The sequence below is a fragment of the Hemibagrus wyckioides genome, linkage group LG14 (genome assembly GCF_019097595.1).
Source record: "Hemibagrus wyckioides isolate EC202008001 linkage group LG14, SWU_Hwy_1.0, whole genome shotgun sequence".
NCBI classification, from domain to species: Eukaryota; Metazoa; Chordata; class Actinopteri; order Siluriformes; family Bagridae; genus Hemibagrus; species Hemibagrus wyckioides.
The window spans coordinates 5,150,470-5,222,558 of NC_080723.1; the positions used below are offsets into that span (position 1 = coordinate 5,150,470).

Genomic DNA, 72,089 nt, shown 5'->3' on the forward strand with positions numbered 1-72,089 from the left:
TATCTATCTATCTATCTATCTATCTATCTATCTATTTGTGTGTGTGTGTGTGGGGGGGGTAAAATCACCCACCTTGATTATGAAATCCAACAAAGACAAGTTGTTGCTGTTATATAAGAAAAGCTTAGTGACCACATTAAATTTAATCCAATTATTCTAAGCTCACACATTTACTGAATCATGCATTTTAAAGCCTGTTTTTTTTAAGGGTTGACTTCCTTTATTAGATTTTCAGTATCATAATAAATTCTTGCATTAGATCATTCTTCCACTTAGCTAAATTACTTTAATCCTATTCTCGGTCTTCTTTGGGCCGCATGCCTGCTTAAAAGAAACGACAAAGTTGCTGCCAAGGCACTTTTTTTGTCCTTTTCCTCCTTCAACAAGAGAAAAATTTCAATAGACTTTGTGTACCAGTTTCCCTTTTGTAGTTTCCAGCTTTATCTTTAGCGGGGAATGCGGCATGCTCACGGCGTGGAACATTCTAGTGCAGCACAGTTAATTAGCTACTGTAGTGTAAGTGAGTTTTAAAACCTAACACAAAATCAAACTCTGTATGACTACTGGGGGGTATTTTCCTTATTCTTTTCTTTGAACCTTAGTCATTTTAATGAGTATGCTGGAATGTGGTGGTGTCAACATTCGGATGTGAAAAAAATAAAAAATCTGGAGATGCTCATGAGCAGGTGGTGGGATGTGCAGACATCTGGGCTCGTTAAAAACATAGCTTTTGCTTCCTTAACATAATTTACACATGAAAATATTTATTTTGAAGAGATTGATGAGAATCCCTCAGGTTTCTACTCTATTTAAAGCACATCATTATCACATCTGCCTCCCTTCATACTAAGGTATAAATATGAGTTAAGGGCCCCGAGTCTAGCTTCGGCATGAGAGAAAAGTCTGTTCACAGCCACTTTTTCTTTAGTCTCCACTCAAATGATGGGAGAAATCAAGAACTATGAATATTTAGTGAGGCACGCATGACCTTTTGATGAATAACTATCACAAAGTGACAAGGTCAGCATCAGCAGACGGAGGCGTAACATCCTACAGAGTAAGATCACCGATCTGTATTTGAGAGGAAAAAAAGGAGCCTTTAATTAATACTTAATTAACTTAATTAACAAGACCTTTATGATCTCCTTCATGATTTTTTTTTTTTTTTAATGCTTTTTGTTTGAGACAAATCAAGAAACAAATTCAGGATGGAGTGAAAATAAATCCTGCCTCATAATCTGAATAATTCATTAACTCCAAATTAAGATTAAAATGTCCATTGCTTTATAAGTTCAGTTAAATCCTGAGGTAAATGAGTCTAGATCATATTTCTGAAATCTGTGCAAGAAAGGAATGCATCATGCAACAACAGCAACAAAAAAACCCCAGCTAATTATTGCTTTCATGAATTCTATTCAATAATACATTGTAGAGACGAGTTTGCACTCCAAATGGAGGTTTGGTGAATAATGTGGTTTAATTATCATTTTAATCATGTGCTGAAATATTCACAGATTTTTTGGGGCAAATTTAAATTTTTCATGCTCTGCTTTCGTGTTATGGAAACAACTAACGACAAATAAAACACGGCCCAGTCAAACTAAATGCATTTTACTTTCAAATTCCTAGTGAGACGAAGCATTTCATAAAATCTGTCAGCGACTCTGAAATGTGTTGACTCTAGAGGTTTAAAAGTGATAAAAATGTATTACCCTCTTCATATCCCAAAAAGGCGGCATTGTTTTATTTTTCTGCTTGACGCCACGGCTTAACAGTTGAAAGATTAGGAGTTAAAAGCATCTCGGTGTAACCGTAATAAATGTGAGCTTGGATATAAACCAGTATTTATATTCAGAATTTTTTGAATCTCTGCTGCAAGCCTAGCAGAAGTGCAGCAAATGGCTCTAAGTAATGTTGTGCGTTGGCTTTTTTTAAGACAGCGTCTCTTTCAGAAAATACACACTCTACCTCTCAGCCTGATAAAGACATCATCTCTGAGTGGCTGACAAAATAAAATTACCTCCATCTCAGCACACACCTACCATCTCTGCTGCAGGGAAGCCCATTAGTGTGGCCCTTCAATTACCATATCAAAGATCACAAGCACCATAAATATACAAAAAATGACAATGGCTACATTATCCCAAGCATCAATGGCTTTGTTACTCTTCCACATGTCCAGAGAAGAGCTTTCATGCTGCTGGGAAAGTGACAGCCTCTTTGTGCATTAAAGCCTCCTCTAAGCATTGCTTGAAGGTGAGCTACCGTTCCACTGCGTAATGGAAGGGAATTTGTAGTCTGCTCTGTCCAGGGAATTCTAAAGGTTATCAACAAAGCTTCAGAAACGCGAGCAGTGGCCATGCAGGACAGCGTGGTGAAGCCTGGGGAGGAGGCGAGTGCCGCTATCAGTTTGACATTTCTGTCAGTCCTGCTATTTGATTCGTTAGATGGCTCTGACAAATGTCAGCACTGTCACCGGATCTGGTTTAATTATACCTGAGTGAGTCTTGCAGCCATCCCTGGTTGAACTTAATTAGCTGATGTACACGCTGCTCCTCGCGAATCTGAGTAACCCACGTAGCAATGGGGTGCTCAGACGGCATTTTAATGGCGCCTGCTTAGACGTGAATTATGCAACGAAACCACTGAGTTGGGGAAGATGATTTTAATTGTGATTCTGTTGAGTAAAAAAAACGGAGGATCACGAGCTAGAGAGGGCGTTTAGACAAAACAGAATGGGATTCATTAACCTCTCCATAAAGTGGAAGGAATCTCCGCTCTTCTGTTATTTATGCTTCAAACATTAAGGGGCCATGGCGGAAATATAAAATGGAGCCTAGCAACCAATGTGACCCATTTTAAATGAAATGCTAGAATGAAAGTACAAGTCAAAGTCAAAAAGTTGTGTTCTCGCCTCGAAAAGGAGCATAAATACCTAATACATGGCGTAGAAAGTAATTACCTAGTATTCAATTAAGCCTAATTTAACATGCTGATGAACAAGTAACTAACTACTAATTACCCTCATTAGATTGCAACAGGAAAACAACAGAGGGGCATAGAGATTGTTTTTATTAGAAAAAGAAAAAAAAAACAACAATTTATTTCAAGGTATCACAATGACCACACATTCACCTGGCCAGGAAAGCCCACTACATATTACTTGAAATAAGACAATTAACATTTAGTCAGTACAGTTACAGAAATGTACATTTCTACATTTACATAGCTTCTTTTAAAAAAAAAGGCATTTTAATGATGGATTTGCAGTAAAGTCCAGAGTTTTTGTATGCCTGTAGTTAAGTTTCTGAGAAACTATGCTACATAACTGATCCTGCTCTGTGTTTCCTCACATATATAAAGGCCACTGTGTTGGAAGTAACATAATCATAGCATTTTGCCATAACATTCCTATTCACTTGTACAGATGCTTGATATCACACCTTTTAATCCATATTTTCGCACGTTTTAATCCAATTTCTATTGTAAATAAAAATCTGTCGGTATATACCTTCATAAACTGAGTATATTATTTTAACTCGAATGTTTTTGAAGGTAAATACAGACTTTACAGTCATTCATTTCCTGGTTCACCTTCTTATTTCACGGGGCTTTGCACAGTGTTTTGTTTGTAACACCTGGGATTCACCTGATCAACTAATTATTAAGCCCTTGAGGAAACAATTCAGTTCAGGGTGCTGACTGGACTGGAAAATCGACTGACGATCAATCATGTGAAATCATGTTTGTCCAGAGTAGCTACCATGTGTCTGCTGGTATTGGCCTGTTGCTGGTGGCTGGTTTGGTCAGACTCTTACAGTGTAACTGTCTGAGTGAAGTTTTCCAGAGAAATGCTGCATTTTGTGTCTATAGGTGCGTCTTATCATGTTGAATTTCCATTCAAGTTCCAGCTGAAACAATGAAACCAGCACGGAAACAAAAAATGAAAAGCTGATACCGTAATTACATGGCAGTTTATTTTCCAATGAACAGAAATCTGTATATGAGTACATAACAGAGGTAAGGATGCAGCAAATACTAAAAAAAGAGCAGCTTTTAACACAAATTAGCACTTTGGAATTTTTGCACCAAAGAGTTTCTCACTGCAGGTGTCATGAAAACCCTCAAAAACTGTGAAAAAGAAAAATCCCATTACAAATGTGATGAACCTGTCGATAGACTGTTTACAAAATGTTCATTCATAACAAAGTGAGAAAAATACTTCTTTTTCCTCTCATAAAAATCGCCACATTGAACGAGGCAAAAGTAGATCATACCACATGGGGTAGAGTTTGAGTCAGAGTGGCTCTCTATACAGTTGTAACTGAAAGGAAGGCATTGTGAACTTTGGCCCCTTCGGGTGCTTTTGCTCCATGCGTCATTAGCTCCTGAATGGTCATCCAGTTGTCCAGGATCTTCTTGTTGCGCTTCTTCATCATCTTCCGTTGACTAAGTTCGATGATGCTGAGCTCTTTGCGGCCCTCGCCACTGCTCTGCGGGCACTCTTTCAGACTCTCGAGCCGGCAGCGCTGCATGAATTCACGCCGTCGCCGCTGCTCCTTGGCCCTCAGCAACTGCTGCTTGCGCTCTTCCTTGCTCCAGTAGCGGCCCATCTTCATCTCACTCATGGTGTCATCGTCCGTGGTCATACCGCCGCTGCGTTCCTCTTTGATCTTAAGTGCTCGCTCACGCAGCAGCCGGTCCCGAACTGGGCGCTTGGTAATGTAGCGTGTACCGTCGCTGCGCACCTTTACCTTCCACTCAAGTTTTGGCTCAGAGGGCTGCGCAGGAAGACTGAGCTGACATTGTGCGTATTCTACAGCCGAACTCTGCTGAATTAGCTGCATGTAGCTCTGGTAGTGTGTGGCGTGGGCAGGGATATCTGCGTGCTGGTGCCGGGAGGAGAGGTAGGGGATGCGTGATCTTAACGTTCTCTCTTTCCTTGGTAAGCTCTCTTCCTCTGCTGGGGGTGTCTGCTCCGATTCAGAGGGGTTGCTGTGGTCGGGGCTGCCACTCGGAGCCCTTCTTACAGGGGGACAGGGGGCGGAGCCACGTCCCACAAGCATAGTGCTCCTCAGGTTTTTCTGATTGGTCAGGCTGACTAGTCTCTGCACAGAATGTTCTGGTGAACGGTCCATGAGCAGCGGTGTGCTCCGTGAGCTCTCTGCCGTGTTATAAGCACTAGAGCTGTCCTTGTCCGACTTCTCTGGACGTTCACTTATGTGGGCCAGCTTTCCTCGGTGAGGACTCTGCTTCCCTTGCTCTTTGGCAGATCCGTCTTGCTGCAGTTCTCTTTTGCGGAGCTGCTGTGCCTGCATGATGCTCTGGCACTCCAGCTCAATGCTACGCAGTTCCTCATTGAGGAGACGCAGCTCGCGCTCCATACCGCTGCTCCCGCCCTGTTCAGTCAGGCTGCACTCAATGGTGCTGCTGCGGCTATAGAACAGGTCGTACTCGCCGCTGTTGCGAATTTGGCACTTTAGCTGCAGCAGCTGCTGATAGCACTCGCCTTCAGAACGTCCCTCCTCTTCCCTTGCTGAGTCTTGGCCTTCCCGTCGCTGCCTCAGACACCGGGAGAGTCTCTTCTGGAGCTGGGCCAGAACACTCTGCTCAGAGCTATCAGCCCCAGTGTGCATGGGTCCAGCAGCACAACTCCTCTCCTGGCTGGAGGAGCAGCAAGCACTGCTGCCCATCACATCCTCCTGCTCTGCTTTCCTAACCTGAAAAGAGAATACAATATTTTATTTAAAAAGGTCTGCTTGTAGTAGTATTCTATTAATTCTAACCTGCAAATTCCTCAAAGTTAATTGTTTATTGATTTTCACAGCATTTTTCATCTGGCAAATGCCACAAAATGCATAAACAGCTAATTTTTCCTAATCATCCATGCATTTTCTTGCAATATGTTGCATATATGCAATATGTTACAAAAGTCACATGGATGCAGCATACCAGCTTAGGCTGCATGTAGAGCTCTTGGTTGAGAGCCAGGAATGGCAGCAACATTTTTCTTTTTTTTTTTGCAAATGTGACATTTGTGTGTGTGTGTGTGTGTGTGTGTGTGTGCGCCTTTTTTGTTGCTTATCCTCTTTTGTCAACAGCTTCCTTTTGTTTCGGAAGACCTTCCATTGTCGTTTGCCAGAAATAATGACAGGTTTTCTAAAGGTTGTGCTGGGCCACTCTTTCAATGTTTCCTCTATTTCAATATGTGGTGAAACTCCAAAGTACCCAATGATGATGGCTTTGTGGATTTTATTGCTAGAGCTTGTGAATTTACAGCCGTAGATCCAGGTTGTAAAAGGGCTCAGATCAAAACATCAACAAGAGAGAAAAGATAAGGGCTAGGGGTGGTTTTTATTTTCTCTCCAAATTTTAGTCCTTTTGTACCTGGAGGTTTTAAACCTTGGTTAGGGAGCTGATCTCTGGTCCTCCTAAAAACGGTGGGCAGGATTTTCTTTCAAGTGAGCTTCTGGTTCTGTTCAAACGATGATCCAAGTAAATAATGTTAATCTTGTCATGTTCATTTCCATTTTAGTTTTGCAGTTGTACAGAAAGGCATGTTGCCGTCTGCAGATAAAACAGAGTCATAATTTCATGCTTTGCTTCATTTTCAAGATTCTGCACACAGCAGATGTAAAAACTATCCAACAGATTAACAGTGCAGAAACAAACGGGTTCTGCATTAACATGCCTTCAATAGTGATGCCTTCAACCAAACAAGCCCAGAATTAATAACAGCAATGAACTGTTATGAAATACTCAGGACAAGTGTGAAAATGCCTTAAAAAGTTTACTTTTTGTAGACATTATCTTCCCAGCTGCAGGTTCACTCAAAGATCATGCCTTGGCTTCAGTCTTGGTCACAGCTTTCTGCTAAAATATCTGTCTTACCTCCTGTCACTGATCACATCCATGTCTTTAGCCTTGATCTTATACATGTTTCAGTGTCTCGGTCTCTGCCACTGCTCTTCACTAAGTCTCAAACTTCTCTCCTTCCCCAAACTCAGTCCCAGACACTGACTCCATCTCTTCATCTCTCAGTCTGTGTGCCGCAGTCCCAGTTCCAGCCCGTGACTCATGTCACATTTCATCCCTTGACTGAGCTTCAGTTTCAGCCCTTGATGCAGCTGCAGTGTCTCTCCGTCTGTACCCAATTCTGTCTTTGTCTTGACCCAGTTTCTGCCCCAGACCTTGCTCTATATATCAGTTCAAAGGACTCAATCCCTTCACCCACTGAGAAGACAGTGTTATATGGTGTTTCCAAGGTTGCAGCACCAACACCTGTACTGCCCTGTGATCTGTGTGTCACCTGCTGTTTCCCCTCATGAGCCATGAATAAAGCAGTGATTTTTTTTATATATATATAAAACCTTTATATTTGGCTCTGATTTTCGTTCTTTTTTTCTCCCCCCGTTCACTGTTTCCACATTTTCTGGGTTACTGGCTTTATTATATGCCATTACCATGTGTGTGTTTACTTGCCTGTCTTCATCTTGCAGGGGCGATTCCAATTTTAGACCCCGTTCCTCAGTTCCTACTTCTTAGCCTCCCGCATTGCTAGTTTTCTTGTACCTGTGCTCTGTTGTTTGCCTAGACTGCACCTGCCTCTGTTTTAAACTCAGCCTGCTGTTTGTAATCCAAGCATGAACTTTTTTCAGTGATGACCGAGGCTACCTGTGTATTCAGCCAAATAAAAAAGACCCCTTGAAATAACATGCCCAAACGTCACCACCCATGTATAATATTCATTAATATTCCACAACCAACCTTCTCTTCCTCTTCCCGGGCTGCCCTCTCCATCTCTTCCTCCTCTCTTCTTTGTTCTTCCAACATTTCCATTTTGAGTTCTTCTAAAAACTCTGTGTGCTCATCATCCAACCAGGCCTCCTCCAGCTGCAGACATCAGATAGAGAGATTTGCTTTGTTACATAAACCGGATATGGTCGAGTACTATAACATAGACAAAGGAACAAAACAGAGCATCATTTGAACCTTATTACCAGTATGAAAAAAATGGAAATTGCTTTCATTTTGGTCCACTGAATTGTGATGGGCAGTTCATGGTCTTGTACTGTAAAACAAGCCTGCACATGTTATCAAATTTTGCAAAGCTCATTAGATTGCTCCAGGATAATAAACTTTGCGTGTGGTATTTAATGAAGCAGCCTCTCATATCAGATGGTCAATATACAGCACGATGGCCTTCTGACCCTCTCCTTTAATTTCTTACATCAGCTCTTTGTCTGGTGCGTGCCCATAAAGCATGATCCATATTTATGGATTCAAATTTATTATCAGAGATGCATTTAATTACAGGGAGCTGGAGAAGAGAGTCCATTAATGGTGGGATGAGCTCCGCTGCTCTGGTGTGTCAGGGCTGTTCAACTTGGTCAAAGGATTAAATTCATACAGCATTAGTATGCTATTATTTTTTTATGGGTGACTGCTGGAAGTCAATTACACCGACAAAGCAAAAAAAATAAAACATGACCGGTTGAACGTGTTGGTCATCAGCATGAAGTGAGGGCAGGACACACCCTGTACTCTGGCATGTTTACTGGCAGAAATAAAATTAAATGCCAAGCTTTTTAATGCTCTGTTGAGTGCTGCAGGAAACACCTTTAAGAGTCTGAGGCTACATCAAACGAGGCTATTATGGTATCTAATGGTGTATAATTCTTGCTTTTTGCTGCTATTATTTCCCTGTTGGTGTGAAGGGATTCAAGTGCTCAAGTGTGTGTGTGTGTGTGTGTGTGTGCGTGTGTGCATGTCCCCACCTGCATCTCTGGTCTGGCTACAAGCAGTACAATGTTTCTAGTGTCCTCACAAGACAGCAGAGCCACCGCTTCTTCTCGGTTCTGCACATCCTGACCATTTATCTGCGGAGGAAACACAGTGATAGCCAAGATCACTCTCAGTCTGACCGAAAGACACTATAATCACCTTACGCATGAGGCATTTTCCTCTGTATAGAAGGAAAGAAACACAATAAACAAAGAAGGGAACATTTTGAACAGTGTACTCTGTGTACTTCTCTGTAGTTCTGTGAACTACTCTGTGTAAACTAAATCAAAACTGCACATCAGACCGTTCTAAAGCCGGTAATAAATTTAGAAATCATGAACCCAATGTCAAACACGCTGTAATATTTACAAGGTAACATTAGATGATATTGTAGATTTTAGCAATGCACTATTAAACCAGTGCAGTTATATTTTAATGGTCTTGGATAGCTTGCATTGCAATGAATAAAGAATACCTATAGTAAATCATCCACACACACACACACACACACACACAACTAGCAAACTCATACTGACAAAAGTCTATAAAACTTTTTTATATATAATATATGCATTTAAAATATTTAAAGTGGCTTATTGGTCTGATAATTCACTACATTTTAATCATAACTACAGCCTACAGTCTTATACTGTCTGCATTAACACACCCATACCTGTTTTTAAAATATTTTGATTATTTACATGGCCAGACACACTTCTTCAGAGCAACTTACAATTTATCTCTCTTTTTTATATATGTATATACACACACAATTGAGGGTTAAAGGCCTTGCTCAGGGGTCCAGCTTGGTGGACCTGGGATTCAAACTCATAACCTGCCGATCAGGTGGCCAACACCTTAACCACTGAGCGACCACATCCACCCCCTTATCAATATGGTATGACCTAATATTTGCAAAAAAAGAGAAAAAAAATCCCAAGGCCTAAGTATTATCCAGATGTGATTGTACATTTGGAATGTTGGAATGGTTTTAAAGGTGCGGTAGTCTAACTAGCACAAATATGGCATTATGGTATTATGTGGCTAAGAAAACCTGTTTGAAAAATTGCATTAATGTTTGTTTGTATTGGGATATGTGACTCATTCATTTAATAGACACTCCCTAATTTCCCTTCACTATGCCCCATCTCAGTGTTAAAACTGGCAGCCTGATAAATCCCATGTGAAGAGACAAAAATATTCTTTGATCAAAGAAATACAGTAAAGCCTGAATAAATATTGGCAGCTCTTTTCCATGAATGGGTAATTACTGTTGAAGGGGATTGTTTCAATGGCCTGCATTCGATAATAAATCTATTAGACTTTCTTTTTTTATTTCTATTACAAATAAAAACAGGAAAGCCGCATGAATTGGTAGATTTCTAGACTTTTCCATGGTTATATCTTGGATTTCAATCATTTGAAATGTGCTTGAAAGTGTTCCTGACGTAAAAAAAAAAAACTATTCAACTCTTATTCAGCTCCACCTACTTAACTTCGAATGACCTAATCTTACAATTTTTAATAACTCTTGCCTAATGCTCCTTTAAAGTCTTTTTAGAAAACCAGTGAGAAGGAACTGGTTTGAAAGCGTTGATGCAGAGAGTCATTAACAAACGTTACCACACTCTTTCAAAAGCTTTCTTTTCTTGTTGTAAGTGCTAGGAGTAAATGATATTTAGGAGGTCATGTTTCCTTGTTGCATATGGAGGAAAACGCTCAGGAGACGTTCGTGAGTGCTTCCTGCCTGCATCCACCCAGCCACACAATTAAGTGCCCTGTGACAGCCAGCGTCCATCTTTTTCCAAGATGAGTAATAGTGCAGTCATGGCTGGGATAACAGTTTCTACCCCTGCGAACCTGCACCAATCACTTGCCGACACACTCGCACACACATGACCAGGTATTCATTTACAAAGAAGCACACATTTATAAGCATGTGCATCCACCCACACACACTAGCCTGACACAGACTCATGTGCCAGCCTCGAGGCAGTTGTTGTGAATTTCTATGAATGCCAAACAGGCTTGGTCAGGTCAGGACAAGCACGACAGCTTTTGCTGTTTCTTTTTGTGTCTCAAGAAGGTTCTGGTCAAAATGTTCCAATGAGAAAATTACTTTTCTTACAATAACACTATTCATATATTTTATTGCAATATTTATTTTCCACACTAAAAATATTGAAAAATGCAACTGGCAGCCCAGCTCCTTTTATAGTGATTTTTTTTCAGTGAGCCAAATAAAAGATTAACAGTTAAGGTCACTGGAACATCCTAAATAGCCAATAACCTCATATTTTCCTTGGGATCAGCAGAAAATGGATTAAGAATTGCCGTTCTGAATCTGTGGTTATATCCAAAAATATCTACTCGTGAAGTAGAGAACCTCCAGAGAGCCTGTAATAACCCACTCGAAAATGCTCCACAGGGAGACATTAACACTTCGTGTGACCAGCACAGCAACACTGCTCCTGGCTAATGATGCCAGGGAGATCCCATCCCTGCCCAGGGTGTACACACACTCACACACACACACACACAAAAAAAAAGACCCCAAGTAATGATCCTGTAAAGACCATTTGGAAAACTTTGGAAATGTATCAGCATCTAATAAATACTCTGACGCTCTTCCTCTCTCTCCCTGAAGGACTTCTTCTAAGCTTTACTAAAGTAGGATTCAAAAGTGTGTGCTCCCCCTGTGGGCTGTCTTTGCTGACTCCTACACCAAGAGGGTTACATGCAGACTTAATGTGCAACCATTAAAAATGAAAGAGCCCTCTAACTGCGAGACGATGGCTGCCCTGCTGGAGGAAAGAGCTCCTCATGAGTGTATAATGAGGATTGAGAAGTAACTTTACCTGCAAGATACGATCCCCTTCCCGGATACGACCATCACGGGCTGCAATGCTATTAGGTCCAATCTAAGGAAGAGTGGAAGAAAGCATCGTTGAGAATGAATAGACATGCATCGCATAAGTCACTGGGAGTTAATTTTCCAGCACTCTTATTTTTGCAGTCTATTGTTGTTGTCTCTCAAGGTGAAGAACAAAGTGTGAGTGACAGTAATGCGTGCCATATTGCGAGTGAAAAATCACAATAAATCAATCAGACGCAAGTGGTTTGAATGCTGACACAAAACAACAAGCCGCTGAGCTATGCGCTAGCAAACAACCTGGCAGACGTTGAAAGACCAGAGTAGAGAAGGATTTTTCAGTCAATCATGAAGAAGCTGTTGAACAAATCCATAAACACTTTCTAAGATGTAGGCATAATGTCTTAAAGATGTCTTTAAAAACATAACCACATGTACATGACCTTTGAGAGTTACCCACAAGACAGAAATAACAGTTAAAAATCTTAAGAAGTTAAAAGCAAAGCTACAAATTGCTAAAAAGGACGTTAAATGAAGCGTTCGGAAATCTGCACCAGATGTCGTAACTCTATGTGGAGATTATCGAGAGTATAGAATTCTGCTTATACTTCAGACAGTTAAAGTTCCTCATATGTGATCAGACGTTTGTTGCACAGAACAAGTTCACCTTCACCAACCCATCAGAAACTCGATCTGACATTAAGGGGAAATACTACATTCAAACATTTATTCAAACAGCTTGTGCTTTGAAATAAAAATAGTGACTTAAATCCATCTCTTAAGCAGCTTCAAGATTCATCTACATTTGCTAAAAAACAGAAACAAATATTTACAATAGTTTATGATGTGCATCTTTACTGGTGATGTGTCTAACATAAAGGCCAGAAAACTTTGCAGGTTCATCACCAAAAACATGGTTCACATAGTGAACGTTTGACATTTTCTCTGAAATATATCTGAACACTCCAGAAGGTCCCTGGTGGACTAGTGGTTAGGCTTCTGCTTGTTCATCACCACAGTCTGGGTTCAATTCCCAGATAGAGAACTGACTGATTTGGGGTTGCTCAAGACAGTGCACTCCCAGTGCTGGTCCCAAACCCAGAGAAACTGGGGAGGGTCATCAGGAAGTGCTTTCAATGTAAAATATATATATATATTTCTGTAAACTACAGGCTTTTTCTGGACTGAAAAACTTACCATAGCCAAGTTATTTACTATACAATAACCATGATCTTCATGATCTGTGTGAGAAAAAATGTTTTTAGGCTGCCTGATTATCCACAATGTTTATGTTAAACTGCCTCATTACCAAATCTTTGCAAGGAAGAATAGAAAGTAAAATAAAAACATCTCTATATCATTTAAGTGAAAGATAATTAGACTCCAAATATGTACGTTTACACAAAATTTTTATTTTGTCCAATTTTTCTACTTTTTCTGGCAGAAATTCGTCATGTAAGACGTGTAATGTTTTTCCCAGATCACCACATATACCTACTACTAAATATCCTGTAAACTTCTAAATTGCTTTCTGAAGACACAAATAATAAAGAGGAAAATCTGAACATGACTGCATTACAGGCTTGGAAACATGACCAGTGAAGTTATTCTGCCTATGGGTCGTAGAAAGGCAATGTGTGTGAACATTAATACACATTAAACTCAAGTTTCCCCTGCTATAAAGGCTTGACTGGTTCTCCAGTTTATCCATCCCATAGATCCTCTGTCACTAATGATACTAAGCAAGGGGGCAGGCCCATCTTTCAGTGGCTAATCCATTCAATCCATGTCTTGCCTCATTTGTTTCACTCTATCCAATCACGACGCTTCTCAAGAGATGACTGACAACTGGAGTGTTTTATCTTTATAATACATCCAGGCCTTCTCAGAGTCGCAGCTCTTTAGAGAGATGACCTGCCACAGTGTGTGTGCTCGTACTGACACGGCCATCCTGCCTTTAAGAGATACCGCTGATATGTAGTGCTGATCTGTATTGCTCACAGTTGTAGCATTCTGTCTTGTAGATAGTCATCTAGAGAGTCTATAAACGCTATCTCGTCCAAAAGCTCTGACCTAAAGATTTATCACAGTGCAGAATCATAGTGACTAGTTACTGCAAATCACGCTTAGTTCTACTGTACCTTATGACTACTACAGCTTTTATTCTTGTATTATTCTAACAAATGAATAATTCGTAAATTGTAAATTAGCCGTCTTCTACGTGACTATCCTTTTATTATAAAATGCATTAAAATACAGTTACTGGGATCTGGCTTTCCAGTTTTACAACCTTGTGAGCAAAGGCTGTACATCAAGAGCAGCTATAATATGGTACATAGAGCAGGCCACAGATCTGCAGTCTTCAATTTTATGGAGTGAAGATTTTAATAAGCCTGTAACCACTGACTGGCTCCGACATATCTATATTCAGAGCGAGTATCTCTTAGAGCACATTGAAGCTCTGATGCAACTTCAAATGAATCAAAGGGTAAGTTTGGCAGAACAGAGGAGAGTGGCTTTGGCGCTAACAAGTGTGAGAAAAAGCCTCTCGAACAAATCTTACACATGTATTCCATGATAACCGGAGAGAGACTTTTGTTATGATAGCAAAACTGATTCGGTAACACTTTACAATAACAGTATATAAATAATCATACATTTCTTATATAAATATGAACTAACAAAGAGTTAATCTTAGCTACACTGCGAGTCTTCTGAATTCATGCATGAATAACAACCACCTTAAGTACGTTAGTATGTTTGTTAATGTATTTATTTAGCACATAGAGGTGAACTAAATCAAACATGCTCTATAACTTCAAATTGTTAACTATTGTGAGTAAAGGAGAAGAGCCCCAGGGCTCAAACACCCAGAGCATGTACTAGTACTAGATTTGAAGAGGCAAAAATTACTGGTGTTTATCATTATATCATGTGTCTTTCTACGTTTGATAAAGAGGATAAATATAAATTATGAAAGTAACTGCAAATGGCAAATTATCTAAACAATTTGAAATGATGCATGCTTAATTCATATTCTTTCAAATACATCAGGTTTGATTAGTTTAGTTTAGTCCTATGTCTTAATTCATAACTAGCAATGTTATGAATACTAACATGTACATTATGTGGATTAAGGTTGTTCACACATGAATTCCTTATACTCACACAGTTAAGGTTCATTCATGAACTCTTCATTAGTTCGTGATTAGTACATGCCTTGACTTATCATTAGTTCATATTTAAGCAAGTATTAATTCATGCCATAATCCACTGCATGATTATTCCTGTACTGTGGCAGCTCAAGTGGTTAATGCTCTGGGTTGTTCATCAGGGTTCAATCCCTGGCACCACCAAGCTGCCACCATTGGGCCCTTGGGCAAGGCCCCCAATCTCCCATGCTCTATAGGTGTTGCATCATGGCTGACCCTGTGCTCTGACCACAACCGTTCAATGATGGGATATGCGAGGAAAGGATTTCACTGTGCACTAATATGAGACAAATAAATGCTACTTAACTTATGTTTTACCACTGATTCTTGTGGACAAACCAATTATTAAAAGCCTAAAATCTGCATCTGCATTGTGGTAAATAAGAATTTGCACTCTACACACTGGAGCTGAAATGAGCTTATAGTAAAGGATGTTGGATATTTCTGCACAGATGCCAAATATTGCTAGCAAATATTCTTGCAGGCATGAAAAAGAAGAAGAAGAAGAAAAAAAGCAGACCACTTGTCATGTACCACAAAATCCCTGGTGTGTGTGTGTGTGTGTGTGTGTGGACAGGACGGCTCCATGCTAACAGCATAAATGATACTTGTCTCTTGATACAGAAATTCAGAGCACTTGTTATTATTTTCTGGTGGGTAGAGGTATGTAAAGGCAACATGTGTTTTCCTCAAAATATTTCCTGCCTTCTTTTGGCTGAAAAAAACCTGAAGTCAACAAATTCACAAGTCAGAACTACACGATATGAACGCCGTCATACATGGCAATGCAAAAGGCTCTCTGTTTATATCTTTATAAAGATATTTGTTTGCTCAGATTTCAGTTGACACGATTTAATCGGTTGAATTAATCACAAATAAAAAACAGTCTGTCATTCTCTTCAGTCTCATCTGTTCTTAAACCCCACAATCGTTCCACAAGGCACCGTAACCTGGTCGCTTTTTATCTTTTTATTCGTTTTTCATCTCGGGCTATGTCGGGAGTTAAATACATTAGGTGATGTGTTTATACAAACTTTGTGCATATTGGTATTTATTATAAATTCTAGCGCAGAAAATAGAGAGAAGCAGCAAAGCGTTCGATGTTATAAAGACAAATTTAGTTGTTTCCAATGAGAACCTTGAGGATCATCTGTGGCAATATTACACTGAAATGTGTCTCACATTGCATTTTATGGCTTGGGTCGAATAATATTTGGGTTTGGTCCCAGTCCCAGCTATATTGGATATATGCCTTTGCTCAAACAATCAGTGTTTGCTCAATGTGTGGTTAAGGATTTGAACATCAGCTCTCCTGTGAGACAGTTCACACAGTTCTACACAAGAAAAACTTGGCAAGTCATGAACTGCATGCAAGTCATTTCAATAATCTAACCAGGCCACCATGTTTAGAATACTGAATATGAAAAAATAAATAAATTCCTGCGGATTTACTGCCATATCTTTTGAACTTTGAATACAGCTCCTCTAAGGTCACAAGGTTAGAAGACTCTCTGCACATATCTGCCCACATCCTAGACTGTTTTCTTGAAGTGTTTAACTGAAAGCATTTTGAAGGATGCTATTCTGTACAACCAATGCTAGAAACACAGTTTGCATGGTTTTGTATAAAACGTAACTTTTATTCCATATACTGTAAAGGATTGACAGTAATTTATTGGCAACAGGGTTGATGATAAAGGACTGTAGAAGAGATATTGCATACATATTGCACTGTAACTGTAAACTACATAAATATATTAAGCTGAGCTCGTTGTGGTTGCTCATTGATTAGGGTTTTTAGTTGCAGCTCAGAAGATCATGTGTTCAAATCCCATCACTGCCAGGCTGCTATGGTTTCGTCCTTAAACCAATTTTTCCAGTACACTGGCTCTCTGGATATCTTTATACAGTATTAACAAATAAATTATTATATGCTAGAAGTCTGTTATAAAATTAGATTAAAATCAGGACACTTGGCTTACAGTGCGAGACATTTTTTAACCTTTCAGATAACGTTACACAGGATTTTGTGGTTGAAAATAACACCTTCAATTTGCAGATGGTCATGAACAAGGACTTGGTGCATCACAGAGAATAGAAATGGGTTTGATATCAACATTTACTCTGAAGAAATATCCTGAAGAAAATATTGCTCCTTGCAGGCTAGTTAAAAAACAGAAATAGTTAAGAAAAGCTATAAATTTTTAAAGTGTTTACTTTCATTTGAGCTATTTAACACCAAAGTGGATTGAGAAATTCAATGCTGAACATGGGCAAAACCAAAACAGGCTCAAATTCCCTCAACCGTCAGCTCGGGTGTAAGTTGTTTTTTAAAGCATCAACCAAATGTTCGTCATTGTGCGACATTAAATACTATGTAATATACAGTATTATAGTACTTTTACTGAGAATATGTTTACAGTTGTGTATTGATGCCTGTTGCCAGTAAATTATAGTCCATTGTTTTACAGTATACAATATCACCATGTCACTCTGTCATGAAATCTGGTGCACATTTAGAATAAATAAAGCACAATCCAGTCATTTCTATCAGTCAAAGGCACTTAGTGGAGCATCAGACTCAGATATGACTTTTGATTAAGTCCTATTTGCAGCGGTTGCTTTCTCTCATTTACATGCTCCCCCAATGACTCCAGAATAGGAATAATAATCAGAGGCATATTTTTCTTTGTCAACATCACAGAAAATCCTCAAAGAGTGAAAAACAACATGCTCTCTTGCTGTGATATGCATCAGATTTCATAAATATTTAATGAACAGCGTTATTACCAGGAGTTAAAAAAAAAATAGCAGAACTGTGTTGGGATTTTTGTTTTGTTTTGTGCAAAGATATGCAATCCGTCACGGTAGAATGCTGTAGAAATACCGTATTACTTACTGCACAACCATTTATAATATATACTATATAATATGTCTGTGTTAGGCCCCAAAACTACCATTAACCCCTTAAACTCTTCGGATCTGACAGGAGTACATTCCTCAATGCGTAATATTAATTTCAGTTTAGTTACTGAATAATTCATAGTTACTGGAGAATATGCTTTAAGATAAATAACTTAATAACAAGACGAGACCCTTAAGGGGTTAATCCTGAATCACATAATATGCTAAAATGCAAAGAGAGGCATAGCTTGGTTTAGAGTTGTGTGTTAGGCAGGAGATAAACGTTAAATGACTGAATTGGCATCAAAAAGATGAAGCTCACCTCTGACACGTAGATGGCAACATCATCTTCATCATCTGTCCTGTAGCAGAGAGTGAGGCCGAGCTTCTCCTGACTGTTCTGGCGGCACAGCTCCACTTCCTACGAGGTGAAAAGACATTATCCTGAATATCATTTAATGTCATATTTGCATCAATAACTATTAAATGCAAGCAATAATACAGTAATGCAACCTTATAAAATTCTATAACAATGTATGAACCATCTATAAGTTGTGTTTTTCCTTCAGTGATAGTATGGAAGGATATTTCTTGGTGAGCTTCCAATATTAATGATTACTTTGTAAATAAACTGTAGTTATGCTATTAAGCATTTATATATTCGATCCATAATTGCTGCACAGATGAAAAATTCATTGGCTGCTCCACAGTGGAGAATGAGCTTGATTAAAATCCGGGCATCACTAACAATAACTGGCAACTTCGCCAGGGAACATTTCATATTTGATTGACAGGCCATGTGAAACTGCAATCAATTTCACAATTTTTACAGTTTGACCTTGTAACGTTTAATCACGCATCGGAGTGAATGTTCTTTGCGAAATCCAATGCATCTCATGAGAAGAAATTATAGCAATGTCAGAAACCATTAGTTTCAATATCTATGGAACTGGAACACACAGGATCTGGGAGAGGTTTGAGGTTCACCGCGGTGGGGTTTACTGAACAAAATCAAAAATACAAAATCAAATACAAAAGAAATGTTGAAAACACAAATTAGCGTGAAACATGAACACAACAGGGCTCAAGGAAAAGATTCACTCGAGATACAATTCAGAACTTAGTCACACTCAAGGGTTGGCCAGACTTGTTCGTCTGCGATTGCTTGATATATACTGTGTAAACAGGAAGTGCTTGGGAAGTCGTTCAGTTTTTCAAGAGGTGTAATATCGCAAGCTGATGTGACAGGAGCATACTATTTATAATAATGTTTAGACAGGGAAAAAGCCCAGACACGTACTTATAGCACTGCTGAAGATATGAGCTGTCTGTTTCTGCTGCAGGTTACATGTCTGTTTCCAGCATTTTTTACTGCATTCTTGATACTACTATATACTATATTGTACAAAATCACACTGTCAGCTTGAACACATCTCTCAAACACACAACCTGAAAGTATATGATGAGTAGGAGTTCAGTTTAACATAATTGAGGGAGAAGAATGAATGGATTTCAAACAAACAGAAAGACCTGTTTGTGGAATCTTTCCTACAATATGGCTTGTGGATATTTTCAATTTGCGAGCACATTGCTGTGCCATATGGACCGCTGACTAGGGGAGCCCTGGTGAAGTAGGATGAATTTCACTGTGCAGAAACTGTATTTGGTACAGGCTTCTTAATACAAGTATATTCCATACAAAGCAAAGGGCCATGTAAAGCTATCAGAGTGAGCCCTCTGCTGCATGTACAGCCAGAGGTCACTTTGACTTCTTCCTCCTTCTCTGTCTGTATTCATCAAACAGTAGTAGTCCGTCACAAACCCAGGGGTCTGCACAGCTAATTATCCCCCAGAGCTGTAAGCCAAAAAGGAAGGCAACTATATTGTCAGGCTCTCTCTCTCTCTTTTTTTGATGCACTGCAGCAGATATGCTCTCAGATCTTTAATTGAACGCTTCTCCAAGTGCCGGGCTACTGACCCGAGAACGGCGCTGCAAATAATTCTATGAAGACCAAAAGGCTCTATGCACTGCTAAAAAATGTTGCATTGGGAATTTCTCCTATTTAGTTTGATGATCACCTAAAGCAGTCAGTCATCATGCTTTTGTCTTTCAATAATCAAAACAAACCTTTAGAAAAATATAATAGATGCAACGGCATTGTGTCTGCTACAATAACACTGGCATGCGATAAAAAACAAACCAGTATCAACCAATTAGTGATATTGTTCTATTCGACAATGATTCGCTATTAATTTGGATTACAGATAGTTCACAAATCTTTTCATTTGAATAAAAGTCAGTGCATTTCAGGTACTGAGACAAAACACAAAGCGTAAACAGCATTGGCGGCCACACTATCAGCTGCAAACACCTGCCGTTCAGCCTTTAAGAGGAAATTCCTCATACAATGTGTTTCCTTCTCCAGGGGTTGCAGTGTAATACATGTATTGTATTATTCCCTCAGTGGTCTCAAATGTGAAAGCATCATCTGATCTTCTTTTACAAAGTCTCTTCGCCGAACGTTCTTACTCCTGTTGCGTCTCGCTCCCTATGATTTCATTTTCTAGATGATTCCAAGGCTCAGGAAAGCAAAGAGACGATGAGAGGAGTGTTGGAGAGATTGGATAAGTTGACTGCTCACCGTCAAAATTGCGCTGGTGGCTGTCAAAATAAGTGTGTATTTGCAGAGTGGTAATGTAAAGAAAAGGTCAAGGATGGGAAGGTAAGAGGAAAAGATACTTATCAGGCCACAGGAGAGCCTGAAAATGGAAAATTCTACACTTTCTTTCAATGGTCAACTTTTAAGTGACCGTGTTAAACCTTTTTTCAATGACAAACCCCTTTGCCTAAACAGAGATTTTCTTGAAATATTCTACTTTGTGTTAAATGGACTGCTCTCTCTCTCTCTCTTCTTCTCCTTCTGCAAAAATATTCCTTCTGACACGGTAAATGGCGAAATGTTTATCTAGCATGAAATAAAAAGGAGAATGCACAATGTAATAGGATTAGTTAATAGAAATGAGCTGTGTACATCAGTGCATAATTTATTTACCCTGCCTTAATGAAAGCAGCAGGAGACACGAGTGGATGCATAAATCTGTGAGGAAAAGCAGGAGCTCACGCTCGGAGGGGAAAAGCATTCAAACAAATTCAAATGAAATAACGACATCAAGGTTCTGATCATATATCACTCAAAACTCGGGAAGCAGACCGTCTCCTCTCAAATAGGCTACGGAAATGAAGAAATCTTGAAGCCAGGGCTTTTTTTTTTTTTGGCAGGCCATGTTTAAAAATCTGTGTCTCATGTACTGTATGTTAGATGAAACATAGTGTTGATATCATCAGTCGTCTCACAATATAGAATCAGCAATGTGAGTGATTCTATAATATATCACAAAATGAAGTAACATTATGATTCTGAATGACATGGACGCTTGCCAGTGCTTGTTATATTGTTTTGGGGCAGATATGGAATCTTCTCAGCTCAGAGAACAAACTCTAGGGCTAAATAAACACCTACACTGCTGAATTAGTTTTTAGAGGGTTCATTTGTATCCAGTTGGACTTTTATATACAAACAACAGGGACTTAATCAACACCATGCCTGCAGCCATCCTGTTGAGCCTTAGCCTCCTTGCCATGTCCATTCAGTCTGGCTGTAGCCGCTTGATAATCGTATCATTAATGTAGAATATTGCAATAAACCAATTAATAAACCATAAAATAAACCAAGAAAATCAACAACAGCGACATGCCTGAACTAAATTATTTGGATATCTGGAACAACAGACCTCTTAATACAGGAATCCTATAACTATTTTAAAAAGGCCAAATTAAAAAAAAATGCAACAGTGGTGTCGGCATCCAAGGGCAACTGCATGAATTAACCCCCACTGTTTATATACCATGCTGTGATCATAGGTCATAGGTCAGGACTGTGACCCATCATCTGTCAAGAAAGACCCACGGGGACAACCCTGGGGAGTCTCTTACGAGTAGATCGGCTCTTATGCCAAGGAAAGGTCTATTATAGACTGTCACGCTGGGTGGATATCAAGTGTGAATAATAAAAGTGACAGGAAGAAACAGGATGATGTCCTACCTCATACTCTAACTCATCAGTCCTCTCAGCCTCAGCTGGCATGTTGGAAAGATACTCACTCCCCTCGTAGTACTCCTGGCCCATTGTGTGCAGGGAGTGACAGCTGGGGGGAAAAAAGGAGAGAGTGTGTGAGGCAGTGAGAAAATGTAACAGTGTGAAGAAACAAATGAATAAGGAAGAAAATAGGAGTTGAGAAAATGACACAGCAGGAGAGAGGAAGGAAGAGGAGTCACAAAGCTCTCAGAGCAACAGGAGGATAGATAGTCAGTGATAGTTGGAGATGAGGAGGAGATGTGCTGAGACAAAGCAGGTAAGATGGAGAGAGGTGAGGATACTGGTATGTTGCAGCTACATTGTGACCGAACCACTTGCTGATTCACTCACTTGCAGACCCACTTACTGATTTGGTCAATTACTCACTCACTGATTCATATACTCATTAAACTCCTCACTGCCTCATTCATTCACTTCCTCATTCATTCACTGACTCACTTATTTATTCACTCACTCACTCACACTCACTCACTCACTCATTTATTCACTCACTCACTGACTTACACTCACTCATTTATTCACTCACTCACTGACTTACACTCACTCATTTATTCACTCACTCACTGACTTACACTCACTCACTCACACTCACTCACTGACTCACACTCACTCATTTATTCACTCACTCACTGACTTACACTCACTCATTTATTCACTCACTCACTGACTTACACTCACTCATTTATTCACTCACTCACTGACTTACACTCACTCATTTATTCACTCACTCACTGACTTACACTCACTCATTTATTCACTCACTCACTGACTTACACTCACTCATTTATTCACTCACTCACTGACTTACACTCACTCACTCACACTCACTCACTGACTCACACTCACTCACTCACTCACTGACTCACACTCACTCACTCACTCACTGACTCACACTCACTCACTCACACTCACTCACTCACTCACTCACACTCACTCACTCACTCACTCATTTATTCACTCACTCACTCACACTCACTCACTGACTCACACTCACTCAATCACTGACTCACACTCACTCACTCACTGACTCACACTCACTCACTCACTCACTCACTGACTCACACTCACTCACTCACTCAATCACTGACTCACACTCACTCACTCACTCAATCACTGACTCACACTCACTCACTCACACTCACTCACTCACTCACACTCACTCACTCACTCACTCACTCATTTATTCACTCACTCACTCACTCACACTCACTCACTGACTCACACTCACTCACTCACTGACTCACACTCACTCACTCACACTCACTCACTCACTCATTTATTCACTCACTCACTGACTCACACTCACTCACTCACTCACTCACTGACTCACACTCACTCACACTCACTCACTCACTCACTCACTCACTCATTTATTCACTCACTCACTGACTCACACTCACTCACTCACTCACTCACTCACTCACACTCACTCACTCACACTCACTCACTCACTCATTTATTCACTCACTCACTGACTCACACTCACTCACTCACTCACACTCACTCACTCACTCAATCACTCATTTATTCACTCACTCACTCACTCATTTATTCACTCACTCACTGACTTACACTCACTCACTCACTCACTCACTGACTCACACTCACTCACTCACACTCACTCACTCACACTCACTCACTCACTCATTTATTCACTCACTCACTGACTTACACTCACTCACTCACTGACTCACACTCACTCACTCACACTCACTCACTCACTCACTCATTTATTCACTCACTCACTGACTTACACTCACTCACTCACTCATTTATTCACTCACTCACTGACTTACACTCACTCACTCACTCACACTCACTCACTCACTCACTGACTCACACTCACTCACTCACTCATTTATTCACTCACTCACTGACTTACACTCACTGACTTACACTCACTCACTCACACTCACTCACTCACTCACTCACTGACTCACACTCACTCACTCACTCACTAATTTATTCACTCACTCACTGACTTACACTCACTCACTCACACTCACTCACTCACTCACTGACTCACACTCACTCACTCACTCACTAATTTATTCACTCACTCACTGACTCACACTCACTCACTCACTCACTCACTCACACTCACTCACTCACTCACTGACTCACACTCACTCACTCACTCACACTCACTCACTCACTCACTCACTCATTTATTCACTCACTCACTGACTCACACTCACTCACTCACTCACTCACTCACACTCACTCACTCACTCACTCACTCATTTATTCACTCACTCACTGACTCACACTCACTCACTCACTCACTCACACTCACTCACTCACTCACTCACTGACTCACACTCACTCACTCACACTCACTCACTCACTCACTGACTCACACTCACTCACTCACACTCACTCACTCACTCAATCACTCATTTATTCACTCACTCACTGACTCACACTCACTCACTCACTCACTGACTCACACTCACTCACTCATTTATTCACTCACTCACTGACTCACACTCACTCACTCACTCACTGACTCACACTCACTCACTCACTGACTCACACTCACTCACTCACTCACTGACTCACACTCACTCACTCACTCACTGACTCACACTCACTCACTCAATCACTCACTCACTCACTCACTCACTCACTCACTCACTCACTGACTCACACTCACTCACTCAATCACTCATTTATTCACTCACTCACTGACTCACACTCACTCACTCACTCACTCACTGACTCACACTCACTCACTCAATCACTCATTTATTCACTCACTCACTGACTTACACTCACTCATTTATTCACTCACTCACTGACTCACACTCACTCACTCACTCACTCACGCACTCATTCACTCACTGACTCACACTCACTCACTAAGTCACTCACTCACTCACTCGTTCAATGATTCACTCACTGACACACTCACTCACTCACTCGTTCAATGATTCACTCACTGACTCACACTCACTCACTCACTGACTCACACTCACTCACTCACTAACTCACTCACTCACTCACACTCTCACTCACTCACTCACTCGTTCAATGATTCACTCACTGACTCACACTCACTCACTCACTGACTCACACTCACTCACTCACTCACTCACTAACTCACTCACTCACACTCTCACTCACTCACTCGTTCAATGATTCACTCACTGACTCACACTCACTCACTCACTCACTCAATCACTCACTCACTCCTTCAATGATTCACTCACTGACTCACACTCACTCACTCATTCACTCATTTATTCACTCACTCACTCACTCACTCACTCACTCACTCACTGACTCACTCACTCACTCACTGACATACTCACTCACTCATTTATTCACTCATTGACTCACACTCACTCACTCACTCACTCACTCAATCAATGATTCACTCACTGATTCACTCACTGATTAACTCATTTTCATTCTCAGTGATTTAGACACTCACTCATTCACTCACTCATTTATTCACTGACTCACTCACTCACTGACTCACTCACTCACTCACTCATTTATTCACTCATTGACTCACACTCACTCACTCACTCACTCACTCAATCAATGATTCACTCACTGATTCACTCACTGATTAACTCATTTTCATTCTCAGTGATTTAGACACTCACTCATTCACTCACTCATTTATTCACTGACTCACTCACTCACTCACTCACTGACTCACTCACTCACTCATTTATTCACTCACTCACTGACTCACACTCACTCACTCACTCACTCAATCAATGATTCACTCACTGATTCACTCACTGATTAACTCATTTTCATTCTCAGTGATTTAGACACTCACTCATTCACTCACTCATTTATTCACTGACTCACTCCCTCACTCACTCACTTGTCCAATGATTCACTCACTGATTAACTCATTTTTATTGTCAGTGATTTACTCATTTGCTCACTCACACACACACACACACACTCATTCACTTATTCAATCCTTGATTTACTACCACACTTAATCTTTGACTCACTCACTCACTCACTCACTCAATCATTCAATCACTCACTAACCCTAACCCTAATTGACTAACTCATTGTCTCATTACCTCCATCCCTAACCCACTAACTCACTCTCTCATTCTGAGTCCTTCTCTTCTCCCTGACAGAAATTACAAGTGAATAAATGATCATCATATGTTATCAGTGATGATGTCATGCACAGTGAGTTGAGGAGATATGAGATATTCTCCCTAATTAATCATTATAGACCCTTCAGTTCATAATGATTCCTTCACTTTCTGGCCTTGGTGTCCTTGGAGAGACTATACTGACCAGCTCACTTCAATATTACACAAGATTTATTCCAGACCTCTAGAGCATAATGTACCTTTTTCTTTAATATTCTCTTATATACATATATATATATATATATATATATATAGAGGACTATGTGAAGCCTAATATACAAAACTCTTTTGCTGTGGCTCAGAATTTTAGATGCTATAAAAATATAGCAAACCTATACGAGCTCCATGTGATATAGTGTAAATGTCACAATGGTTTATTTTTTTGTATCTGCCAAAAGCCATGCTGCAATATGTGAATACAGCACAATTACACATTTTATGATCGCTTGTGTGATACATTGGGGAGTAAATGCAGTTGTTGGATATATAAAATCACTACTCTGTCTGAGGCATTTGATGGCAGATGAGGAGCCAGCAGGAGTGTTAGTTTTATGGGAAAGCTTGATTACACTGGGACTCTGCTGTAGGCTATAGGAATAGACTTGAACTTAATTTTGGCAACTATGGTTTCCCATTTTATAGGCCCATTTGATTTTAATTACTACGTACACCTTTTTTTGCTCCTCGATAGGAATATATTAATAACTTCTGGTATTGTTCGAAAATATAAACTAATTATAAAAAAATATATATCAAGATATAGGCTTTCCATCTCATGACAGTAATTTTTTAAAATCTTTATTGTAAAAGGCTCTTTGTTGTGGATATACAGGGGCTAGATATGTGTGAAATGAAGTCCTCAGAATTCGTTTGAGTGTCATATGAGTATTAATGAAGGCTGTCATCAGATTCCGCTGCCATTGTCTAATGAGACAAAAAAATAATTTGAGAAGTCCAAATCAAAGTACCCAACACAAATGGGATTTCAAAATGAAACATGATGCTTATGTGAGTGACAAATTTTTAGACAATTAATTATTCAAGGACCATTGTGTGGTAATAATTACCTCTTTTACACACAGATTTGTGTGTGTGTGAGAGAGAGAGAGAGAGAGAGAGCTGGTCTCAGATAACTTCACAGCACTGTGGAAACAAACGCCTCCACATCCACGGTTCACCATGACTGTGTCTCAGGAGAGGAAACCTAGATATTCTTTATGCTAAACTACATCTTGTTCACACTTCACAATTCCTCGGAGAGGAACCTGAGAACAAGCCCAAGTAAATTAAGAAAGAAAAAGAAACAAGTGCACTAGCTGCCGTTGCAGTTTTCTAGAAAACCCCCATAATGCTCTTAAAATTCATTAGGATTTCGGGGTCTTTAATTTAGGAGAATGTAGACTGAAGAGACTTCGTAACAAATTTCAAGGGTAAATTAAGAACCTTGTCCAGGCTTGATAAACAGCTTGTAAATCCCTGGTAGGCTCTTAGGGTGTTTCATTAATGAGTACTCCATTTTAGCCTGAAGTCAGCAGTTCTTACCTGTCTGAGAGCAGGAACGGACAAATGTCTGGCACAGGTGGGCTGCTTGGCCGGAGTTTGGCAAGAGCCATGATGTGCTCGAAGGTAATGTCTGTCTGTGTGCATACATCCACCAGCTGGACATCCTGAGATGACCCTTGACCCAGAGGCAGCGGTTGGCGTCGGAGCACCTGGACCACGATGGGGTCTTTGGCAGTGCGGAAGGCTTGCACTGCTTCCTCATGGCTGGCTCTTGATAAGTCCTTCCCATTCACCTGGAGGATGAATGACATCACATCATACACGATACATCAGTTCATTAATGTGTAAAGGCATTTTGTGATTCAGATTACATGCTAAATAACAATAATACACATTTTAGAGGTTGCTGTCCATTAAGAGTCTAACAACTATAGTGAATGATCAGATTCATGAAATCTTTCCAGTCTTTTCTGCTTTCAATCAGATAAAATGATTAGGAGCTAGTCAGAGCTTGATTCTTTACAGTAGCTGTTGGTGTGTACTTGCACAGAAAAGTCCCTTTCCTTACCCACGGTCACAAAAAGGCCCATATACAATAGAACAGACTCTACAAATGTATCAAACATTGTTCTTTGCAATTTGTAGACACACCCATTTTGTCAAGAACATATTCCACCTGACATTACACAGCATTTTTGCTTTAGCATGACCTGTCTATCCAAATTTAGCCTTTAATCCCTAACTAACTTAATAAATAGACTTAATAAAGGTATCATTTTTAATACCTTGTAGATGGTATGGTTCCTAAATGGACAAAGAGAGATGGCTATTCACGCCTGACGTGAATGGAGCGTGATGGCAGATGAAGGCTTGTGGTTATGTATTTGAATAGCAGGCGGCTTTATGTTCTGTCCCCCCGGGGGCCAGTCTGGCTTTGGCTAAAATGGAGGGGGTTTAGTGAATTCTGCTTTCACTCCAGAATATTATTATAAGTAATGAAAAACATCAATCTTTCTATGAGTCATTCACAGTTACAAAACGGGCATGACCTAATGAAAGAAAGAACCTTTAGCAATGTGATCAAATGCATCAAATTTGACAACATGTTCAAACTCGAGAGAGTGCACCAAATATCCGAGCGAAACTTAAACCGATTAATAGCGCTCGGTGTATAAAGCATCAAACTAACAAAGGGGCTTTTTACATCTAGTAAAAGGGATTACTTATTGCCTGCAGTCTCAACACTTTCACCATGAGTATTTTTTTTTTAATGTTGTGCATAACTCAAGTTTGATACTGATTAGCTACTGAAACATCCATCCCCGCAGCTAAATGAATAATAAAGCAATTACATGCTTCCCAGGATGCAATAAATGACAAATTAATCAAAAAACAAATGCAGTATGTGTTTCCAAGAAGGAGGAGAGCACAAACAGGATCCCTACATCATTTAAACATTTGCAGCATGATTTCCTTCAGTGGTCAGTCTCAGTGAGAAGCTGTGCGACTGCTGCCTCTATTTACTCACTTAGCTGAATATCTTTGCTCTGCACATGGCATATATATGGAGAAAGGCTGTGGTTCATTTAGCTCAGTAATTGGGAGCCGGAAAGAGAACAATACAGATGAAATACTCCTGTGAATAGGCTTTGAAACACAAGATAAGGATCTGCACCTCAAATATGGTCAAGCCAGCACACCCCCCCCCCTCTTTTCTTTACACTGCATTTCCCCTAGCATTTTTTCCCATTAGGATTTTCACAAAGAAGAGACAATTTAAGAGAGACATACAAACAGACAGAAAGAGAGAGAGAGAGAGAGAGAGAGAGAGAGAGAGAGTAGAAAGAAACTTGTGCATATATATAAAATCAGTGCAAATATCTGTAGAACTACTGCATCTGCTGTTTTTTTCTTTTTAAGCACATTCATAGCAGTCTGTTATGGATACAATGTTCAAATTATAGCTATATTGCACTATACAATATTTCTATATATAATGATACACACTTCATAATTCCCTTGGTCCTCTGTTAGGTGCAATCTCCCCAGCCACAACAGCCGACTGTGAGACGACTCGACATGCCCCGAGACCCCACAAGAGTAATTTCTCACATCTCCGCCAGCCAGGAACATTCCCCGTAACACTCTCTCTAAAGATGCTTCTCCTCTCAGTCGAGTGACCTTTGTGTAAAGCAATGTTGCATTAATCAGCTAGGCGATAAAGTAGGTCAAAACTCCAGAGGGACCTTCACGACAAAGATGAGGAAAGACGGAAAAACGGAATCAACACAATCAGAGAGACACAGAGGCAGTCATCTCACTCAATACTGGCTCAATAATTTCCTCTCCCATTTCCACACTGTTTTGCTATTTGACCCTGCGTCTAGATTTTTGTGTGTGTGTGTGTGTTTATTTTTTGCTAGTCAGCATTCAAAACCTATTGTTGTGGTTTCGTCTGAAGCGCCTCTGTTACGACTCCTGAAGCGGCGAGATTCCAGACAAAGAAGCCACACTAGATAAATGAACATGTCTATGGCTTATGGCAGGCTGGGAGGAAAATGAACAAATTATAAGTAGCAGTGCCTTTTCCCAGCTCCTAGCCTGATAGCAGATGTGGCCTTGCTAAAGGAAAAGAAGCCATTTAAAACGGGAAAACAAAACAAGACTCTTGCTTATTGTTTATACCTGCTCCAGATGGACTGATTTATCCCCAATTGGGGGATGGAATATGAATAATTCTAGGCATCATGGGTATGTACCAGGCCATGCTGTTAGCATTCTGCTACCTTTCAGTGAATTAGCACTAACAATGCCGTTGTAATGCCACACAGATGTTCAAGGTAGCTCACAAGGTCAATGCATGCAGAGAGTACAATGCAAATACAGGTTGAATATATCATCTAAAGCAGTTTAACTTTATTTTAAATATCTGTTCCATATAAACTATACATATAGCTACAGTAGAGTAGAGTAGAGTAGATTAGAGTGGAGAGAACTTTATTAATACCCAAGGGGAAATTTGGTGTCACGACAGCCACAACACAATAGCAACAATGAGGACTAGAACTTAACACAACAGCAGCTCAAGACTTAAAGTGAACAATAAACTCAAAAAAATTATATATAAATACACATCACTCTCAAGTTATTTATAGACTGAAACCAAGGTCTCTGTACTGCTAAACTGTATAAATAATATAACAGTTTGCAGTATAAAAATGTACATGTATGTGTGATGTGTGTTGTGTAGTGTGTGTACAAAATGAATGTGGTTATAATTGAGTCATAAATATAGTGAGAAGATTTTTTTTGAGCAATATACAATGTCGTTGTTGGGTTTGCAAAATCCATCGTCAAGTTTCCCATCCTCAGTGTTGACTCACTATAGTCATAGAATCAGATAGCAACTTCCTGTACCTTTCTTTGTTAAAGTGAAGATCTGCTGTTTGACCAGTATGGCATGGAGGTCTTGGTTTGACCATCCAGTTTTCCACCACAACCTCCAGGGTGTCCAGTTTGCAGCCTAGAACGGCGCTAGCTTTCCTGCATGTCCAGCTCCAATTTTGCTCGCTCAGCTGATTACAGAAAATAATATTGTTCTTGCAAACACAGACTGGACGATCTCCAGTCTGGTGTTAAGGTGACACCAAGGTATTTATAATTTATGTATGCCTATGTCAATGTAAAATGTGATCAAGGGTGTCATGTCAATGCCGGAATTACTGAACTTCAATTCACGCAGTACCATAAAGACACAGCCACCATGAACTACACCTCTGAACATACACAAGCCATGTCACCTGATTACTGACTGTGTGCCTTGCACCTGAAATCAATCACACCTGCTCTTATGATGCAAAGTACTGTCCAGCAGCTGTCTTGGCTGTTCGACACAAGAGTGACTGGCCAATCAAATAATCACTCTTTACACTTGTGACGATCAGAAAAGCATGTTATAAAGCATGACAAGTCAACCTTTAAGGCAAATGGGCCACAACAGCAGAAGGTCACTGTCAGGGGTCCTGGCAAGTGATTTATTTATGTATCACTGTGTTATTCTCACATGGGCAGTGCTGCGCCCTTTCCTAATGTGTTTTCCTGATTTCTTACCTCTCCCTGGTTTTCCCTGGATGTGCTGCTCTGTATATGTTTGTCCTCCTGTCTTGACAAACCTCCGGTCAGGTCTGATCTGTCGATGTAACGCTGTGTCTGTGCTGTAAGGCCGGACGCCGTGTTATCCAGGATTTTTATGGCATAGTCATAGTTTTGTGTAGGTTATCTAAGTTTCCATGTCATAGTTATGGTTTGTTTCTGTTACGTTTAATGTAAGTTGTGTTAGTCTTTGTTTTGTTAAATAAAAGCAGGTACTGAATCCCTGCTTTTGGGTCTGATCTGCTACTGCAGACGATCGAGCTTACAGCAGAGATACGGGTTCGATCCACGGCAAAGGCAGCGATCATTACAGAATGATTGACCCTGAACAAGACAACAAGACAGACATATATAGAGCAGCACATCAAGGGAAAACTAGGGAGAGGTAAGAAATCAGGAAAACACATTAGGAAAGGGCGTGGCACCGCCCACGTGAGAATAACATGGTGATACATAAATGAACCACTTGCCAGGACCCCCTGGTGGCCTGGCAAGGAACTGTCCCAGTAACTCCTGACAGTCACGGTGCAATCCACTCCTATTAGCCAAGAATAGAAGTGTGAATCCAAAACTGGACAGGTAACTACACACATATTAGACATCTATTTGGAGCTTCTTCTTCTTGTGTTTATAAATTTATTATATTATCGTTGTGTAGAAGAGCAATGATGTATAATCCCTCTATCAGGTGTCACCCAGTAGATCATGGATTCCCTTTTAAGCCTGGTTCTCTTGTTTCCTGATATCATTTCAAGTTTTTCTTTGACACAGTCTTCTCTGCCTTGTTCATTATGGAACTAAATCTACATCCAGACTTCTGTGCTGCTTTGTGACAGTGAATGGCAGCTTAATCGGATTAGACATGCACAAGAAAACAATAGACTCAAGAGTGAAAGCATGATAGGCAGCCTGGATGTAGGGTCAATTTGTGAACAATCAACTAGAATTATGGTCCCATTGTAACCCCTTCAATTTTTATAAAGATCTGCAATTGTAACTTTCCTAAGCCAGGGATTTAGCAGGTTCATTTGATTCCTAATTATACCTAATTATTCCTAGTTATTCCGATATCTGAATTCTGCAGGAAGCCTTTTGACCCTATTTTGACCTTTTGTAAACATATATCCATTTAGGTATACAGGGCATCTGCCATGTTTCTGTAAGGATCAAAACACACCATCTGACCAACTCTTCCAGGAATAATTTTGATCAAATTCAACCACATTTTCTTCCTCCAGCAAAGATGTTTTTTCATCAGAATTTCCAGCAGGAGGCTGATTATATGGCTCTTCCACAGATGCTTATTGGTTCTCAATGCTGCCCTTGAGAAACTTCTTAGCATAATCCTTAAACTTGACATAATTAGCATCACGCAAATGTTATAATCTCTGAAGTTAAATGAAAATGACTTTAGCTATATTTTTTTGCACTTTATTTGTGCTTTTGTGCAGTGGACAATGTAATGGAAAAGCTTTGCGCTGAACTCTGTTGCACGTGGTAATGTCTGCATACACACAAACAACAGCTGTGGATGGGAGAGAACTGTTTTCATGTCTAATCACACAGCACCTCCATTTCACATTCAGAAAGTCACTCAGAACAGGCTAGTGTCAATACAGGAGTGAGCACAGGTATCTTCACATCAAAAAATGATACACAATCATAAATATCTCACCAAATCTCTTTACCCTTTCTAAAGCGTCTCTGTACCTTCCCTGCATCACCACTCTATTTCTGTACAAAAGGCATACTGAATAGAAAAGATTTTACAATGAATTTCTCTAGTGCTTTTGTAGTAACACATTCGTGCCCCGTGGATGTGGGATGCAGTCTCAGAAGATTTTTCAATATTATCCTAGTAGGAATTTTTTTTTTTTTTACCTGAAGCTCTGGGTTGAAATGTATGTTTTGATAAAAGCTTGCTTTTTGTTTTAATTCGATGCCATCTGTCAGCCTAAGCAGCTCATAATGTAGAAAAATAGCCCCAAATTTTCATCTTGAACAATTTCAATAATACGGATATGAGTTCTTTCAAAAATAATGTGCTCATTACTGACATCCTATATATTTTCATTGCAATTTATACTTTCTGCCAATGTCCATTTACTGCATGACTGTTTATTGTAATTACCAAAATCACACTATCTAGTCTTTCTCCTTCATGTGGCTTCAATCTACTTTCACTTCTGGCTCACTAATTTGGGATCTAAATTCACATCTGCAAAGTAATATTGTGGTAATGTCTATACAAATAAAACTGAATATTAAAGAAATTAAACTGAATTAGATCAGCGAGTACTAGAAGTTAAGAACCAGGAAAAGTGTACAGTGTAAGTCAGCAGCGCTTCAGATCAATTACCTCTGTTTACTAGACGTCTCTGAATATGACACCTCAACCAAAGCCACAGGGGAGAGGCTGCGTAATATGACCATGCTGTGTCTTCAGATCGAAGTGAACTCACTCTGGGTCAGTCGTCTTACAGCATCACAGAAACCACAGTGATACAGCCAGGAGCTTGAAGCACACAGATTTACATAGATGTGAAGTGTTCTGATGATGTAGGTGAATTTAAACACAGTGTATATAAGAGTTCAATATGGTTACATCCTCTATAATAGATTTCTGATGAATCACCTATTATCTTCGTTTTCACTATGAACAAAGGAACAATAGACGTTGGATGTGAGGAGGAGGAGGAGGGGCGTGGCTTGGAGTCAGGACTCCACTCTGGGCTCGAAGCTCAAGTTGCCTGCACTCGTGTCCCATTTGCTTCTGACTGACTGAATACCTCTCAAGTGACCAACAATGCTCCACTGACTCACCCCTTTGTGCCCCTGCAATCAATTTACATTTTCATTAACAAAATCCAGTGTTGATATGAAAGGCACAGCGATGCTTAAACCAAGGTCTGGTATTGAGGAAAAAAAAAAGGTAATTCCCCAGTGCTAAGGAGAGCCATAGTTCCAACTAGCCGCTACTGGGCCTCTATTCAAGCGGGCTAAATGTCTCATTTCAATAATAAGTGTCAGACTAAAATACAATGAGGGTGTGGTACAGTAAAGATGTTATGAGTACATAAATCACAAGGAGGGGAGACAGAACGGCCGCTTTAGCGAGTCCCAGCACACGCCGTGCTGCTCCAGTGACATGGAACTGAGAAATAAAAACTGTGAGAAGACCACAAGGGAAATCTGAGTGGCCCCCTGCATCACAACATCAAGCAGCTGAACATCTCGCCTTTCACCCCACAGCAGCATAAAACACCAGTACAGCACAGCCGCTAGCTATTTTATACATTAATAAAGCCTATTCAACTCTACACCCAAACATATTAAAAGAATTTGAGCAATTTTCCAGCTAAGGTGCCTGTCCTTCTGAAGGTATGTTAGACCCTGGTAAGTTACAGATGCAGTGAAACAGTGAATCAGTGGGAAATTTAGTTCTTCATCGGGTGATCAGGTCGAAGGAAACTGATTTTGTAATATGGGAGGAACTTCATCCCACCTGTCAATTTTTCTTTCCTTCTCTTGGCCTGGACTTCTAGAACAGGAGATTCAACACAGCCAACTTGAGCTATCTTCTGCCAAAATATCTGAATTGGACACATATGACAAAAAATGCCACAGCATGGAGCTTTTCCTTGCCACCTTCACCTTCATTTATATGTGAAGCTGCTTTGCAACAATTTCCATCAATATACAAATAAAATTGAATTAAATTGATTTGAAATACCAAGAGCTCCCAGAATTTTGGGTCAAGCCTATTAGGTTCATATTTCTAGTATGCTGTTGAGTAAATAGATCTAACAATCTGAAATGGGAAAAAAACTGTACCTTTTCGTAATTGACTTAAGGAATAAAATATGGTTTTTATATGGTATGTACATTTCATGGTTGTGTGACACAATCTGGGAGCTTTAACAATAGTCCAAACTGCTCCTTCTTAATCCCAATATTTACAGCAATAAAGAATTTTTACTTAGTTGATTAGGATCTTTCTACAGTCCCTCCAGTATTTTGTGATTTTGCGATCGTAGAAATGAACACAAAATCAAGCAAAAAACTTCAAAATATTAGGGGAGCTTGCAATTTTTCAAAAGTACCACAGATTTTTGTGGAGTCATCAAAACATGCACTCGGACAAAGCTCTGTTCGATTCATGTTCATCAAACATGAGCGCAGCCGTCAGAGAAAGTAATTACATGTGACTTCACTGATATTAAGTTTAAAAGAAGAATCCTGTGCTTGCAATTTCACCACTTTATGCACAAAAAGCCGGCATTGCATTGAAAAAAGGTTGCAACAATCCCCCAAAAAAACTCTGCTATATAGAAACACTGATAAAAAAAGAAAGGTTCAGCACAAAACTCTCTTCCAACAGTCAGCTGAACACATCAAGAGAAAAGAAAGACATTAACCAGATTGTAATTGTAATCTTTTTCTTGTGATTTAAGTACAGAACACATCGACTTATAGTTGAAATATTGACCTACAACTTGGCAACATGGTGAAATGTGACATGCTTCATTAGAAGGAGAAATGGCAAATCGACTGTTAAACAATGTCTTCATCCAAACGTGTTGACTGCATCCTGAGACACAGGGCTTTTCCCTCTGTGTGAAATATTATACTTCTCGTTGCTCCTGAGCCAGTTGGTTAGACTGAAGCAACAGACACCGTGATCGAACGGTAATGATGTTTTCAGTATACTGTGTAACACTGAGGTCCATCAAATAGCAGCAGTTCTCGGCTCAGTGACGTGCTGCATGTCTGCGTTTTACACATTTGAGTCTCACCGGCTGACTCTGTGAATAGGAATGAATATGAAGAAACGTTCTTCTTCACCTTGGACCACTTTTGTACCATTATTTCACTTGCAACTAATTTGCATGTAGTTAAAGTTCAAGAGTCACTCTGCCTCTTATAGCCTTTCAAGAATTTCTATTTTTAGTGAAGAGATGTCTGATTTGTGGGTGGTTTTGCATATATTCTGTAGCTAGCTGGTGAGGATATTTTCATTTGGGTGGTTAGTCTGGTGCTAGCGGTAACACCATGGCAGTGCACTAATGACCAGCATCAAGTAATTTTAGGGATTTCGGGGGAAAAAAAACCTCTCAGCTAGTGTGAGTGCAAATTTAAGACCTCTGACTGTGGTGACTAGGCTTCCTATGAACCTCTCTGTTACTAAACAATTCATAAATTTGAATTCTTCATTCATTCTTCTATATCCTGAGCTCCATGCACACTTACATACACATTCACCTAGGAGCAATTTGAGGCAATTCAGGCAATTGAGCTGCAGGTCGACCTGCTTGTATGTTTTGGGAAGGTGAAAATAAACCAGAGAACATACAGGGAAGCCATGTTGGCCACAGGAAGGACAAGCAAATGTTCAGTTCTTCCCTAAGTGAATATAATAAGTTGAAAGCAACACTGTAAGTTGCAAGGTCGCAAAGTGAATACTGGTCCTTAAATTTAATTTTAATTTTTTTTGTATAGTGCTTTTATGGACCCTGTTGCAAAGGAGATTTACAGCAATATTAAAATTCCAAATTTCAATTAACATTTTTTAATTCATAGTCATCGTTAGAGCAGAACTTTATTCAAACTAGGCATTAGTGTATATGCAGTGAATATATCCTCATACCATAATAAACATGCCTGTGTTCTTCCTTCAAATATTTAAAGAACTGGACTCATGTCATAAATTAGGTCTAATTCTAAGACTGTAAACAAAGCCCTCAGGAGGATCTCACATTCAAAAACACAAAGTGCAAAGCTTCTCCTTTTTTTCTGAAGTAGCTCAGTCTCACTACATCTCTACAAATTATTGTTTGGGGAAAACACATTCAAACCGAGGTGCCCTACAGCATATAATGTGCAACCTCTGTTGAGAGATAGAAAAAGAGAGAGAGAGAGAGATTGTTTGTGTGTGTGTGTGAGATGATTTAAAAGCCTCAATGATTCTCTGCACATTCATTTGCACATCCGCGACCACAAAGTGCAGCACACAGGAGGCAATTAGCATCATGTGAGCGATATTTACATAGTGTCAGACACATCCTCGCTCACAACAAAGATGCTTCATGTGACTGGCTGTCACTCGCCCGGCTAGTTCTCTTCTCATTACGGCACGAGCACGGGTCACAAGGTGGCCGTCAGAGCGCAGCGCTGTAATGAGCGCAAGGAGCACCGAGGGTCAGTCACAACCCCTGCTGGAGGGCCTTGATGCTGACTCGCAAATAATTGGGAGTTTGGTAACGTGTACGGAGGTGGACAATGAGAAAATCCTTTTGGGCATAAGCAGGTGGTGGAGGAAGGACGAAAAACAAAAGAGAGACAGAGTTAGTTAAAAAGGTCTGAAAAACAACTGTTTGTTCATCGCATATTGAGTGTCTGAACTGAATGTTTGCATAGAGAGGAGTAATGAGATGCCTCCTTGGTGTCTTCTTTTTTTTTTATATATATATCTGTCCTAAAGAGCATTTAATAATCACATGTGTCAGCATGCAGGTAAAATAATGGTGGAAAAACACAATGAGAGACAGAGCTATAGTTATATAAGTTAAGATTTTATTCCTGGCAAGAAATCATTCCCCCAACAGTACTTTATTTTATCTAATGATCTTGGATGCACAAAGTCAAATCATGGCAAGGCAGTCATTCGAAACCCATCTCAAACCTTTCTCACAGATTATAGAAATCATTCAATCATTCAATTTCACGATTCAACTTCTAGCCTCGACAGCCTTTAGTCTATTGTTTCAAACACTGGCATTGTTAAAATAAATTTAAAAAAAGCTTCAGTAAATCGAATTCAGTCCATCCATCCATCCATCCATTGTCTATACCCACTTTTTTCCTAATTAGGGTCACAGAGATCTGCTGGAGCCTATCCCAGCACACACTGGGCAAACGGCAGGGGTACACCCTGGACAGGTCACCAGTCCATCACAGGGCCACATATTGACAGTCAACCACACACACCCTCAGCAATTTAGAATTACCAATCAACTTAATGTACATGTTTTTGGACTGTGGGAGGAAACCAGAGTTCCCGGAGTAAACCCACACAGGCACGGGGAGAACATGCAAACTGAGGGATTCGAACCCAGGACCTTCTTCTGTGAGGCAACAGTGCTAAACACTAAGCCAGCATGCTGCCCCAAACTCAGATCAATTCAGTTTATTTGTATAGCGCTTTTAACAATGGACATTGTCTCAAAGCAGTTTTACAGAAGTATAGAAACATAGAAAAATGGTAAAGATTAAAGTTAGGTTACTATTTACCTCTAACATTTATCCCTGATCAGAAGCCTGAGGCGACAGTGGCGAGGAAAAACTCCCTGTGATGATATGAGGAAGAAACCTTGAGTGGAACCAGGCTCAGAAGGAAACCTCATCCTCATTTGGGTGACACCGGACAGTAAATAATGTAAATGTAAACAATATCCTTTCTTCAACAAATCTTATGCAAGCGTCAAAACAAGAACCATCCTGCTTAGATCCGTGAATTTTAATTTCATCTAGTTATTTATAAAATCATTTTACAAAAGTAATACCCATTATCCAATATCGCCATACATATTGTTTTATACATTTTTATCTTTAATAAGATGAAGTTTTCATAGCTTATAGTTTCTTTATATTTATATTGCTTTATTTATGTAGACCAAAAGAAATTCCTTATACACGTAAACCCATGGTACTTGGCAATAAAGGTGATTTTGATTCTGAAAATCATCCAGAATCCGTAAGTGAAAAACTGTTTTAACAAATTCAGTGTGTAGTAACACATGTACAGCCGAATACATTTGTGGAGATCAGACACACACGCTGCGTATGTAAACTGCCTCTCTACAGTATATGTTGCTGCAGGATTCACTCTGAAAGCAACGTGAGGTTTGTGCATTCATTGTTCTTCACGCTTTGTCTCTGTCTGTCTCTCTCGCACAATTTTAAACTCCCTCTAAGATCTTAATTTCGGGTTTGGAGACAGCTGGCATGTAGCGGCAGTTAGACAGAAGTCTGACAGGAAAATAGTTTATTCTTCATCTTTGTCTCTCATCACTTGGGTAAATTAGAGGTTAGAGGCTTAGAGGTTAACAAAGCACTGTGCTAGGGAGTCTTGCTGAATCTGCCAATAACACAATGCATATTGTCTACAAATCTTTTTGTCGCAATGTATGGCAAAATATGAGGTCCATGAGGCCAAGCAGAAGTGATTTCTTGTGCTGGAATAAATTATTTATCAGTTACTGCAGCAACTAATATATTTTGATAATAAGATCGCCGAAGAATTTCATTATCATTTATTTGGTCTAGGTGAAGCGCTATGAACCACACACTAGGTCACTTCAATTAAGCTAAAAGCATAACTGACGCAAAATGACTCCACTGCCTTATTATATAAATGGTAAATGTCCTAGACTCTTGTTTATTAACTGCTGGGTTGTCCAACTACATAAAAAATTTATGAACATATTTATTTCTATTTTTCCGTCCATACTGAAAACATGTTCTTGGGCTACTTTGATGAAATAGAGTTCAAAATGAATCCATGGCCTCAAAATATTTAATTGGTCTCTGAGACCAACATTTTCTCACTCGTGCTCTGAAGTTAAACTCATTTTCAAGAAGTTTCTTTTATTTGATTTTGGCATATTTTATCATAATTAATATCCTGAGTTATTATTGGATTTTAATGAGGGTCAGGATTTTTATTATGCAGTGTTGGACGGTAGAATCACCACAATTATCAAAGCTATTTGAGAATCTATTAGCTAGCAAGTACGCTGTCAAATGTGATAGCCCAATTAAGTTATGTGAACTTAGAGTACTTCTTCTCTTTAAATCTAAATGGCATGACAGGTTTTGGAACTTCAATTCAAGTTATTAAGTTTTTAAATATTAAACTTTAAGTAATCCATTGTCTTGACTTGAGTACTATGAGTTGAAAAGCTTCAGTAAAGTTGAGTTTTTAAGGCTGCAGGTGATGGAAATACCTTACACTAGAATGATTTGATAATATTCTAATAATAATTTTGTTGTTGTTGTTATTTTTATTTTATTTTATTTTATTTTATTTTATTTTATTTTATTTTATTTTATTTTATTTTATTTTATTTTATTTATATTCTGTAGTAGTAATAGCCAACTGAAGTGGAATTCTGGCATGTAGTAGTGGTTTTTATATAATTTTATTTAATTTAATTTTACTTTATTTATTCATTTATTATTCTGTATTAGTAATAACTGATTGAATTGGATTAGGATCGGAACATGTAAATGCAAAAATGTGTGCAGAGTGATAAAAATGTATGTATGGAAATACCTTACATTAGAATGATTTGAAAACACTGTTTGACACACTTGATAATATTCTCCTGCCAGGACAGATTTTATTTATTTAACTTTAACTTTAATTTTACATTTAATTTAATTTAACTTTTTTTTATTTATTTATTTATTTATTTATTTATTTATTTATTTATTTATTTATTCATTCATTCATTCATTCATTCATTCATTCATTCATTCATTTATATTCTATAGTAGTTATAGCTGACTGAATTGGATTTCTGGCATGTAGTATATTCATTAATTCATCAAATGAATTCTTGTTAGTTGCATCCCTAGATTGCATATCTCATAAATTCATAAATAAACTATAACATGTAAATGCAAAAATGTGTGCAGAGTGATAAAAATGTATGTATGGAAATACGCTACACTACAATAATTTGAAAACAGTGTTGGACACACTTGATAATATTCTCCTGTCAGGACAGATTTTTTATTTTATTTTTTACGTTTAATTTAATTTAATTTAATTTAATTTAATTTAATTTAATTTAATTTAATTTAATTTAATTATTTATTTATTTATTTATTTATTTATTTATTTATTTATTTATATATATTCTGTAGTAGATATAGCTGATTGAATTAGATTTCTGGCATGTACTAGTATTTTATTTATTTATTTATTTATTTATTTATTTATTTATTTATTATTCTGTAGTAGTAGTAGTAGTAGTAGTAGTAGTAATAGTTGAATGAATTGGATTCCTGGCATGTAGTATATTTTATACAAAACACAATTTATTAATTCAGTTAGTTGCATCCCTAGATTGCATATCTCCATAAATTCATAAATACACTATAACATTTCAGGCTAGTTTTACTCCAAGTTATACTCTGGTGTTCATCAATTAAACAGTCATTTTTACTCTGTATGTGTAAACCCGTTTGTAGTGTAGTGCTTCATTTAAGTGTCCTGAATGTCAAATAAGCTGTGTACTCAGATCGTGAGGAGAATAAAGAACCTTTCTTCCAACAAAGGCACTTCATTTTGAACAACAAATTAGCTCAGTTTTGGGGGGTGGAATATAGGCTGGTCTTTGAAGACATCTCATGTTCAAAGAATTCAATTCTGAGTCCTTAAAGCTGCAGTGCATGAGATGAAAAAACATAATTGGAGTCAGAAGAGAAGACAAGAGAGGAGGGCTGCTGTGAGTTGCATTGGCAACCCTGTAACTTTTTTTAGTCAGAGCTGTTTGATTTGGCGAGATATTCTGGACACATGGCTCATCATTGATATGTCATACAGCATGAAGATCCAACTTTCCAAAAAAGCTTCACATGGACTTGATACAACAAACCAACCAGTTAATGTTGGCTGGTAAGCTAAAAGACGAGCATAGACCACACAAAAAGAATTGGCACAGACAGCAGTGTCATTACTATTAGGCATGCGGTATGCAGTTTGAGACACAGCCTTGATATGTATTGATTTGTCACATGCAGTCGTCAGATCATTTCACACAGGGGTAAGACTTAGCACCATGCACGCTTCAAAACGCTCTGTCTTTAGCTTACAGTAGTATTGTTTTTAACCAGATTTGGGGATTTAACTACCAGTCCGCCATCTTAAGCAGTTATTTCTGCTTGTGTTATGCAAGATTGCTTCACGACACCTTCATGTACATTATTACACTTTGAGCTCTGTCTACACATTTCTCTCATATCCACCTCCTACATCTCTCTACACATTCCTCTCACATCCCCTGAGAAACATGCCACAGTGACACAGCAAATGAACCCTACCTCATCGTATCATTGGCCGAGGCTTGATCTAATGTGACTTTGCTGAAATATAAAGGTCATTGAATTACATTCTCAGAGGAGGAATGCTTGTGTGTCTTGGCTGACGGTTTGGATAAGTTACTTGGCTTTATTTTTTCTTCACTTTGAAGGTTTCCAAGGTGTAAACAATAAAATGGATAGTGGTTTAGGTTTTGATTTAGAACAGACACAAAACAACTGGAGAAAAAAACAACAACAACTGATAGCCTGGTCATACACATTTAAAACAATAAATAAATAAAAAATAAAAATAAAAATAAAAATAAAAATAAAAATAAATAAATAAATAAATAAGCAGCAACAATAATAATTATTTATGAAATTTTATTGTTTTATTATTATTATTATTATTATTATTATTATTATTATTAGGAGCAGTAGTAGTAAACACTCATAAAAACCTCATATCCACACAATGTGCACTGTACAGAGAAACACAAAATTTAGATTTCAACAATATCAGTGAGTCCTTCAGGAACAAGGAAGGTTAAAGGGTAAAGGGTCAATCTTTCATTTTCCACGCCCTGGTTGTTTTTTTAATTTATCAATCAATAAATCAATCAATGAATCCATCGATGAATCAGTCAGACGGTCTGTCTGTCTGTCTGTTGATTGATCATTTTTTAATCTTGAATTGCTCCACCCATTTTGGTGCCTATTTGTTTTTGGACCTCTGACATCGTGCCAGTTTAAGATGGTATCAGGGATACCATGAGAAAGTACAAAGATAAGCCAGAAAGAGGACTAGACTGCTGCTATATCTTATCTGATGTATTTCACTTGATCAGTGGACAGTAGTTCAGAAGATAATGCTCTCTGCTTGTGACTGAAAAATTTAATTCAGTTCAGAGGATTGTATCACCGCTGGGTTTTTGTGCATAACCATTACGACTCCTCAGACACAGGACTAGATTGGGTTCTGCCCAAGATATAACTCACAATAATCACTGATTTGTGACGTCAAATTAATAAATGTAAATATACACATCAAACGACAGACTCTACACACGTCCAGGGACAAAAACCCAGCATTTCTCCTACTCCATTTTGTGTAGCTCAAACCTTAACAAGGCAACTTAAGCATGAGGAGTATCCTAGTCATCAAGAGAAAAGATGACCCTCAAGACATATCTGCATTTTTGCATAATGCTGCTCAGTGCCTCGAAGATGTGTCACTTGCACACATTTCACAGCTTCTTTACGCTACAAATCCCTGCTAGATAATTAAATCAATTACTCAAGTCATCAGAAAAAAATGGAAGCTGCTGTGTGTGCTACCCAGTTTACCATTCCAAGCTTAATGAAATTCGTCTCTGATGTATTCTCCTCTCATCACAGCCTGTGTTCAGGTTTATTAAGGAAATGAACAATCATTTCCTGGAAACAAAGTACCTGCATACATATTCCTGCAGGAAGCACACTGGCTATGATTTAAATCATAAACGATAGTCATTACACCTTCCAGGTTTTTTGGCATGTGTACAGTTGGTGTCTGGTGTTTATAGTTATAAACATGTCATTATAACCAGATTAAATCATAACCTCAGTGAAACCTGCCATGGCTATATTTGGCAGCATGAATGAATATATTGACTGAATGAATAGAGCGACCAAGCTGGTTGGTCAATATACATATGTGTGTGTGTGTGTGTGTACTTATGAGGGATCCCAGTCCATTCTGCTGGCAGTTTGAACACTAATAGCTCTAATAAAGGATTGTTTCTCAGAGGGTTCTCTGCTTTATTCACATTTTTTGAGACAGCAGGTTGCAATAAGCCAAAACTCCCCCGTTAATTTCCTCTTCACATTCACATGCCCGATTGACTAATGAATGCATCTCGCACTAACGCGTACCCGTGCACAGCTCGTGCTGAATTGTTATGATCAAATTTATCTTTAAGCAGCAATTTAACACTCAGCAAATCTAGCACAGCAGCAGGATTGCGAACGGTTCCTGGTGAGACACTAAATGAGAGGTCGAGCATGGGGTCAGGCGCGTATATACCAAACTCATTAAACAACCGGGTGAAGCAGTGAACACTGTTAAATAAGACGTAGGGAATGAGTGGAAATGCTAAGAAGTGGTAGAAGGCTGAATTTTGAACAAGTAAGCCTATTTACGTCCAAACCATCTGGTCTACTAAGCTTGTATCCAGGTCTCAGTAGATGCGTTAATAGCTACTCGTCCGTTGTGGCTCACACTGCAGTACACTGATCATTTCTGCACGCATGCCAGATTGCCGTCCATATTTTCATAATAAATACTTTTTTTTACTTAGGATTTGCATATTACCTACTGAGCGATTAAGTATGAAGCAGGTCTTCTTTTTCATTTCCCTCTGTGGGCAAGCAGACAGTGTTAGAGGCTGCGCTGCGGACATCCGTCTGCTGACCTTGCCCCGGCTCTCGGCACCAATAGCAGGTGCTTAATTGGTGGACGGCTCTGCCAAGCGTATGGGGAAAGCCCTGTCATTAATGCTGAGCACTCAGCATTCAAGTAAGTCAAACTCAGCATCAAGTAAAATGTCTCGTCTTTGCCAACTCTCAGCCTTTCTATCTCAGTATCAGAAAGTCTTCAGGACATCAGGGTAAATGGAAATCAAGTCTTTGTTCCATAGCGGAAGTTGGAGAGATTATATGTGGTTAGTCCAGAGCGCCACTTGGCGAGCATGGCGGCTCCACGTGGAGCCACAGTAACACCAGGATGAGACCAAATGGCTTCCGCAATTGGAAAGCAGAGGGAGGTGGGAATATGGTGGGGGGTGTTGAGGGGGGTAGTTGGAGTGAAAGTGCATCTGTTCCAAATCCATCTTGTGTTTCATAATGAGGCGAGCCCAATTGGTTCAGGAGCAAAGCATCTGTTGAAGTGTGATCTTTCAAACAACAATTCAACTGGACAGAGCTTGGCTTGACACAAGTGGTAAAACCATTAGTGGACCCACTACAAATATTAACCATATTGCATTGGAGAAGAAAGTGAAGTTTAAATTTGAGGGATGCAATACAGAGACAGATGGAGATGAGCTGAGTTTAACTCTGAACAACATGCTCTGAGAGTCTGGAATACAAACCACATGGTGGACAATATCAGTTCAAAACTAAATGCCAAGCTCTGTCATGTTGAGAAGAAGATACTGGATATAGAATCCACTCTAGTGTGCCACATTGGAGAAAAGATGGAAGAAAAAAAAAGATTTTAGAATCAAAATGATGTTTGTTTTAGTTAAACTATTATGCATGTAGTTGGAGATTACATTTGCATTTATAAACCCTGGAGTTAATGTAGCTCATGCTTTTAAGGCTTCAGACTCACTGAGTAACCAACAGCAGGAAATAAGCTTCCCTCAGCCTGCACCAGCATTAATGTAAAGCCATTCCATCCATTTCCTGTATACGGCCAGATGCTAGGGAGTGGATACTTTCATTTCATTTCATGCATGGTCTGCCATCAGTGAAAACTTCACAGGTAGAGCCCTCATTTTTATTTTTAGATTTTACAGACATGGGGGGGTACTTTCCTGTCTGCATCTTCAAGTATGTCAGATCTGGAAGAGTTTTCCTTTGAGGCTGTATGTGAACCAGTCAACAAGGTAGCTGAGTTCTATGCACCAACTCCTACGGGATGTTTCATTGCTACGAGGGATTTTCTGACCGCAAACCAGCATGTACAGACCTATAGGGAGATTTCCAGCATAGGCTAATGACCTGTAGTCCTGAAGCTGTGGGTTACCCCAGATTCGCGTTTCTGGTTGGTTGCCAAAGCTGAAAAACATTTGCTCCAGTGGGTGAAGACAGGCAGAGCAAACCATGATCTCTATCTCAATCTCTCTGCAGTTCTCACTGATTAGTGCTATGAATCCCCTTTAGCTGTCCCAAAGCAGCCTTTAAGGAAAGCACAGTTTCCAAATCAGCAGTTCCAGTGCCCTTAGGTGGGATTTTTTCTCTCCATCCCTGCAGTGCGCACACCAGACAATATGGTCAAAGGCACTTTATGCATGTATAAGACTAGCTTTAAGGAGACACAGCTGCTTTATACTTGTTTTTCCGAGGGGTTTAACTGTGTGAGCTTGGAGCTTTTGATGGTGATTAAAAGGAAAAATCACATTTTTGACTACAGTATATATTAATAAGTTTTAGTTTCGGGAATTACTACATGGCAGATACACGATCGTCATGAATAGGATGATATCAGTGCTTCGAAACACAGATTTCCTTTTCAAAACAGATTTTGGCAATTAGCCTCATGTTGCTTTATATGCTGCGTTTTCTGTTACATTTGTAAACCTTTTTATATATTCTTTGTATATATTTGTAGCAGGTAGTACAGAAATTTATAAGACAGCTTCTAATGTATTACGATTGCATCTTAAATTGTTATCATATTTACCATCCACTTATTCGGTTTTATGGCTGCATGGAGGCATCTCCGAGTCTGCTCCAGGCACACTATCACATACTCACAGGTTTGAGTGATGACTTCTCATTATGTTCCTCTTCACTGAGTGGCATCGTAATGCCAGAATGCACTTCCTCCAGCACACTCACACACACACACACACACACACGAGCACACACACACACACGAGCACACACACACACATACACAATCTCCAAAGGTAACAGATGTGTCAAAAATGACCTGACATAAATAACAATACAGCGAGCTCATTAAAAATGAAAGAAAAATCAATTGTGAGTGATTTGACAGGACTGATGTCAGCTGTAACAATATTAAACACACATATTGAAGAGATACAGCTATAACAAGCACGGATAATCAATATTAGTGTACTTATAAGCATAGACACAACCTCTTACTCAAACCGAGAACATTTTAGACACAATACCAAAGCAGTTACTGCAACAGCTCTTTGTAGTGATGTCTGCATACACCAAACACACACACACACACACACACACACAGATAAGCGAAAGTGTTTCACTAACACTAGCCTTTGTGTATACACTCTTAAGATGTAAATGCAGATGAATGACAACGCCTCCTTATCATCTGCTGTCCAAACTGGTCTAGGTGAGATGTGAGACCTCAGCGGTATACAAACCTCTGTCTTCCCATCAACCACTCTGCTCTCCTGTGCCTTATCAGGTGAGCTGCAGAGAGTGTGCACTCACCTGGAGGCAGAATGACATGCAGAATGAACCTCTCATCAGAAAATCTGTGTCCCAAAGCTCAGCCTCACCAAAGCAAAGCATTTCCCATGATTGCTCTTTATCCCCAGAGCAGAAGAGCTGGGTGACATGTGCAGTTCTCCTTATCTCAGACAAATGTGCAGCTCAGCCTTGACATCTTGCACATTTCTCCAAATGTCAGAGCAGATATTGGAGTGGAGATATGTCAAAAATTTAAAAAAAAAAAAACAACACACACATAATGTCGTGCTATTGACAAATAGCAGTGATAGCAGGGAATATTAGCTGAAAAGATATCTAAAGTACATTCACTTTTCCCTACGCAAGGTAGTATCACTATATTTCTTACACGGAATAGCAAGCTACATAGCCACGTCTCCTATATGTTAAGGTAAAGGAGTTTATTATAGAGAATGATCTTGCATTTGAACTTGGGCGAGGTCATGTGACTTCAATAAAAATCCTTGATTTTCTCCCTCACACATAAGCCTTGCTCTATAAACACAAACATACCAAACCAGGACATTTTCAGCTCAGTGCTTCACTGTTTGCCTTTGTTATTGACTGTTAATAGCATCTATATACTGATGACCTTTTTATAATAAGATAACATACAACCAATGACTAGCAAGATTCATCTTCTCTACAAGAAAAAAACCCCCTAAATTTTAACAAGCAAAGCAGGGTAGACGGTAAAACCGACAAAATGAAAAAGCTCAAGCTTCATTTTTTGGCTCACTTCCACTCCTAAGCAACAACCGAAAGCCAATTTTAAGATCATACAAATCAAGGCTATGCCTGGTAAAACAATAAAGCAAGCAAACTACCCCTCACCGGGTGAACTCAACTCCCAATATATGATGGGAAACAAAGCATGAAAGGCCTCATAAAGGCTTCTCACAGCCAATTACATAAATAAAGTCCCAACCTTTACCTTTACCCATCAGATATCTAGATAATTCATCACTGAGCCTCCGTTCTAGGATCCTAATGGTCACTCCCCTCACCTCGTGGGCACAATAACTCTCTCCTGCACAGTCTAAACGAGGATAATCGGACAGACGGCAGCTCTTGTCTGTTGCCAGATGACCAGCCAGCCCCATATGTGATTTCATTGGACTACGGTGTATGATTTCAGTTTTATTCACTGTTCAAAGCCCGGAGCCAAAGCTGCTGAGGATGTTGTCACCCCAACACAAGCACGGCGAGCCAGACACTTCATTACACCCCAAACAAACCCTTCAGTATGATTTCCTCCTAGCCATAAAGGAGGGAGATTGCTGCTTTGAAATGCATAAAGTGTCATTTATGGGAAGGGGCTTGCTACAGCTTCCCACCACTGAATTTAATAATGTGTCTCTGCCAGTGAAAAACAAAAAATATGGTGCAACGTTTCATTTACGGCCCTCTGTAGAGAAGGTGAACAATACGGCAAGCGTTGTAAGGCCACGGAGCCTGACGTGCCCTTTGACCATAATGTCTAACTGTCAGTAAAAAATACAACAGCAATTCTGCTGTCACTTAGCAGCTGTTTTGCAATATTGGATAGATAATTTGCGAAATGCTGACAAAACTGCCAATACTGGCATTCAGCAGTCATGAACATGACTTACACTGTTCATTTCATGCCAGATTTCAAAAAGAATTTGAACTGCTCCATTTATATTTTACATGGTGTGTGTGTGTGTGGAGCTCCATGTATGATTATTTTTATAATACAATTAAACTGGAAAGCTGCAAACACATCCAGATGGGCTGCTCTTCCACAGACAGATATGTCATGGATTTGATACGTGCCTTTAAAGGTCATCGGTGCTCTTACAGGGATAAGTATGAGGTCCTAATGCTAAAGGGCAATTCATCAACTCTCTCTTAAATCCTTATCTCATCCTGCACCCTGAATGAGATTTTCAAAAACCGACTGATAAAGCTTCCGGAGTTCATATCCAGCCATGGAATGCTCACAGACTGCAGATTGTAGCTTGGAATTACACGCGCAAACAGTTCTATAAAAGATGAATAGGAGCTAAATAATATTCAAAGGCTGCAGGCTATTCGGAGTCAATAGCATATGAACTACATAATATAAAGTGCATTAGCAAAAGCATTCATCAAAGGAAGACACATAAGAAACAACCACAGTGTTAAACCTGCAAAGAATACGAACTTTCCTGTGCGAATGCATGCACACGCAGCGTATATTTAACCACGTAATGCACTGCTAGCTGTTACAGTGCTTCGCCGCTTTAGACAGGCGAGTCTTTGATGAAAATACAACACCTTACAGCTCAAAAGGGGGAGTTTAGAGAAAAGGAACTAAGTTAATCTTCTTACAAACAGTCAATCAAACCTTTTTTGAAGGAACAAGTAATTAAGACTAATACTATGTTCTCTCACTTCCTAACACCCACACACAGATGTTCCCACACCTGCAGCTAGTTTCATGTTTGCTAAAGGTGGGTCCAGAGCTACATTTTTTCTGACACTATGCTGTTCTTTCATTTTTTTGTCCCTGTTGCATCATATACACTCTCCTGGTCTTTTTCCAATCATTAACTGCCCAGTTTCAGTGAGCTTGTGTCCATTGTAGCCACAGATTTCCGTTCTTGGCTAACAGAAGCGAAACCCGACGTGATCTCCGGCTGTTGTAGCCCATCTGCTGCAAGGTTTGATGTGTTGAGCTCTGAGATGCTTTTCTGCTCACCACAGTTGTACAGCATGGTATTTGTAATTAATGGAGCCTTCCTGTCAGAGGGAACCAGTCTGGCCATTCACTTCTGATCTCTCTCATTAACAAGGCATTTCCACCCTCTGAACTGAAGCTCAGTGGATGGTTTTTTGTTTGTTTTTCACACCATTTTGTGTAAATTTTAGTCTCTGTTCAACAGATTCTGAATTACTCAAACCAGCTCATCTGGCACCAACCACCACGTCACAGTCAAAGTCACTGAGATGACATTTTTTCCACATTCTGATGATTGATGTGGACATTAACTGAAGCTCTTGACCTCAATCTTCATGATTTTATGCACTGTGATGCTGCCACATGGTTGGCTGATTGGATAATTGCAGGAATGTGTCGGTGTTCCTAAGAAAGTGGACCACAAATGACATGACCTTTGTGATTTCTCTCATCATGCATTCGTGCATGAATTTCTTGAACAGTCAAACTGTTTACCTTTACAGGTCATGCAAGTACATGTTTATTAAAAAAAAAATGAATAGTGTCATTAGTAATTACTAGTTAATAACATACCAATAACAAGCAAAGGTCAATCTAACAAATGTCTGATATTTGTACCTGTTTTTTAAGACACGTTTCTATATTCATTGTTCACAGACAATCCCTTAAAATCATTTCATCTATTTAACCGGGACCAAATTTCATGTGAATTGATGTCTGTGTGCTGTTGAAAAAAAAGCATTGTGTTCTGTGGGGAGAAGTGGTCTTTATTTGTTCACGCTTCATTTCCCAGAGATATGTGCAGAAGAGTTGGGTGTTAATCGCTCTCTGCGATCATACTGTTGCAAATCTGCGAACCTTTGCTGGATAGCAGAGTTCATTCAGCCTGTTTTCCAGCCGAAAAGACAAACTGCTTTAACGCAAGCACTCAGTCCATTGTATGTCATCTTGATATGAAAATACATTATCATCAAAAACCAATAGAAATATGCTTCTTGGATAATAACTGAGCAGCTCAGTTTGGTGTTGGTTCAAATTCACATTGTTCAAACTAAATATTAGTGTTTGATTGGTTTGCATTAACAAAATACATGTGAAAAATGTCTGTCTTAATACAAATAGTTCTATAAGTTTATAAACCAGCTTTCCTAAGAAACTCACTCGTATATCGAATCGTTAAGAACCCTTTACAGAGTGGATGCACTGCACATTTTCAAGGAATTTGCTTATATCTCATGAGAAGACTGACATTTCGCTTATGAGTTAAACTACATCAGGTAGAAAAATATGTAGTAAGGAGGCAAGACTGACAGCCAGTGCTCTGAAGATCCGATGAATCATATAGGCGACTGCAAATAGACTCCTCTGGAAACCAGACTGAATATCACACTGGTTATATTAAAAGAGAAATCCTGATTACATAAGCCACTGCAGTGGGTGAGCTGTATGTGGGGTGAAAGAGAGAGAGAGAGAGAGAGAGAGAGAGAGGTGGGTTTTAGGCAAATATTACTTCTTTTCTTTCCTCACTTGCTTTTACGATTGAAAGAAGCATCAATGGAAAATCAAGACGACATGCAAACCCCACATTTTATTAGAAAAAGGAAAATGGAATGTCTAGGATTCTGATTGTCGCTCTAAGAAAATAAATGTTTTTAATGCTCAAGTGCAAGTCTCTCGCTCTCTCTCTCTCTCTGTATCTCAACCTTATATATAATACTTCACTGTAATCTCACAGCTGGAGACAAGAGATCAATCAAGTCAGGCATTCTTCTTTTTTTCTCTCCTTTGTTCTCTCCTATCAATTTTAATGGCTGAGGACCATCACTCAGAAAATAATGTAATGGGACAAGAAGATGGATGGGAACATTTGTAGCATAGAGGCAGAAGATAGCAGAGGGACGCCATGAGGGGTGACCAGAGCTGAGAAAGGTGCAGAGGCCTCAGGCCATTCTTCACACATACATGATCTCTCTCTCTCTCTCTCTCTCTCACACACACACACACACACACACACACACACACATACATGTGCACACACACGGTAGGGGTGACCCAAGCAGAAAATTCCCCAGTAGTGATGAAATCCATTTGTCAAACACACCCATTCACACCTGTCCTTTTACACATGATAGGAAAGGCATATCCACAAGAATGCACATCTCTGCCTCTTAGCTTGGCCATCTGAGCCATCATTATTATTACAGACTGTGCCACTGTGAACCTATAGGGGGCACTCACTAACAGACTTTTTTGACATTACACACAAGTGTTCTTCAGCAAAAACTCTCCCTTTAAAACTCTTCCTAGACTGTGTGGATGCTGTAACTGAGCAGTAACATGCACGTCCAAAACAAAAACCACTCAAGCACACAAAAACACCCACACACCCACCCACCCCCACACATAGACACACACACACGGGGGAATGGTAAATGAATGTTATAAACAGACAAAAAAAAAAATCAGAAGCCTATCATATTATGCTCAGCAGTGTGTGTCAGCTTCTTGTCTCTAGTCTCTCTAATTAGGCCAAAAAAGACACACACCAGTGAATTTAACTCCTCCCAGATGCTGAGCGACATTCTCATGTGAAGTGTGTTGCCAGATGTAAATGCATGACAAGCGCAATGGGAAGAGAGGGACACAGAATAAAAAAACAAAACAAAAACCTGCCTTTAACTGACAGTGTTGGGTGTAGAAAATGACCAACAACACAAACCTAAATATATATATATATGTGTATACACATAACACACACACACACACACTGTACACATGTATGTATACACACATACTGGTAGAGATCTCGAAATACATTCTGACTATGACAGAAACAGAACAAATGAACAAAGAGAGGGAGAGGAAAAGCAGACAGAAAGTTAGGACAGAGAGAGAGAGAGAGAGAGAGAGAGAGAGAGAGAGATAATCACACTACCACAATTTCAGCATGGAGCTCTTCCAGTCCTTGAAAAACACTGCATGATCTGCTTGGTTATCATATTACTGATGACTATTACTGGCTGGCTGCTGGTCATATGGTCAGCTACACACACACACACACACACACAATACAATGACTAACACAGATCAGAAACTAAGCTGCATATTTGTTTAAGGGAAAAGCACAAAAAGCTTTTATTTCCAGTGGAAGAAAATGTTCCAGTCAATATAAAATTTTACTACCGTCACTTGTAATGCTTGTTTAATCGAACATTGGAAACAGTAGAGCAGTTTAATTTGCTGCATTTCATTTTAGCTGTTAATATTCTTCATCAACACCTCACTGCTCACTGAACCACACACACTCTCTGTGTTTCTCTCTCTCTCTCTCTCTCTCTCTCTCTCTCTCTCTCTCTCTATCTGTTCTCTCTCTCTCTCTCTCTCTCTCTCTCTGCTCTCTCTCTGTCTCTTTCTCTGTGTGTGATAAGATGCCAGGTGCTGATGTGGCAGCAGTCCCCTGCAGAGCACAAGGGTTTGGGAGTGAATACAGGATCAGACGCATCCTTATCTAACACTACTGGGTCAGCACACACTTCCTGCACCAGAACACAACACACTGTCTCTGGCATTCACTGAATTTCAACTCTTCTAGCAGCAGACGATGAAACTGTTACAAGCCCGATACCTTTTCTGCGTTCCATAACTGAACATAACAAAGTGGAAGAAATAACAAGAAGCACGAGTCGTTTAAAGCAGCAAATTTGTCAAATGAGGCAAATGTGTGCTTCAGCTACTTTTAGTATCCAGCTCTGGTCGAATGACATCTGTGAAACTTTCCATTGCAGAAATATGAGCTATGAGAAGACACATGATCTTCTCTAAGGGATCAGTGCTTTCTGGCTGCGAAACAACGCTCATCGAAACCCAAGTCCGTTGGTCCATGGTGGCAATTAACCAAGCTGATATGCCTTTGTGTACAAAGTGAGACAATGCAATCGAATTCACGCTCAGGATTTTGAAAGAAGTGTTAATGAGTCTGTAATTATACCACTCTGAAAGCAGAAGTGACGGACGGATGGATGGAGAATGACAAGTAAGAAATAAATGGTTTAAGGACAGTTCACACACAAGCACAGTGACATTAACTCTGTAGTATGAACACTGTGGGTGGCACTCTGTAGTAATTCCTCTTGGTCATACTCTAGGATGAAGGAACAACCAAAATCAGTCGACTTTTTCCACCTATTTTACATACATTTATATAAACACCAGCGATTCAGATCGAGTGAAAAATAGACTTTGTAATATATTCGGTATATTTAAAAAACCCACTGTAACTCCTGAGCAAAACCACATGACATATTCCGAGGTCAGACTAGAATCCTTGAGACTCGTACTTGAATTGCTCATATGTACGCACTAACCCCAAACTGTCAGAATAATTGGGTCTCTTCCATTCCTGTGTTGGTTCAGCACAGGTGTTTGGATCCGATCTCTACTATCTCACCAGGGACCTTTTCCTTGGCAAGAACAAAATGATCACACTTCCTCTCTAACAGAGAAGGCATACACGCACACTCTCACACTTCTCCCTCATATTTCCCTCTTATAGTGCTGTTATTATTTCCTTCCTCACATGGACCATAGCTGTACCAAATATAATCCTGTTTCTTTGGCTTTTTTCATGCCAGTATAAATGGTGGCAAATTTCCCTTTCTTACAAAGTCTTCCTTCTCACACATGCAAACACACACACACAAACACACAAAAAAAAAATCTGGTGTAGCAGTGCTCTCTTTTCCATCCTACCTGTGAAATTTCATAAAGCAGTTTGTAATGCTCCTCTCTCTTCTGCAGCGAGCACAGATTGCAGCCCATCCTCGGCGTCACGGGTTCACAGGAGCTCTCTCTCTCCCCAGAAGCAGTCGGGGGGTCACCCTCCAGGAACACACACCGTCTCTCATCAGTCTGCCCTGAGCACTTCTACCACACACACACTGTGCACAGAGAGCTCCGGTCAGCAGAGCATGGCACAAGCACACCAGCGTGGTGTGGTGTAGTGTGTGTGTGTGTGTGTGTGTGATGCGAACGCAGCAGCAGTAGTAGTAGTAGCAGCAGCAGCCGTAGCGATGTCAGTCTCCTACTTGTCTCCCCCCCTTCTCCCTTACTACCTCACACACACACTCCCATACACACACTCACGCTCTCTCACCAGCACGCTGTGGCTCCCAGTCACATACACAGACACTCCCCCTTCTCTCTCACAGCCTCTGCACATGCCTGCTTCATGAATAATGATGAAGGACCTGACGCATATGTATCAGGGGAGGTGTGGCCAGGAGAGTAGGAGGATTCAGTGGCCCATGCCGGAGCTGCTCGCGCTCATTAAGGCTCTGCCACTGTAAAGACAATGAGTCTCCTTTGTGTTAGTATCTGAGGGACTGAACATAGCAGACTGGCTGCTGTATTAACATCCATTAGAGAGAATACGAATGAAAAGGTTTCTAATAAAGTCAGGATTCATTTGATTTGCAGTAAAAGATATTATGTACACTCTGGAGCAGTAATTTAGAATGGCCCTAGAAGGAAAGATGCTTCTGAGATTGCTAGAAAATGGAGAACATTAGGTCAACCCACATGACCTGATATGACCAAAGGATGTGGATGAGACAGCTAATTATATTACCAGGATTTGTGCCAAGCAGGAGCAAGACAACAACAAAACAGAATTGCTGTGTGACCGCAATAAGCAACACCTCTATTTCTGTTTCGTCCTAAGAGACCACAGATCTGTGCACTTGATTTCTATTGGCTTATAATTCATAGGACAACATTCACCTAGATGAAGTCAAAGTAACCATTACCAGGAGCACATATTTTCCCATTCAGTGAAATGAATATTTGGTTTCACCGCATTGCTAGCTTTTAGTTTTAGCTTTTTAGGTATATCCAGGGTCAAAAATCTTACAGCGAAACCATAGACCTCTGAGGAACAGTGCCACATATTTGACTTGAGTCGCATATTCATAATTATGAGCATGAAAACGGGTCGCTTTATATGTTGTTTATATGCACTTTCTCTCAATATATCAGCGGCAACTTGCTGGATATGAAACGTGCTGAGGCAAACAAAATACGGGCCAAGAAATGAGGGAGGGGGGTGTGACATAGTGTTATTGAAACTCAGGAAGCAGTAATGCATTCTTCACAATCAAGTCGTCAAATCATTATTCAAATATATCACAGAGAAAAATATTTCGGTCACAGCTCCTTAATGAAGCAAGGATATGGTGGCTGAATAAAATGATCCAATGCAACAAAATTTTATAATGACCCACACACACACACACACACGCACACTGCAGTGATTGCAGGTGTCATCATATTATAATAGCATCTCCAGAACAAGTCAGCAATCAGAGCCGAGGAGGTTCATAGTGGGCTGATAATAGCAGATGCGTCTCTCTGACTGCGATAATTACAACACAATAGACCAGCAGTGGGGTACAAATCCAGGAGTCCCCTCAGAGACAGGAGGGAATCGTAACGAGCTGTAATTGTTAACAAATTGGCCCTGGAGTCAGGAACCACTCACACACACTCACACATATATATATGTATACGCATGACTACTGTTATGGATGGATGATCTCCCACCAGTTGGCTATCAGACTCTTCCCTCTGGGAGACAATAATCTGATTTAGTGGACTTTAATTTCCCTCCACAGCCTGAGGCCAGACTGGGAGAGACCCTACCAACTGTCTACAGTAGTGCTAATGCATGAACATCTCATTTTGGAGCTCTAATTCTGTCATAGTTTTACAATTGTTCATTGATTATATGTAATAAATGTGGAGATTACAAAGCCTAAAGCCTCCAGAATTATGGGAAATCTCCATAACAATCAGAAACCTTTTTTGTTAACTTCTGAATTTGTATGAATAGTGGGGGTTTTTTTTAGTCTCTAAATAATGCATATGCAAACTGATATCTCATATGCACTCATCTGCAAGGAAAAAAACCATTGCACGATTGCACATTACATAATGTACAATACGTTACAAAGCATTTTTAAAAAATAAATTGAGCACCTAAAATTCACCAAGCGGTATTAGAATTACAAGTATTCTGGTCAGATGAGACTAGCCAGCATGTTTGGTGACAAAAAAAAGGGGCAAAGCACCTGGTATAAACTAAATATTTTGGTGGATTATGGTGGCTTCAAGGGGTTTTTGGTGTCTGGTGGTTTGTGGGCTCCAGTGAAGATCTACTTAATGCATAAACCCTGGTTGCTTCTGGCCAGTGTGAGCTCTTGATTTTAACATGATGAGGAGTTAAAGATAGAACTCAATATAGAAACAGTTAAGGAAGCCAGAAATTCGATGTTTTATGATGACCATGTCAGTGTCTGGATATGAACTCTACTAAAAACATCTCCAACATTGCTAGATATTGCAGGAAGAGCTTCAGTCTCTCCACTGCTAGCCACAAACCATTAATTGCAGATCATTTTGAAAACTTTTTGTTTGAATGTAATGTCACAATATCACTGAAACCACGTTATGCACTGGAAAGGGAACCAGTATATGTGGCGGCCCCAGGACATGATATTGATGATACGTACAAGCTCATATAAGCCTGTACAGATTCTTTGCCTCAAAAAAATCATCGAATTTTTTTTTTTTTGCAGTTGCCAGGCAATACCAGATCCCTGAAGTGCTATCCACTAAAGTGTCAATTTTACATCAAAGGGTCTTGTTGTGAGAGGAGAGAGTACAGAAAGAAGGGGGTATGATATTGCATTTCAAGGGCTGCATGCGGCATGAATTAGGATTCAATTTCAGGCTTTAGGAGCCACGACAGAAGGTTTGGAATGCTGGAAACACACATCGACACGTTTGCCCATACCCCTCATAGCAGGCAGATCATAAATAGGCACATGAGATACATCATGAGAGAGGGTCAGACTGTGAGTATTACCCCAGTTCAGATTTTATCAGGAGGATTTCTGTGTTAATATATTTTGCATCCAATTTACCACTAAAGGAATGGGTTTTCAGCATCATTTCATCATTTCCCATAAACTTGGGTGTTTTCATCACACACAGCGGGATGCTCACATTTTAGGACCATGAAGAGAACATATTTAAAGAGCATTCCAGTCATGATATCAGTGCTTATGCAAATATAAAAAGCTGTAACTGTCACTGTAACGGCTGATTTAATCAGCCTGCCTTATTGTGCCCTTTCTTTTGACTGCCTTTATTTTCCTTTTCCGTCTAATGAACTCCAATCTAATGGGGATATAATACATGGTGGAATTGGTACGATGCACATTTTAGACATCTCTCCCAAAGCAGACATCATTTCCTGATTGCTGGAAGTGTTTACTCTTAATCTGCAGGCACTACCGACAAGGTGACATCTGTCTGCAAAATCAGAGATGCCTATAGCAGTGGGAATAACACTGACAGTGGAGCTTGTCAAAAAAATATTTAGGCTGAAATCTTGTCAAGGAGAAAAACACCAGACATTGACGGTCTGGATGGAAATCCAGTCAGAAATGGAGCTTGTGTGCCAGGTCCGAGTCTTATTAACCGATCTACTGGCTTTACATAGTTATTGTTTTGTTGCCGTATTGATTGAGGCACAATTAAAGATGCTGCTAAAATGCACACAAAATAATCACAGACCTTATGCTTCATATTCACAGGAAACAATTCTGTCTGTGCACATGCAGACTCAAGCTGTTCTCACATTTTTTCCATCAACAGTTCTGTTCTCTTCTTCTGGTTCTTCTCTTTCATCCATCGTATGCTATAGTTGCCTAAGCAGTAAAGAAGCTGCCCTGCTCTCCTTTCATAGACTTCCCACAGAGCAGGCGTGGAGAAGCCATCCATCCTCACACCAAGGGTCCTATTACTTCATTTCCTCCACTATGTCTTTTGTGAAAGCCAGAGTTTACATGTACCTCAGGGCAGACGGTCGTTCCGTGTGAAACCCAAACACAATGTATCAAAGATTGACCACTGACCCAGCGCTCTGAACCACCCAAGGGATAAATGTTAGGACAACAGAAAAGCCTGACAATTCACTTGTTAGCTGTTAGCTACGCCCACAGTTGGCAAAGAGGAATGAGTTCTCCGGATAGCAAAGCGCAACAAAATGGTAAACAGGAAATGATGAAATGAACTGTGTAGAGGGATGAAATGTTCTGGATGATGTATTCTAAATAAATAAATAAATAAATAGATAGATAAATAAATAAATAAATAAATAAATAAATAAAAGGTGTCACTCAAACAATAATCACAGCACCGATGCCGCTTGAGACCAACCTCTCATATAAGAAAGAAGAAAAAAAAATCCCCAGAGCTGATTTCGAAATGGTTCACTAAATGGCTTTTTATTAGAAAATCATTCAGACTTCCAGTGCTTGGAAACACTGCAAATATTATCAAAGCAGCGTATTATATTGGTAAAGTGGGTAAAAGAGTGTGAAAGAATAAAGAAGATTCTGTCTCTCTGAGGTCACATGCAATAAAATCAGCATATTCACAGCTGCAAAGAAAAGATGCGTCAGTAACCCAGTTATTTCTGTTCACATGGCTCCTTTGAAGGAACTCAAAGTAGGTTGTGTATGACACCAAATCAGGTCACGTCATTTCTGATGCTCATGAAAAGCTAAGCTCCAAATTCCTTTGTGCTGAAACCAACAGAAAAAGACGGCAGCTGTAAACATTTTGCTGAAAAGTGTCTCTAAGGTCGTTTATATTCACCCCGCTCGCTGACTCGCGGCTTCTTCGATTGTGGGCCTCCCACACAGGGCCACAGCATCTCAACATTAGTGAACTACTTCAATAACTAAGACTCTTCCATCCCGAGATCTCCGAGCAGTGTACGCTTCCAAAATAGAGTGCGAGCGCAAATACAAAAAAAACCATCCACTAAAATATACATGCATACTTGTAGGCTTTTCCACAGCTTTTGACCTTCATGAGAATATCAGCAGAATAGAACAGCCGTTCCTCTTCAATTTTCCTCTAAAGTTGAGGAAAGTGTGCATTCTGTAGGTTTGTTCTGTTTAAGTTTAACAGCAACTAATCAACAAAACAATCATAAAAAAATTTGTTCAGTACTGATTGTTATGCATGCACGTATACAACGATCAGCCATTACATTAAAACCACCTTCCTGAAATCGCCTGCCTTGTAACCCCCAAGCGGCTCTGAGGCATGAACTTCATGTGTGTGTGTGTGTGGTATCTGGTGTCAAGGCATTAGCTGCAGCCCTGTAAGTTGTGAGGTGGGGATCAGTGGATTAGACTGATTGCTGTCCAGCAGATGAGCTTTCACTTCCTACACGTATCACCAAGCCTTGGGCGGCCATGACACTGATGCTGGTTCACCGTTATCCTTTTTCTGGACCACTTTTGGCAGGTATTAATGACTGCATATCAGGAACACCTCACAAGACCTGATATTTTGGAACTGATCTGAAGAAGTGGCTCAGGTCCTTACGGGCGCACATTTTTCCTGCATTTGAAACACTACCTATGAAAACTGACTGTTCACTTGCTGCCTCATATATCCCACCCAACTGGAACAAGATAATCAGTGTTACTCACATCACCTGTCAGTGGTTTTAATGTAATGGCTGTTCGTTGTATGTTACACAGTGTATGTGCTACACCGTGGTAACCTACGTCACTTCATGTCACAAGCAGCAAATCAATTATCAGGCTCTTTCGGACCACTAATGTTGATCAGAACCGTGTCATTTAATTTTCTTAGTATATAGGAATGTATATTGTGTGTATCAAGTCATGTCAACTCAAGAGTCAGCCTTTTGGTTTTTCGGCAGAAGTGCTGGGATCAGTCTGAAAAAGGGTAGAGTCAACTCCAAAGCTTTGAAGCTGATTCCACAAACTGAAAACGATTCATCTTGCACAAACAAAGTAAATAATGAGACAGCCAGTGGACATGGGGCTTTATTTTGAAATTTTAAATAAATCCGGCTTTGAAATGCAGGTAATATTTTCTCGCAGCAAGTCAGAGCATTGGTCCATTGGACAGACATATAAAAAATTGTGGAACTAGTAAATAAATTGTTTTTTAAAAAAAAACACTGCAATTGTCTACTGTCCTAAAGTCTGTGTGCCTCATGGGGCTGGAATCAAAACTTGATAATATTTTCATGCTGTGACAGATTTTCTGAGAAGTCATGTTGTGAGACCTGTTTTTTGGAAAATAGAGGCAGATGGAAGTGCATTTTAAGGAAAAACATTAATAAATATAAATATATTTTACATAAATAAATAAATCAAACAAACATCATCACAAGTATCATAGTGTGACAGTACCTACTGCTCGGCCAGTGCTGCAGTACATGAGTATAATCCAGAAGATTATCCATCCATCCATTTTCTATACCCGCTTTATATCCCAGCACACACTGGGCGAAAGGCAGGGGTACACCCTGGATAGGTCGCCAGTCCATCACAGGGCCACACATATAGACAGACAGCCACACACACTCACAATCACTCCTATGGGCAATGTAGAATTTCCAATCAACCTAATGTACATGTTTTTGGACTGTGGGAGGAAACTGGAGTACCCAGAGTAAAAGCACGCAAGCATGGGGAGAACATGCAAACTCCACACAGAAAGGCCCCTCCAGAAGATTATAATTTTAATTATTATAGAGTATAATCCACTACACCCACCATTGTCAAACTATGACTTCATAATAACTTAAATAATAACATAATAACTTAAATAAGGGTCCTAATTAGGATGAAACACAACACAGACGAGTAAACACTGCAAGTTCCTGTAAGCTGATGGGTCTGATGGGAAATAATGGTCATGTTGGCCAACTTACAGCTAAAACCAGCACTGACATAGTTCCAAAGTGTTAGCTGACTAAAATGCCAGATTAGATCTATCTATCTATCTATCTATCTATCTATCTATCTATCTATCTATCTATCTATCTATCTATCTATCTATTCAAAAACCCAGCTATATGACTACCTGAGGGACAAAAGAAAATCAATTGATTAATTGATCATCAAAAATAAACCTTTAGCTGCAGATTTCAATTAAGGAGAGAAGAAATATCTGTTCATAATTACTTTCAGAAAATCTTTTAATAAGCATTTGATTTGAAGATATCTGGTGAGGCTTCTCACAGACACCAACAATACTGACACGATTTCATCTGTACATTTCAACTGATTCTTGATTGTGAGAAAGGTGTGCAAGCTGTGCAAGCTGTAAAAGTTCACTGAATGTATTAGAAACACTAACACTCACATGCTAGCACACATTTACCACTGGGTGCTAACGGCTAATAGCTAGCAACACTTAGTGAACAGGCTTATGCCAAGCAAAACAAATTACACGCCAAAACCCAATGAATAAAAGTTGGAATAAAAAATGAGAAAGGTAAATAGTCACAGGAGAAGACCCCATTACATATTATAACTACATAACACTAATTATAAATAGTTTAAGGTAGTATTTGGGATATACACACATCACACACATTATAGACATTTCACTATAGGATGTATCACAATTAGATTTAATTTACTTTTCTGGCAAACAACCTTATCCAGAGTGATTAACAATTTAGCTCATTTTATACAACTAAGGGCAAGGGTCTTGCTCAGGGGCCCAGCAGTTGCAGCTTGGTGGACCTCACAAAACTCACAACCTTCCGATCAGTAGGCCAAAACATTAATCACTAAGCTGCCATATCCCACATAATAACCATGTATATATAATCCCCACATAATAATCCCCATCCCCATATAATTTTACTGCATGACTGAAAAAGATTTCATTCAAGCAGATACAAAACTTTAATAAAAAAATTAATGCTAATGTCATTGACTGGTTCGAGTGGACAGAAAAGCTATGGTAACTCAAATAAGCTCTCTTTACAACCATGATGAGCAGAAATCATCAACACACAACACATTAAACCTTAATAAGAATGGACAAAGTAGCAGGAGACCACATCAGGTTCCACTCCTGTGAGCCAGGAACAGGAAGCTGAGGCTCCAGTGGGTACAATCTCATCAAACTGAACTATTTTACCAGTTTAAATTCCTTTTTCTTTCATCAACAAGGTGTTTTTTTCCAGCACATCCACAGCTCAATGGATGTTTTTTGTTTTTCACACAGAAATCAATGTGTATTAATATCCCACAAGCATTAATTGAAGCTCTGGAGCTCTATCTCTGTGGTTTTATGCATTGTGCTGCTGCCACCCGATTGGCTAATTGGATAATTGCTTGAATGTACAGGCATACAGGTGCTTTAAATCAAATTAACATAGAGCAACTATTTCCTTTGTCTTGACCATGAGGTGCAGTGTCCTGGCATGGGTCTGAAATTTCATAATGTGACCGTACCTACTGCTCGACTGGTGCAATAGTACATGAAAAACAATCCAGAAATACTACGTCCACCATGCTGGCACGGTCATGTGACCTAAGACTTCATAATAACTGCAAAAAAAAAGTAACTTAGTGTTGTTAAATAAGTAGAGTTTAACCACACAGAATAACGTCTGATACCTATTATGCTAACATTTACTAAGAGCTGATGTGCTGAGGTGCTTCTTTCCACCATTTCGGATTCTGACAGCTCTTCAGCATCAGTCCTGTTGTATTATGGGATAGCGCAGTGTCCATTGGTTCCATACAAGCAGTAGCTCGTTCAATTTAGACATGCTACTCGTTTGGACTATGGCTTATCACCTACTGTATATTTGGGTAGTAGGGATATTTAGACACAGCCCCTCTCTTTCTTTTATTAGCTCATCCTCCTCATCTCAGCTATAGGCTCTGAAGGACTGAATAGTGGCAAATAGAAATGAAGAGAAAATCCAGTGAATATGACTGAAAGAAGAATCACTTTTACATTTCTATTCTTAACTCTCTGGAAGTTACCCAGGCCCAAATTAAGCTCACAGAGCCAAGTAATAAAGTGTCTTACTACTGTTACATTATTTTCTTTTATTCTTTCTGTTATTATATGCATTTCATGTCCTGATAAAGGGAAATTATTTTGAAATAAGTTTTTATAAATAAATTGTACTTTTCCTTCATTCCTTCCTTACTTCTTTCATGCCTTACCCCTTTCCTGCCTTTCTTCCTGCCTTCTTTCCTCTCTTCCGTCCTTCCATCCATCCTTCCTTCCTTCCTCTCTTCCGTCCTTCCATCCATCCTTCCTTCCTTCCTTCCTTCCTTCCTTCCTCTATTCCGTCCTTCCATCCCTCCTTCCTTCTTTCCTCTCTTCCTTCCTTCCTTCCTTCCTTCCTTCCTTCCTTCCTTCCTTCCTTCCTTCCTTCCTCTCTTCCGTCCATCCATCCTTCCTTCCTTCCTCTCTTTCTTCCTTCCTTCCTTCCTTCCTTCCTCTATTCCGTCCTTCCTTCCATCCTTCCTTCCTTCCTCTCTTCCTTCCTTCCTTCCTCCCTTCCTTTTTTGCAGTCACATATGCACTCTAATTGCCAAGACATTTTTATGCCAATCATAGGGTATTCAGTGTGTATAGGTATGAATCATAAGTAGCCAAATCTCCAGAGGCATTAAAAAAACTTTTTTTGTGTTTTGAACAAGCCAAACTTCCTGTTGAAAATTTTATGTAGCTGTGTACATGGCACAGCATTGCTGTATCAGTGAACGTGCACTGTCAGGGCAAATGTCTGCTGCTTTCTCCTGTATTTGGCCAATTAGGGTCATTATTTCAGCCTTGGATTGCCTTTCTATCTCTATTAACATATTATTAGTGTCATAGGTGGCTCTGGGTGAGAACCCATGTTGCCTCCCTAACCCTGCCCTCTAATCACTTAGAGATCAATAACTCCTGTACAAATCATGGATCATATCTAAGGCAAGTAGATTTAAGTCACCACATGTAAGGTCCCATACTTGACATGTCATATCAAAACGCCTTACAACACTGCAATCAATTTGAGGGGAAGGGAAGATGTTACAGATGTTTTTGTGCACCCGTTTATTGTGCACCCAGGAATAGATCAAATATTCAACACACAAGAAGCTCATAATAATTACACCACTGCTCACCAGCACTGAGACGGTCTAGTGGGTTTATAATTGATCACACCAAATCATTAGGACAAATGGCTCCACTGCTGGTGCATAATCATCAGCATCATCAGTAGGCCCGTATTTCTTATCTAGACAATCAACATGTGAGTTTAATTGTGAGTTAATTACTTTTTTTTTTTAGGTGGAGAGTGGCTTCAAATTCATAACAATCAAAATACAAAAGCAGTTCTTTTCAATTAAGTGAATAATTCAGTTTGCATGCTCAAATGGGTTCAGGGAGTGCTTTTTCATTCTAGAATATTCTGAAAATGAATTTAATAATAAAAAATAAATAAATAAATAAATAAATAAATAAATAGATCTGCTTTGAAACACAGCTCTGTTTTGGCAAAGTGGTGAGAGCTGAGAAAGTAGCCTGCGTATCAGAGGTGGAAGAAACAATTGTTATCCTGTGGTTATTTTGTTTGTGTTAAGGGAACAAATGAATGTTTTACTAGCAGGAAAAAAAATTGTCACTTTCTGTTATTCCCTGCACTAATTATGTAGAAAGGTTTGGTTGCTTCATAACCAACTGACTATCTTGCTGTGTATTGGTAGTTTTTTTTTATAGCTGTTGTTGTTGTTGTTCTTCCGGCTGCTCCCTGTTCGGGGTCGCCACAGCGGATCATTTGGTCTGCATATTTGATTTGGCACAGGATTTACACCGGATGCCCTTCCTGACGCAACCCTCCCATTTAATCCAGGCTTGGGACTGGCACTGAGAATTAACTCTATAGTATATGTGCAAAATACAGAAGCATTCGGGACGTCACAAACAGACTGTGTAACGGTTTCTTCCCCAAAGCTATCAGACTTAATTTCCAGAGAGTGGAAACCACACACACACACACACACACATGTACACACTCAACCGTACATCTCTGCACTCACACTTGCAATTTTTGCACAGCACTTTTTTAATGATAGATAGATAGATAGATAGATAGATAGATAGATAGATAGATAGATAGATAGATAGATAGATAGATAGATAGATAGATAGACTATATTGCCAAAAGTATTCGCTCACCTGCCTTGACTCGCATATGAACTTAAGTGACATCCCATTCCTAATCCATAGGGTTCAATATGACGTCGGTCCACCCTTTGCAGCTATAACAGCTTCAACTCTTCTGGGAAGGCTGTCCACAAGGTTTAGGAGTGTGTTTATGGGAATTTTTGACCATTCTTCCAGAAGTGCATTTGTGAGGTCACACACTGATGTTGGACGAGAAGGCCTGGCTCTCAGTCTCCGCTCTAATTCATCCCAAAGGTGTTCTATCAGGTTGAGGTCAGGACTCTGTGCAGGCCAGTCAAGTTCATCCACACCAGACTCTGTCATCCATGTCTTTATGGACCTTGCTTTGGTCACTGGTGCACAGTCATGTTGGAAGAGGAAGGGGCCAGCTCCAAACTGTTCCCACAAAGTTGGGAGCATGGAATTGTCCAAAATGTCTTGGTATGCTGAAGCATTCAGAGTTCCTTTCACTGGAACTAAGGGGACAAGCCCAGCTCCTGAAAAACAACCCCACACCATAATCCCCCCTCCACCAAACTTTACACTTGGCACAATGCAGTCAGACAAGTACCATTCTCCTGGCAACCGCCAAACCCAGACTCGTCCATCAGATTGCCAGATAGAGAAGCGCGATTCATCACTCCAGAGAACGCGTCTCCACTGCTCTAGTGTCCAGTGGCGGCGTGCTTTACACCACTGCATCCGACGCTTTGCATTGCACTTGGTGATGTATGGCTTGGATGCAGCTGCTCGGCCATGGAAACCCATTCCACGAAGCTCTCTGTGCACTGTTCTTGAGCTAATCTGAAGGCCACATGAAGTTTGGAGGTCTGTAGCGATTGACTCTGCAGAAAGTTGGTGACCTCTTCACACTATGCGCCTCAGCATCCGCTGACCCCGCTCCGTCAGTTTACGTGGCCTACCACTTCGTGGCTGAGTTGCTGTCGTTCCCAAACACTTCCACGTTCTTATAATACAGCTGACAGTTGACTGTGGAATATTTAGGAGCGAGGAAATTTCACGACTGGATTTGTTGCACAGGTGGCATCCTATCACAGTTCCACGCTGGAATTCACTGAGCTCCTGAGAGCGACCCATTCTTTCACAAATGTTTGTAAAAACAGTCTGCATGCCTAGGTGCTTGATTTTATACACCTGTGGCCATGGAAGTGATTGGAACACCTGATTCTGATTATTTGGATGGGTGAGCGAATACTTTTGGCAATATAGTGTAGGTAGATAGATAGATAGATAGATAGATAGATAGATAGATAGATAGATAGATAGATAGATAGATAGATAGATAGATAGATAGATAGATAGATAGATAGATAGATAGATACTTTATTCATCCCAAAGGGAAATTTACAGTTTCCACCAGTATCCACAAACACAGGCAATAGATAAAATAACAAAATATTACACAATATAACAAAATATAGCAAAAAAAAAACTAAATACAGAGATTTAAGGAATAATTATAGAGAATTAGAGGAATACAGTATAAGTAATGTGCAAAAAGTGCTGCTACAAACTGCTGCTAAATGTCCTAAGTTTACAACCGAAGCATCTTTACTTGGAACTGTACACTGCTCTGTTTCTACTACTGTATTGTAGTAGATTGTATTGTACCGCCTTGTACTGTATCATAGTGTGTTGTTCTTATCAAGCACACATGCACTTTATGTGGAACTGTGTTAACATACATAATCCTTAGTTTTATGCATCTCTGCCTTTTATGTAGCACCATGGTCCTGAAGGGAACCTTGTTTCATTTCACTATGTACTGCATCAGCTATTTATGGTTGAAACGACACTAAAAGCTTCTTGACTCAACTTGCTGTCATGGATCAATAACGTAACACGTGATGTTGACAAACGCTGTGATTTTGACCAGCGTGTAAGAGAAAGGAGAGAAAATGAGGAAACATTTGTTTTAGCACCAAGTATTGATTTTAATCAGCAAATAGAAAGTGCCATCTTGGATTGTTTTTGTTTGTTTTTTTTAAAAGTATTATAGACTAGGGCAGGGTGATATCATAAAAATATATCTCAGGACATTTCTGTGTTACATGATATGTATGATAATATATAGGCTTTCTAAGAAACTCCCAGCAACACGAGTGTTAAAAGTGCATTTAAGAAAATAATCCCTAAAAAATAATTTAGTAGATTATTTAATGTGGACAGAAATAAATTAACACTGAAAATAAAAGTTATTTTTGCTTAAAAAAATAACCAATTCAAAGAATGCAAAAGGTTAGAACACCTGTAATCTGTAAAAAAAAAAAAAAAAATCTATAAATGTTAAAATAAAATGTTATTTAATACAATTAAATGTGACATTTAAATAAATAAATAAGTAAATAAATAAATAAATAAACCATCATCTCATACGGTATCTCAGAAAAGAGTATCATGACATAATTTAGCACAATTGTCTGGCTCAAATTATTACCCTAACTAATTAAAACAATTTTAAGAATGCACAAGTGGGAGGAGAATAAGAAATATTTGCAGATCTATATAAAAAAAATAATTTGTTTACAAAGAAGTTGATGCAAAATCTCTTAGTTCTGGTCAGCTGTACTATGCTCGTCTGTGCATTTGCTAGCTGTTTGTGTATCAAAAAGTTATAATCATGCTAGGAAGGGGACTAGATGTAGTAGTTGAACGTGTTAAAACAGAAGTGGATTACACAGGCCGTGTCCCCTGCATGGAGAAATGGAGGCTTACCATAGTATGATGTATTCCAGAGTGGGAGGAGCTTGTGAAGTATTTGTGGTGTTACAGCCAGCTACAATATAAGAATGAGAAGCACTGAAGGAACTTGGACATAGACTAAAATGGCCATTTAAACCAGTTGAACAGAAATCTGCTTTCTTTGTCATGGTTTTAAATAGTCTTAGACTTAGTCTAGTCAAGAGTTTAATAGACTGATTTCCTGGAGAAAGACTAGAGCTACTTCAGGACTAAATTGAGACTTAAATTAATTTCAGATTAATGTCATTTGGGAGACACGTGGATTACTGGTACTATGTCAATGAAGAGCAACGTTTACCATCAGCTACACGAGTTCTTCCAGATGGAAGTGACCCATTACAACATTTTGATGAAATAAGTTTTCGAGAGTTAATGCAGTGGAGATTATTTCACTTTTAGAACCAAGGCTTTCTTCAATCCTGTCCCAGTTTGTCTCCAGGTGCTCATAACTTTTTGGCACTGAGAATCTGGGGATTTCTGTGGTGTCAGTGATCCAACAGTGTGTAAACAGTATTAAAGGTGCACCACTAGTTATACTTGTGAAGCAAAGTGGTAAAAAAAAATCTTAGCATCCTTCTCCCCATGCTATACAAGCTATAAGACAATTTAGTCAAGTATGGAGCAGGCTTTTCAAGAAGTGCAATTTGTCCTTGTTCCTTCTTCAGCACTCCAGCTCTTCTGCATTCCAACTCAGATGACATTTCCTGGCTATTACCTCTCATCATTCATCTCTTAGACATCCACTACTGCTTACCATGAATTATTAAACAAACAGGCATCATCTAAATCCCAGTGGACATCTCTGAGAAATCTCTGGGATCTCTAAAGTCTGCCAAACATTCAACTAGTAGAAGTTGTCTTGTGGATTCCCAGCTCACAGCACAGCATGAATATATATATATATTTTTTTTTTTTAAATAATGTGATATTGGCGATGTAATGTGACCAGTGCTAAAGCAGGAAATACCACAAAGTTTGGTGCAGAATATTAAATGAAACGCTGACAACTTGTCAATACTATCTATAAAGATATTCATAGTTCTCAAAAGAATTACCAATAGTGCAAAAGTGTGAAGTGTCACGTGAATATATTGGGACTTATCACCTTGGATGGCCAGTCTCAGGCCTCGGTTTTACTACTGTTTTTAGTTTCAGTTTTCAGACAGCAATTTTAATTTTTGGTGTGTTGCTAGTGCTAATTTTTACTCACTCTGCTAACACTTAAATACATGTCCATACATTTGTATTACTGGACAACGGCACTGATATTGAATTATCAATCTAACAATCCGGTCCATGTTTGCACTTCTAGTGAACTGCCATAACAACACAATCAGTTTCCACAAGCTGTAAGCGGTCAACCGGTGTCGATCCTGAGAACTTTGTGAACTTTCCCATTTATTCCATGTACAGCCAAAAATCCTGTTCTTAAGCCTTTCTTTTCAACGTTCTGAGATTCTGATATCACCTTAGAGTAGAAGTGTGAATGGCCCTGTACAAATCCCAAAGGAATTTGGATCAATCCTGCCCTCTCCACCAGACACTGCTGACCAACCCCATCTGTTCTCCCACTTATGATCATTTGCACCTGTCACAGTATTTCATGACAATTTTAGTTGTTTTATGTCAAAATCTAAACAAAATATTCATCAAAACCACCGTGAGAATAAATCAGTTATAGTATATGAAAGAATGAAAGATGTACTCGCGGCTCTCGCCACTTGTACTCAAGTCTAGATGTAAAATACGCACTGGAATAGTCCTTTTTGTCACATAAGCTGTAAGCTGAAATACTGAGAGTCAGTTCTGAGCTATCTATTATGGATCACTCTTTAACAATAATGAAAAGTGTGTATGACATAATGAAGCTAACTCAGGACTCACCTTTGATTCCATCTAAAGCTGCTGGAGCACCAGTTCCCCAGGGGGTTAAACATGTGGTGTGAGTATGTGAAGAGCCAATGAATTAAAGCAATAAAGCCGAGGCACTAAAGGCTTTTTGCAATCAAACACTACATTTATTAGGTTTGATTTAAGAAGAAAGGGCCAAAACACAGGGCAAAATATAAGAATATTACATTACCAGAGAAACAAGAAAAAAGTGAACCTTTGAGTTTGGAAAAAAAAAAAAAAAGCAATGCGATATATGTGAAAAGATCTCAGAGCTACTAAAGAGCGTACGTATTGTGCAGGGATAAATTACCCAGGAAAGTGAATGCAGGTGTAGGTGAATGCAGAAAGCACTGAAAGGGTGTATTATATATTTTTTTTAAAGTTCACTACAATTACAGGCAATTGAGTACCTGACAGAAATGTGATCACAAGGCACTCCAGGGCTAAATGGCATGAGATAACACTCCAGCACTAGACGTCTGTACCACAGGTTGACATGCTAATCAGAAACACCTTTATTAAATCTATCTTGATTAAAATTACAATAAAAAGTGATTTTATGTTTCATAAATCTTTATAGATGACCTCTTACATGGCACACTCCAAAACCCCAGACTTCTGAGCTCAGCTCGGCTCATCAGAGGA

At 39.5% G+C, this 72,089-nt stretch overlaps 1 protein-coding gene across 1 annotated transcript; it reads right to left on the reverse strand.

Moving 5' to 3' along the window:
- Positions 1 to 3,059: 3,059 nt before the first annotated feature.
- On the reverse strand, positions 3,060 to 55,839 carry pdzrn4 (PDZ domain containing ring finger 4). The gene is made up of 8 exons (XM_058407412.1): positions 55,452 to 55,839; positions 27,608 to 27,861; positions 21,876 to 21,978; positions 18,095 to 18,193; positions 11,643 to 11,705; positions 8,778 to 8,879; positions 7,768 to 7,893; positions 3,060 to 5,720 (listed from the first exon to the last, which is right to left on the reverse strand). Exons 1-8 carry the CDS (start codon positions 55,518 to 55,520, stop codon positions 4,311 to 4,313), a joined length of 2,226 nt encoding a protein of 741 aa, XP_058263395.1. The 5' UTR covers positions 55,521 to 55,839; the 3' UTR covers positions 3,060 to 4,310.
- Positions 55,840 to 72,089: the final 16,250 nt, after the last annotated feature.

Coding starts and splice junctions, on each gene's coding strand:
- pdzrn4 (XM_058407412.1), bottom strand. CDS start 55,520: ATGGGCTGCAATCTGTGCTCGCTGCAGAAGAGAGAGGAGCATTACAAA. Junction 18,194..21,875: donor CTGATGAGTTAGAGTATGAG/GTAGGACATCAT, acceptor TTCACCTCGTAG/GAAGTGGAGCTGTGCCGCCA. Junction 5,721..7,767: donor CCCGGGAAGAGGAAGAGAAG/GTTGGTTGTGGA, acceptor TTCTCTTTTCAG/GTTAGGAAAGCAGAGCAGGA.